The 71,513-nt window shown below is 44.3% G+C and overlaps 3 protein-coding genes across 3 annotated transcripts; all 3 read right to left on the minus strand.

Moving 5' to 3' along the window:
* Nucleotides 1-10,842: 10,842 nt before the first annotated feature.
* On the minus strand, nt 10,843-45,469 carry MTX2 (metaxin 2). The gene is made up of 10 exons (XM_074595294.1): nt 45,222-45,469; nt 31,351-31,398; nt 30,332-30,378; nt 18,294-18,366; nt 15,247-15,323; nt 14,422-14,514; nt 13,638-13,676; nt 13,102-13,227; nt 12,389-12,465; nt 10,843-11,338 (listed from the first exon to the last, which is right to left on the minus strand). Exons 1-10 carry the CDS (start codon nt 45,259-45,261, stop codon nt 11,128-11,130), a joined length of 831 nt encoding a protein of 276 aa, XP_074451395.1. The 5' UTR covers nt 45,262-45,469; the 3' UTR covers nt 10,843-11,127.
* Nucleotides 45,470-59,827: 14,358 nt separating this feature from the next.
* On the minus strand, nt 59,828-60,731 carry HOXD1 (homeobox D1). Its single transcript, XM_074595014.1, has 2 exons — nt 60,305-60,731; nt 59,828-60,172 (listed from the first exon to the last, which is right to left on the minus strand). Exons 1-2 carry the CDS (start codon nt 60,729-60,731, stop codon nt 59,901-59,903), a joined length of 699 nt encoding a protein of 232 aa, XP_074451115.1. The 3' UTR covers nt 59,828-59,900.
* Nucleotides 60,732-68,080: 7,349 nt separating this feature from the next.
* HOXD3 (homeobox D3) lies at nt 68,081-71,399 on the minus strand. The gene is made up of 2 exons (XM_074594486.1): nt 70,904-71,399; nt 68,081-70,391 (listed from the first exon to the last, which is right to left on the minus strand). Exons 1-2 carry the CDS (start codon nt 71,397-71,399, stop codon nt 69,637-69,639), a joined length of 1,251 nt encoding a protein of 416 aa, XP_074450587.1. The 3' UTR covers nt 68,081-69,636.
* Between the last annotated feature and the right edge of the window lie 114 nt (nt 71,400-71,513).

A 71,513-nucleotide genomic window follows, 5' to 3' on the forward strand; every position in this document is an offset into this window, starting at 1 on the left:
ACATGGGCAGGTGGAGGAGGTTGTGCTTAAGAACCTTAAAAAGTTACCGAGCCCTTGCTTGGCCTGTGGAGATCTCACGATGGAAAAATCCAAGGCAGGAGGTTGCCAAGAGTTAGGACTGCACTTCAGCATCCTATCTGAGGAGAAGAAAAGAGGCTTCCTGAGATTCAGGGTTCTGGCTTTCATACACTTCGTGCATAAAAATGATCACGACGCCTTGGATGCGAGGAAGCGAGGCCGTTACTTAAGGTATCAATTAACACAAGACCAATATTTTGTCAGGTGACTGCATGAAATGCAGTGAGCCTTTCGTGGCCTGGGTTTTGTTAAAAAGGGTAGTTTTAAAATAGCCCGTTGTACGTCATCAGCTGATCTGTCATTTTCCATAATTCATGAGCACTGGGGCAAGATTAGACAATGGAGTCTTAGGTGAGAATTCATTCATTTCCTTCGTGTTTTTAGAAATGTCAGAGGTGTAAAGCTGAGAATAATAAAAGTCAAACTCCTTAGATATATCTACTGCGCTAGGAAGAATATTACTCTGAGCATCTCTGATAGTATACAGTGTCTTAGCGTGCATGTGTCTTTAATTGGTATGCAAGGAGTTTATCTGCTTTACTGCCTGCACTTATCAGAAAAGATATAAAATGGGATGGTGATAATGGCTGCCTTCAAAGAAAAAGATATGTTCTTTCAAGGGTGTAAGTGCAATAAATCTTTCTAGTTTAAGGGCTCACTGGAAGGAGAAAGATTCTGTTCTGCTGACAACTGAATGTGGGGAACTTTCCCAGGGGAAAAGAAATCATGTTTCTCTATTCAAAATATAGTAAAAAGTCACTGAAATATGGTACTCCAGAATGTATACTACAGTATTTCCTACTAACTCCTTTACCAATTAAGACACACTTACATACAAATACGTTTCTCAAACAGTTAATAAAAGGTATCTGGCCCTGCACTTGGAATATACTTGTAAATAACTACCACAGTAATCTGCAGTTCAAAGTCATAAAAAAAAAAAAAAAGCCTAAAAATAAGGAGTCGACTTTAGGTCTTTTTTAAACTGTACCACAGGAATTAATTTGCCTGGAATAAAAGAGAGACTGCTGAGTTCATTGCTATTCCAGAACCATTCTGCACGCCTATGAAAAGCAGAGTTAATCCTACAGGCACCTACTGGGTCTTGAAGGGCTCTTTGGTGAGTTGAGAAGAAATCAGTATATTTATTTTAGAAAAACCCACATTATTCATAAGAATCCAACGTTGCGCCTGACTGTTAGGGAGAAACAAACCAGACAAGGGTGTTTTAAATTGATCTGTCACTATGGTGCTTTCCAGCGCTCACTTTGTTCGTGCAGCCAGAAACTGATGTTAGCATGAATTTAAATAATTCCTCTGGCCTTGAATAATGACCGCGAAAGTTGAGTAATGGTATCTAGGAAATATCCTAACTTTTGAGGAGCTGCCGCTTAGCTAGGACTCTTGGTTTGCTCCTCATCTCCCCCTGCCCCTAATTGCAGGGAGGTGCTCTGCACAGCCTATGACTAAACATAATGCAATTTGATTTGTGTTGCGGTGTTCCGCAAAGAACAAATCTGTAAAATTACAACATGTGAAAGCTTAACACAATGATATAAAATGGCAGTGGCACGGTTCATATCTTAAACTGACAGACTGATGGTGATTATTGCAAGGACAATGCCCTGCATATGTCAAACGATTTGCAAATAATTTATGTCACCTTATCCTCCGTTATTGTTTTTGCAGAGGACATAAACTGTGTCACTAATATTAAACTGTCGGCAAAAAAAAGCCTACCTCAGCTTTTTTTCCTAGCTGAGAACGCAAAGACATCTGCGCAGAGACAAACATGCATATGGCCATCATTTGTCCAACATCTTACGCGTTGTGAAGGTTTTTTACTTGAAATGCCAACCTAGGTGGCAGATGATGTATGTGTTTCTTCAGTCCTGTGATTACCAGCACAGAGCTGCTCTGCGGTGCTCTTCACCTCATCAGTTCCACAAGCTGCACTCCAAGGTGTGTGAAACATTTGCAGGGAGATGGCATCTGACATGCAGCACGGCAGAAGCATTCTGCTGTGAATATTTGACGCCGGGTGTTGTTCAAATCAGGGTCAGATTCTGACCTGGAGAAATTAGTGGGGGTAGAGATTTAGCACTACAAAATAGCAATTTGAAAACTGGAATGAATGTATTTTAAAGAGGGGGAAGCAGAGGAAAGTGGTGCTGTCTCCGGGGTGACTCCCAAGGGGCTGTAAAGGAGAGAAGGGGGAAGGCTTTATAAATGACCTGGGCTTTATTCTTTTGGAAATAAGCAGAGGACAAGGCAATCTTAGTCATTTCTGTTTGTTAAGTTGCATTATCTCAGCTGCTGGGTTCTTTGTTTAGGTTTTGATGGTTCATTTATTACTACCAAGAAATGCCTTTGAAGGGTGATTTTCAGAGGCCATTGTGGTTAAAAAAGCGGCAAAGAATGCGGTGGGGAGGTTGGAGCGTGGAGCTGGGAAACCAGCCTCCTGCTCGAGATTTTGCCCCGCTCACATTTGGGACAAATTACTTGCAACTGCTGTGGCTTGACTTACTCTTCTGTCAGGCAGGTTTTTCTGTCTGACTCATCCACTTGGCTGAGTTTGCCAAGTATTTCGTAATCGTTGGCTAGAAATCACTCGTTTGATTGCAGGATCAGTGACGTTTCAAATGGGATGCATCAAACAGCTTCTGTTGGCTTCAGTGCAAGAGATGGCTCCAGTTCGCTGTGGTGAGGAGGACAATATGCGGAGAAACTCACTGAGCTGATTTAAGGATTGAAAGGGAACTTCATTCTCCTCTTGCTACTAGTTTTTCCTCTTTCAGAAGCCCTTTTTAAGCGTTTTGCACTTTTAACGCCCTCAGGAGTGAGGAATCATCTCCTTGCCTTTCCGAGCTTTTCTCAGCCTACTTCTCAGTAAATCACAGTTTATGACTGCATTGATAATTGTGTATTATTGTAATATAAAAATGCCAAAGAAATTTGAGAGAACTGCATTATCCAAATGAGTTTTAATCTTACTTTCCATTTTTCCAGTCTTGAATTTTGTCAAACTTCAAAAAAAAAAAATTAACACCGGAATTGTTTGTGATTAGCGAGTTAGGAAAGCAGATTTTAGGCATCATAGTTTATGGAAACACAATGTGTTTCCTGTGGAAGCAGCATTTGGACCCACCATAGGTACACAGAGCAGAAGGTGGTAGGCTTGCAGGACGCTTCTCTCTGCCTAAACAAATCCTGATGAGGTGGTTTTACGGGCAGAAGGAATCTCTTTCAAAGGGAGGAATGCAATCCACAGGCGTGGAAACCTTTCCTAAGGGTGAGCCCTCTCCTTTTCCCGGTGCAGGAAGACCATGAAGCGTCAGCAAAGGCAGGGGGGTCACCAAAGGACATCAGGGAAGAAGGGGCAGCAGGACAGGCCCCAGGAAGATGCACTGAACCAAAGGAAAGCACCTCCATAGAAATGGGTCTGCAGGAGCTCTCCTCTGTGCGTCAAAAGTATTTCCATCGGATGACGGGCAGCGTTTTCCACAGCAGTGTTTTTAGGCTTTGCTACAAGCGTGCTTTGGCATCACAGCAAGACCTTTGCACTCACACTTGCATGTAATACACAAGCCACAGGCACGTCTGGGATCATTACACACGCATGCGGAAACCTACCTGCCTTTTACAAAACATTATAACCTACAACAAAATATGCTGGAGAGAAGTTTATTTAAGTAGATAAAAACGTACCCTTCCCATAATGCCCCCAAACTAGTGATCTTCATCAACTGGTTCCTTAAACATGCCACAACACACACTTCGAGCTGCAAATGAAAGAGATCATGGAGATAGTCAGTAGTCTCAGCCATATACTTCTTGGCTAGGAGGCATCGTAGATCAAAATGCGACGCACTTCTGAGGGAAGGAGTCGACAGAAACTGCAAAGGAATTTTGGAGAGGAATTTACAGGAATCATGACAGAAACAGCAGTGGACCTAAAGGGAAGTTGTTATTGTCTTGACAAGAAAAGAAAGTGGGCAGCTCTTAATCTAACAGCCCGAGTGATAACATCTGAGAGATGAAGGATAATTGTTACCAGATAATCTCAGGCAACAATCCTGTGCATCAGCAACAATACTGTTCATCTCAGCAGTGAGAGAACGGTGTGACCAGTGATAGGTAGCTTCGAAGTCAAGAATACCTGGCCAAAATTGTACTTTGTAGCCAAAAGTACAGAGAGATGTCACCAGCCATGAGAGGATGACAGACAACCTGAGAGGTATGAGAAGGGAGGTGGACTTGCTGCTGACAAATCTTTGTCAGGAAGAAGTGGTAGAAGGTGTAAATTCATGCTGAGAGAAGAGAAACTTGGAAGAAGAAGATGCTGTGGGGACTGGGTCATGCCATAGTTTGACCAGACCAGCTGGGTGACGGCTGCTCTTTCCAGCTCTGCAGAATTTGTCATGGCTAAGCTGCACCGCTTCCTCCCCACAGCGCCTGCAACAAGGTTCATTCAGATACCTCTGATGGCTGCCCACTTAGCCCAGGAAGGTGGTCTTCTGTTTGCAACAAGCCTTTTGCTGCTGCTTTTATTTTCTATGAATGATCATCCTTTTCATTCTTGGTTCAAATCTTTGTCTCTGAACGGAGGTCACAAACCCTGGAAGACTGATGGTTTGAACAGTGCTTGCAGGGAAGGTGACCATCATGCCCTATATCCTCAAGGTCTCTAATTGTCTTCTTAAATGCAGAGTAAACTGTTAGGTTAAAAAAAAAAATCTAGATGAGAGAGAATTTATGTGACATAAATTTGCTTACAAAAACGTCTATTATTGACAAACTGGGATACTGTCAACATTAAGCCAAATAGGAGAGGCATGAGTTCACGTTGACCTCTCGTGTCAGGGCACTATTTCAAGTCAGCCTCTGGGCACGCTGGCTTGGTGGACAGGAGTTACTTTGGCTGCCACAGATGTCAGCAGGGCCAGTCCGTCCGCGTCAGCAGCGGGAAGTCCTTCACCTCGACTTGTACCAAATTTGAAGTCCGCAGCAACAGACAGGAATGGTTGATGCTCTCTATGGAAGAAGCCCATGCCTCCTTTCCAGCAAATCAATTAGTTGCAGCCAAAAAGAGTCTCTAAAACACCCACGAAATTGCACCCAAAGTTTCTACTCGCTTTCAGAGGTGGCGCTTCTCTCCCGGGCTGAATTCTTCAGCCGTATTCAAGGCTAACAGTCAGTTTACATGTCATTTATGAACCCAGAAAACAGCGTTTCTGTGGGCACTGCTTCGCCATCAGCTCCTCGGCTCCCCACAATGCAGGGAGAGGACGTGGTATGTCGGGGTGCCTTGGTGGGTCAGGGCTGTAAGAGCACACACAGCCCACATTTCAATGTAACCGCTTCTGTGGCGGCCGACCCCTTCCCTATTTACATGTGAAATACTTCTGATCAGGTGGCTACAATTTGCAGGCTCTTTTAATCCCGTAGGTGACTAATGGCCCCAGTATGGGTAGTTCCCTGGGTGTAAACTTAATTCTGTTTATGTCGCTGATTTTGTTTCCTGCACCTCTATTATTGCCTTCACACAATGGTGTTTTGCCAGGCTGGTAACTGTTCCTATGGCAAAAGCGTCCAGCCTAGACAAGCCCTAGAAGGTTAAAGTCATTTCAACGTTTTCTTCCGAGTCGATTACACAATGGGCCCTGAGCTCCCTGCCAAACGCTGCTTTTTTCACAAAGTCGGCGATGTGGGCGTGAGCCAAGCCTTGCAAACCCATGACGCAGAGGAGCGCGTGTCAGCAGTTAGCGACTGACAGAAGAGACATCAGCCAGGAAAGTTTCAAACTACATCAGGGTACGTAGCCTGACTTTGCTTATGCTTTCTACTTCCAACTTCCAACTCCTACTTTTATCCTAAGATCAGATAACGAGTAGCACTTTTTCTTTGTAACAATTCATTAATCAGAGAAATGATCCTTGCTAGTGTTTAGATGTTTTACTTAATTTGGTACTTCTGGCCTGCTGCCCCAGTAGTGCCAAAATTATTATTTCTCACCCAGCAGGTGATAAATAACAACTTCAGTCATGATTAATACCATGAATTTCTCAACCTGACTAATGCAAAAAACTTCAAACCTGCAGAACAAGTGGGTGCTAATTGTTGTGAGAGCCATTGGAGCTGCACTCTGCTTGTAAAGAAAGAAAGCCACAGGAAATGAAGCGTTTTTTAGCAGCACAGCTGATCCTAAGAGGCATCATTAAGTGCAGCTCAGCAGCATTCTCCATGTGAAGGGCCATGCTACGCTCTTTTCTTTCGCAACGCTGAGCTTTAACTACATTTGAGAAGCAGGAGATTGCCAGGTTATTTTTTCCTTCCTTGGGGAGGAAGAGGGGAAATAAAATAAAAGGCAGAGACGATAGCAGATGACTATCTCATTAGCTCCACTCAATGCTATAATTTTTACTGGTATGTGAAGAGTGATAGATCCCAGCAAAAGCTGCTACCACCAAAGCTCCTTCACACAATGTCTGTCTTGAAATCTCATCTCATCATCATAAAACATAGGCAGCACCAGCGACTGCCCACTCCAGGAGAGGGACAGGAAAACCAGGGGCTCAGGAAGGGCTGTCAGTTGGAAACAACGATCCAATACTTTGAGCAACCTGGTCTAGTGGGAGGTGCCCCTGGCCATGGCAGGGGGGTTGGATGATCATAGAATGGTTCGGGTTGGAAGGTACCTTAAAGATCATCTAGTCCCAACCCCCCAGCCATGGGCAGGGACACCTCCCACCAGACCAGGCTGCTCAAAGCCCCATCCAGCCTGGCCTTGAACACCTCCAGGGATGGGGCAGCCACAGCCTCCCTGAGCAACCTGTTCCAGTGCCTCACCACCCTCACAGTAAAGAATTTCTTCCTAATATCTAATCTAAGTGCTCCCCTTTTTCAGTTTAAAACTGTTACCCCTCATCCTATGTTAAGGTCCCTTCCAACTTAAGCCATTCTATGATTCTATGACACTACAAATTACTCTGTGGCTGAAATCCTGGCCAATTTTGAATCACAAGCTGGTTTTCCACAGCCTGTGGTAGAGCAGGACGGTTGCTCCATTTTCTGTGCTGTACCTGCAGCGGTGCAGGGTACACGGGATCCACAGGTCAGCCGTGCATACAGTGCTGCGCTGTCAGGCAAACGAGACCTCTGCAACATCTGGAACTGGCACCACGCATTTCTGATAGGAGCAGACACCATAACCCACCACCGACACGACCAGGTAACTGTGCTGAGCAATATTAGTCCCTTCCAGAACTCCAAAGATGCGTCTTGGGCATGGAGGAGCAGTCCTGTTTTCACCAGGACTTTCCCCATTGTTTTAGCTCCATCAGGCAAGGAAAGCATCTGCTACTTTCCAACTAGCATTTGTCTCAACTTGAGCATCTCCATACAAAGCTATTACTTCGTGGAACAAAAAGACTGCGAGAAGCAAACCACCATGGGCAAGCGGTTTATCCATTGTTCAGACTCGGTAATGTCTATTCGCTTGTAATTACGCGTGCTTTTATGATGTTGTGTACTGTTTTGGTTGAGTGACACCTGCAGTTCCTGGTGGGGCAGGTTCAGAGGATGTACGTTAAGCCACGGTGCAGCTGCTCCTGATAGTCTTTCTGTTAGAAATCTAATTTTTGTCTTAATTTTCGGACACTTAAGAAGTTCCAGCTGTCTGCTTTCTTCACCCAAAATAGCCTCTGGAAGCCTGGCGTTTTTGAGCTTGAAAAGCTAGGAGAAAAAAAATCATCATCCACGCTGTCCTGCTTACATGACACAGACCATAAGCCTTCGTGGCCTGGTTCCTGCCTCTGGTGCAGCAGTTGCGGTTCAGTCATGGGAGATCTAGAAAAACACACAATCCAAGGGTGAAATTCTCCCAGACTGCACTTGCACAGCCTTGTCTACTAGAGGGCCACTCAGCCTAATAGAAAGCCCTCTTTACTTGGCCTTGGTTAAGGCAGGTTGTTGACTCACTCAGCTCCCTTGCTATAAAGGTTATTGGCTTTGAGTTGGGGGTGGTTTAGGTTTTTTCCACCCTTAACTGGTTTTATTGCCGGTCTTGTTTCAGTTTTTCATTCTCTTGCTGGTACCATGCACAGCTCTTCAGGAGCAATCAGCATCAGTGTCCTTTACAGGACTGCGGCTTCCCAAGAGCTACAGCAGGGCTGATCAGCTCTGCTCCTCGGCGCTCAGCTCAGTCGCTCTGCTAGCAACATCATTTAAAAAAAAGCATAATGTTTTTTTTGTATTTATGAAACACAAAGCATGTCCTTTGTCCAGGATTTTAACAGCTATTTTCAACGCTGGCAGGAAAGCCAAGATTTTCCCTGTGGCTTTAAGTTTAGGTATTGCCTAGAACGCGGTGCAGCCTGAACTACAAACCAGCCCTGTGGCAAACATGCCGTACAGAAAGTAGGCTCTTCAGTCAAGGAAGTAAGGAATGCTTTTTTTCCCATTTAAATTTTGTTTTACTAATTAAGTTATCAAAGTCACACACAAGGAACAAGAGGTGGTTAAACCTTCAGAAACTATTCAGTTTAGCTTCCAGAGCTCAGTCTCTGCTTGTTCTCTCACTTCAATATTGAAAACTCCGTGTAATTTGCCTGTCTCTGTATCCTTAAGTGCAGTCTGAGTAGCTCAGATAGATTTCCACAAGCTTTGTTTGTAACAGATCAGTATCTTTTGCCGAAGCCCTTCCACAGCATTTATTTTCTAGAAGAGACATTCAAAGTGGGTTAATGCATATGGCTACCTCGGTGGGGTTTTTTAATCCTCTGAAGTTACAAAGCTTGTTATATGTTACCACACAAAATTTGCAGTAACTAGCACTTCAGCATTCAAAGTGTGGTATTACCAGTGCTTGCTCTGCCTCACGGAAGCCTTGCCAAAATAGGAAAACATGGTTTAATGCAATGCTGTTTCAAAGCAGTTGCTGAAATTTGGTTACAGGTTGGCTAATGGGCACTGCAGCCTTGAAAGAGGAGGAATACGTGCCCACTTACGCTTTTTCAGACTGCATATAAGTTAATGTCTGTGCATAGGTGGGCTCGGAAATCCATTAAGTAAATTAGTTCAGTCTAGTGGTAGGAGAAGAACTGCCAAAGCCACAGAAGCTAGGTTAAAATCTTTACTCATGAACGGTGCACTGTAAATAGCAGGAGGTAAAAGGCAAATTTAATTGCTCTGGATTAAGACACTTCAGTTTTCACACAGGATTTTCCCTATCCTGCTAGCTTTAGAGACTAGCCTGCTAGAGAGCGGTTTTCTCTCAAAGTAGCGTACATCATAATATTCTCGTCAAACCAAGAAAATCCCCACAACAGATTATTTTCCAGTTTTTCCAGAAGTTGCATTAATGCAGAAAAGCAGGTTCGAAAGAAACATCTGGGTTCTCAGCTACTGACTGCTTTGATAGCAGAAATTGTCACTACGCTGTCAAGAGCTGATGGGTTCTAGTTTGAAAAGGTATTCATCGTATACGTCTGAAATTTTAAGACTGAAATGCAGGACGAGGGCAATTTTCCTCTCCTGGCATGAGTGATTTGATAAAAGGCCAAGACCCCCTTACACATGAGTCCCTCCGCGGATTTGACTCCAGTAGGATTCCTGTACCAAAAAGCAGGCACTAGGAGTTCAGCTCCATTTTCCAGTGGAGCTGACGAGAGTGGTCCCCGCAGCAGAAATGAGTGAGCAGTGGTGGTTCCCGAGCCACAGAGCCAAGAGAGACCCAGCCAGTCCGAGGTACGCAGCTGCTTTCTGTTCAGTTCCTAAGAGAGAAGGAAATGACAGCCAAAAATCTCACGAGCACTGCATAACCAGTTCAAGCCATTAAGTATTTTGACACTGAAGGGTATAGTCAAAAAAATGTATTTCATAGTAAAAAAACCACGACAGTTCCAACTAGCCAAGCATCCTGAGGTCGTTCCTACCTGGGCCCTGGACTTCCCGAGTGTACAAGGACTGCACATTCCCAGGGTTGTTGGCGCTTTTGGAAAAGCATCAAGTACAACTGACGAAGCAGAACAGAGTGGTGTCATTTAATGCGTTTGAAGAAATACTAGTCAGATCAAGTCCTTGCCTACAAATAGGACGTCTCCCTTGAAAAGCTCCATGTTGCCGGGGTTTTTGGAGCACCGCAATGATATTTCTTTGTTTACTGCTGTATTACTGTGCCTGCATGGACCGCAGGGTAACACGGAGGCAGGAGCAAGGGATGTCAGCCACAGGCTCATACCAAGTCCTTGTGCTACGAGAACCACCCCAGCAAGTACTCCAAAGTTCAGAACCAACATTAACATACTGGAAGTGGAAACACTGAGACAGACGCTTATTCAGACGCAAATTCATTTCTTAAAGCGCAAGACAAGCTGAAGATTAAAACTGGGGAATCCTAGGAAGAAAAAAAATGTAAATCCCAAAACCAAAGATGAACAAGAAATAAAAACAAAGGCAGAACACACATATGAAGAAGTAATGACAGCCAGGAGCTACTATGACACAAAGTAAGAACTGACTGAATAAAATCACATCACTTGTGTGCTGCAGAGCTCCAAGACATTTTTGTCACCTAATTCCTGAATGAATTTTGTCTGAGGCAGGCAAACTTAAGATCTCTAATAAGTCCTTTCATTCCCAGTTTAATAATTCTAACCAGTTTACCATACAACTGTCTTCCAGGTGTCCTGACAACAGGATCCCACTCATTAACTACACATACATAAAACTTAGCAAGAAAAGCATTTAGAAAGATCAGAGAGAAACTTTTTAGAATATTTTATTTTTTTTTAATACAGATATAATATTTTTTCCAAGGTCACTTTAGAGTAAGTGGCATACAGGCTATTAAAATGGAAGTGCCCGTGCAATCATTTCAGGCTAAATGTGCACAGTATATTCTACAACACAAAAACTGCACGTAGAGTTTTTTCTTGCTCCAGAATGATTTGGCAGCTTCAAAAAGCTAACACACATTTCCATTCTCAAAATCAATCCATTGAACAACAAAACCCAAAACTGAAATGCAATCCACCCCAACCAATGTGCTTATCTCAGTAAGGATCTCTTAGCGGAGCGGGCTGCGACAGTTGCAGAGCTGTCTTTATCATGACCCTCAAAGTACTGCTGCTCTATTCGCCGACAAAAGGCTGTGAGATTACTGTAGTTTTTCACCTTTTCAGAGAGTTCATCAGTGGTGAGCTGAGTAGTGAGGATTGTGAACAGATGCCCAAATACCAGCGCATCTAATTCAGTTGGTCTGTAAAAGCAAACAGAAGGAAGAATCGGTATTTTGGAAGGCAAGTCCTGATCAAGGAAAAACCTGCTGTTCTGAATAACTTCTCACTAGCCACGCCATCTAAGAATTGGGAAGAAATCAGGCAACACTGAACTTACCAAATGCATGAAAACTGTGCGTACAGTATATAAGCGTACTGCTAGTTCTTAGTATGGCATCTTTCTCTGCTTTTGGCAGCTTGGAAATGTGGAAATAACGCTTCCTAGAAAGGCCAGAGTTACTGATCCAATAACAAACCATGCTCCACCTTTTAGTTCTGTAACAAGGGCAAAACGCTTATCAAGTCTTTATGGGGTTTTTCTTTTTCCTCTGTAGATGTGTATAAAAAAACCCAGCTATCATCTCACAAAGGGAAAAAGAAAAAAAAAAAAGGAGGAGGGGGAAGTATAAAATCCCTATTCCCTTTTTGTGCTTTTCAATAGTCGGGAACTATTCAACCAATAAGAAAAGGAGCTCCAGCATGACAGCAACTGAAAACATTGCTTTTTTGAAAGGGGACACAGACGAAAACAGGTATTTTGGGAAACAGTGGTCTACCCTCATGCTAATTCAGTTCATTTAGAGCTGCCCCTGATGTGAAGAAGAGAAGCTGTCCTGGTCAGCATGGTGGGATGGACATTCACTCCCCTGTACCTAGCAGAGAATGTTACTCAAGAAATACAAGTGAAGCTTTAAATGTATCATTTTTAACAAGAAACTACCTGTATAAAGGTGTACATTTGTAGCCTACATAAGCTGTAGTAGACTCTGTAGAGAAGACAAGCAGAAGGAAAACTAAATCATAAATAGAAAAAAAAGAACCAAACAGAAACTTACAGAAACTTTCCTTTTAAAACCTTTAATAACTTATTTCTGAAATTTCATGTTTATATTCCAGTCACACATTTGTTTTTCCTCAACTAATCACGTAGCATTAAAATAAAACAGTTTTCCACACATACATATAGATAGGTGGATAGATATCTGTATCTCACATTCGTGGACGTAATATTTCACTAAAGAGTAACTTACTGCTTATTGAAGAAATATGGTTGCGTTCCTAATCTCTGGGAGAGAGCCTGACAACACTGATCTACATCTTCAAGCACCTATCAAAACACACAAGAGATAAAAGATCCATATTGTCAGGAAATACCAACATTGCAAAAAATAACCTCCTTACTATATTTGCGCTAACGGTGGGAACAAGGAACATACGATGTTGGAACATCAAAAGCTGCTAAAGTCAGTCAAACCTACGCAGCGGGCAGGCAGCTAAGTGTTACTTAATCTAACATGTGATGTAAAGCAATTTTGATTAAGTGCTTCCCATAACATTTATAACTTAGCTTAATTAAAGCTACTAACTTATACCTCAAAACTCTGCTTTGCCTTTTTTTTTTTTTTTTTTTCTTTTTAAGGCCTCTGACAAGGGAAGCGGCAATCCTGCAAAGCACGTATTAACGCCATACAGGAAGTGGGGGCTGTAACTTACAACCTATTTTCAGGACTACGGCCTAAACTAACATCAGCAGAGAGGTACGCTCATGGTAAAACATCCTTCCTCCCACCCCATCGGGTTGCACATAATTTAAGATTTATTGCTGCTGAAGCCAAATACCCGACTCCAGATAATGTTTTAAGTACAAAATATATTTTTTGCTACATCCGTTTCAAGAAAGTGTTACTCTCCAAAGCCTTTTTAAAAAATGGGTAAAGAAAGAAGCTTCACTTTTCATACTGACCTGTTCAAGTGTCTTGCCGGCCCATCCAATGGCTTTCATCTTTCGCCTCACCTCCCATTGCTTCTGGTAGGACAAAATGCGGTTTAGAGGCCACGGGTAAGGGGAGCCGTACCTCGGGTGAGTAATCTTTGTTTAGAAACAGAAAAGTACTGTGTTACCGTGTAAGAAAATACAGATACCTCTATGCCCAAAATAGCTAATATTCACATATTTCTATCGGAAAGGGAGCTGTAAAAGAGAAGGCGGGTTGTGTGATATGCTGTAATTGTTTGCACGGAATTTACAGTTTGCAGCATAACCATTTAAAACTATCACTTCAGAAACATATACAAAACCCGTATCTATTTTGTAGTCAGCTACCTCCAGTAATGACACAACTTCCCTAAAATGCATATGCAAGCAAAATTAAAGTGAAAAGACTGTATCATTAATGGTTTAAACCTCAATGTTTCATTTATGAGTAGGGACTTGCAATTGTGAGCGAAAGTGTTTTCTCATTAAATTTTAATTAAGATAAATGCTGCAGAACCACTCACCTCCTCTACTGTAACATCATCACACCACTGCAGATAGAGCTAGGAACAGAAAGAACACTTACTAAAACTTCCTAATAAAGGAGAATACAGAGACAATCATTTCTCACTAGTAGAATTTTCTTTTTTATATTAGATTAAATTTCCATTTCATTCCTTCTGTTAGGCCTCTGAATGTAGAAAAGAAATTCAAATGGGAAGGCAAAAGCCCAGTTGCTAGTCCTGACTTAGCCAGCACCAGGAGCAAGCCGAGACCCGTTGCCCAGACTGCACACAACCCAGTGCACAGGTTGCCAGCCCTCAGCCACCGGCAGCTTGCCAGCATTTCCAACACTGTTCCTACACTGGGATCCTGTCACGTTAACTGGCCACGGATACGAACTGCAAGGGAACCCAGCCACCCGCTAGATGTGCTGTGGAAGCTAAGAGCGGGGTGCCTGCCCGGCTGTGGGACAGGGTAGGATCCCAGGAACCCACCGGCATTTTCCATCTGTGGAAATCAGTTACTTCTACAGCTACATGACACACTTCAGGTAGATCAGGGGAATCATTCCCATGGCTTCCGTCTACAGGAACGTTTCAGCAAGCGATCCATAGGGCCCAGAGAATTTATTCTAACCTCAGAAGTTATTATTCCATTCATTTATTTCATTCAAATAAATTTCAAGTCAAAAGTTGACGACATAATCTAAGAACGAGCAGTATTTCCAATATAAGGAAAAATCCTAAAGCTTTCTTGCTTATAATCACTTAGGTAAGTGTGCAGAGTTTTGATGGTTTACTGTACCTCTGCTGTCAAGAGCATATTATTGACTAATTCCATGTAGGCTTTCATCTCAGCTTTTTGGACTTCATCCAACCCATCACTGAGAGAATGGCCCTAATGGGGAAAAGAAAAAAAGAGACACACATGTAAGAAAAGATATTGGAATATTCAGCAATGCCTGACCCAAGGGCCTCTGAAGTCAACGAGCTCTGGCTCAGATCCTGATCTCTTACATAGCTCACTAACAAATTACATATGCAATTTTTACATATAGTGTCCTTTAGAACTAAAAAGAAGTCATCATAATGTAGCATAGCTAATCTACCAGAAATTTACACTATGATCAGTTATAGATGAACGCAGTTTGAGCACACAGCCTCCTGGTTAGTGTATCTCTGTGGCAAGAAGTAAACATAAATTTACATCTGTGGTACAGCTTCATCAGCTGCTCAGCGAAAAGACAGTATTTTTAAAAATTGGGGGGGCGGGGGAGGAGCCAAGGCTAATTTGAACTCTATCTGACACTTCAGGATTTAAACCAGTCAGTTCTGGGTTCAAGAGTGCTGAGACCCAGAGACAGGGCAGGTAGAAAAAGTCTCAGGAACTGGCACTGGTATGCAGCTATCCCACACAGAATTTACTTCCCGAATTTGAGTAAATGACAAAGAAAAACATTTCCACATCAACAAACTCCTATTACAGGGTATCCTTCCTTTAAAACGGCACTAGATTTCGACACTGTTTTAAGAAATTAAGTAACATTCCAGAAGAGCACCCCAAATCAGCACAAGTACTAAGGAGGATTAACATGCTATTCAATAACTGATGAAAACAACGTACTATTACCTTGGCTTTTACAAACTGGACTATGGGCCCAAGCTCAGATACTACTTGATTTCCCACGTGAATAAAGGGTACTTTGCCTGTAAAAGGAGAGAGGTATTTTAGTAAGAGCTTTTTATACCTGTAGAGCATCATTTACAATTTTCAAAGCAATTAAATATTGCAGGTACACCTGAACATCAGGTTTTTTTCAAATGAGCAGAGATAAAGCTCTAACATACATCGCTCACCCAGCAAATGTTTGTAGTAACAAACACCTTCCTCCTGATCTTCCTCCTCCTGACCCTCTTTTACATGAAACACTTGCAATTGTGTATTTCAAAGTTATTGAGATCTATCGACTCGTACTTTAATAATGGATTTTGCTTTGCTGGAAAGACTTAATTCAACGTTTCTCTGAAGTACAGCTGAGAAACCCCAGGAAAGCAGACAGGGCCCGTGGCTAGTTTTACAACACAACGCGTTCCCACCCTCCCTGCTAACCCACGAGCAGGGAAAGGGCTGCCGAAAGGATGACGGGAGAGGTGGCGCCATGCCCAGAAAAGCAAGCAGGGGGAAGTGCAAACACACAGGCAGCCAGGCAGGATCTGAACTCTCCCTCCTCCAGTCCTTCAGATTTCCAGCAACTGGACCAGCCGGCTCCTGTTGGCTGCCCCAGACTTCACCCTCTACTTGCCAGCTGGTTATATTTGAGCCTCTGTGGTCCTGGGGTCAGAAACAGGTTCTCAGTATGAAACCCACAGCTTCACGATCTTGGGGGCTGTCAGGGGGAAGGAGCTGCTTCCTCATCATGGAAGCGAAATGGGTTTAAAGCTTAATATTAGTAAGGCTCAACGTCCAGTCTCTGAAGCTGAGCCCTGAGGGTCCAGCATGGAGCAGGGCTAAAAATGACCAGTCCTCAGAAGGAAACTGGGAAACAACTGTGTCACTGGTAGAATTTTTGGGGGTGCGAAGGGCTCTCGAGTCTGCAAGCACCACCATCTCTGCTTGGTAACTTTTCTTACACGCAGAACTGAGCCAAAGCTTTAAGCAAGCCCTGTGACAGCCAGCAAGCCACAGTTGCCTTCTGCCCCTTCTTCCCAGCTCTCAACGTGTGAAGCTGAGGGCTCCTGCTCCAATCCACCCTCGCCAGGTTGCCTGTCCTGCAAATCTTCATCCAAGTGCAAGGGATGCACATCAACCTAATATTTAAAACTAAATCTTTTAGGATTATTTACATGATTGAAGTAATCCATAAAACGGAGATAAATGCTGGATGCTCTGTATGACTGCAAACGTCCTCAAGCCCAAAGGCAGTAACGAGCCTGCCCAGCGCAGTCGGGCACAGCACCCTTTTACCTTCCCGCCCCGCGCTGTGGGCAAACTCTGCTCCCGACAGAGTGCCCAAAGAACAAGATCAGTATCTGCCTGACCCCAAATATATAATTAGCAATACATTCACTCCTTTTACCGAAACACAAAAAAACCTTCTGTTCGGCAAAGCTGAAACACAGTTCATGCTAACAGCAGATTCAGTCATGGTTTTTATCATGAGGTTCACTTCTCACTGGCTGCATCAGCCTAAGGGTAATAAATGAAGTGCATCGCACCAACCAAAGCTTCATCTGCATCCACACGCTGCATGTCGCAGAAGGAAACACAGACACCTCTGTGCTGCAGAATTCAGCGGTTTCAGTCAGACTGTACTTTGGTATCATACTTTAAACTCCCTCAGAATGGGTTTCGTCATTACAACAACTATGAGATAAATAACCTTCCCCCCAAAATGATGAGATGCAGATCTTTGTCTGCTGCTAATGTGAGACAGAAGGTGGTGGGGAGGGAGAAAGGAACAAATGAAAACCTTGTCTGAATTATCATTAAAGAACCAATATAAAGAAAGGAAATGGGGCAAGTGAATAAAAATAATAAGGACTCCAGGAGTAATGGCACAAAGATGACATGTATTTCTACTCACATTTAAAATTCAAGCAGTATCATTTTTCCCTCTTGTGCTCCTCATTTTCAGCAGAAGGAACCGTTCAGACCCACATCATCAGATGCCACCAAGCGTGGCATCTCCTGCACGTGCAAGATGCCCCTCTGTGCATGCAAGATGCTCCTCTGCGCATGGATTCAGCATTTCAAAGCTAGCTTTATTTACTAACGAATAATTTATATACCTCTGTATTTGGCTGTTTTTTTCACTGCTGCCCAGCAACTGTTTTTTTTTTTTAAAAAACAGCATGATTCCACTGCTTTGAGGAGAATACCAGTAGCAGCAGCAGAGCCCATACAGCTGGCAGACACATACTGACAGGCACTTCCATGTGGCAGTCATCAGCCAGAGCCAGGTAATCAGTAAATAAGTACCTCCTCACACAACAAAAATCTGTGAAAGAGTGCGAGGATTCCCAGATTTGCATTCACCAATTCTCTCTGGTTTTCAGTCAATCTTCTGGAGCCAGCCTCTGGATGTTTTTAGGCAACCAGCAAAGGCAGGGTCTGTACCCTTCTAATACTTAATTCTGGTGGTGGGTTTGGATTTTTTTTCCCCAATCTCATGGATCAGAGGAAGATTTAAAACCTCCTGTCACCCTTAACAGTGTCAATGGACCCTTCAGCCTTCTCCTGTATCAACATCCTGGCAATCATCTCCCAGACAGGGTAACAAAAGATACTCCTCCAGTGTTGTCTCACCCCAGCAACGGGAAAATATAACAGCACTCACTGGAATATTCCCTGGATGCAGAATAAAACCACTTTTGGAAACGCAAGTCTTTCTGCTTCAGGACACAACTCCTCTCAGGCATTTTAGAGGTTTCTGACAGGTATTTGAAATGTACGAATGCCATATATAGGTACTGCAGTCGCAGTTACACATTGTGCCAACGTTACTTTGCATTTGACTGTTTTAATTGTTTACAGAGGAGAAACTGCACTGGAGAGGAGGGGGGAAGGCAACCCACACATGGTAGCACTGACCGACTGTTATCAGCAAGACAAGGCGCAGTTGCCATGGTATCAAAACGGAGGTATAACGTAGTAATCTAAATGAAGGCCACACTTACCAGATGGGGACATGTACTCGGCATTTGCCCTGCAAACCACCTGGATTGGCAGATTGCACATTTGCAAAAAGGCCTGGAAACAAAGAGTTGCATTTAAAAAAGCATTAATACACCAGTGACAAATAAGAATGTTCTTCTCAACACACTTGACTATGTTTTAGCTAGTTCTTAGCATACGCTTATGAAGTATAGCTCCTTGCAGACTGCTTTTAGGAAGAAAGAAGGGTGGGTTAAAGAAAAACAAGGTTTTCTAACTTCCTTAGACAACTGTTTATCATCCAGTCATTAACTGGAATTCTTCTAATGAAATTTCAACTACTTTTACTGTTTTTCTTCAAGATGAGCAAAGAAGCAGTACCTAACAGAAACAATTAGTGCTGTGGCTGTACAAAATGAAGTGACATTTTGCCCTTCCTGAAAATCATAGTACTTACTTCTCCTGGCCAAAGCTGGCTAACCAAGTTCACGTTGTATAACACAGCAAACATATATAGCACCTTCCCACGTTACATTTACAATAGCTGTAATAGCAAGTTTTGCTCTCTGATACTGTAAGTGCATAAGTCTGCTTTGGGAGGAAGTATTTACTGTCTGTAATTTATGTGAATCATGGAGAGCATAAGTGATCGATTTACTTTTTCTTTCTACCTGTAACCTCAGATTCAAAGCATTCTTAGTAGGATACCAATTTTTGTCAGCACCTGCCATCACCACACCTTAGTGTGTTTCTGTTGGAATAGCAAAATATCAAGAAAAATACTTGCAATTTGAACAGAACATGGCAAATAAGGAATTTCTTAAACCTCTACAGTCTCTAAACTCAGCTGAAGTCCTGTCATTCATTTTGTCTTTGCAATTAGACAGGTCAGAATTCCAGATTCCAAAATGATACCTATGTATTATTTTACCACACAGTGGCTTGGAGTTAAAAAAACCTACATCAAGAAGGCCATCACCATGAAGAAAAATGCTGCTATAACTTGGCACTTTCTACAGAAGCTTCCTCTGAGCTCTTCAGATTGCCGGATCTAGCACTATGCTGCACGCTCACAGCTTTAAATGTAGGCATCTAATCATAGGCATCAAAGTAACCCAAACCTTAACCTTGAGATCGCTCACCTCTGCACTAAATGAGACTGTAAGGCATGACCTAACACTGGCATCAGCCCTGTTCCTAACCTTCTGGCTTCTGTAGTACCCATCGAGCAAACAAAAATAATCCAAACAGCCCCTTTCCTTTCCCCTGCACTCTTCAAGTCCTTTATTCCCAAACCCTAATCCAAGCACTGATATTAACTCTACCCAGGGGAAAAGAAGCCAAAAGCTTTGGTCCTTTTCCAACCACATCCAAGAAATGCACGGTCCATTACAACACTTGGCTCTTGCAGGTTTAGATGACCTAACTCAAACCCAAATCTCAATTTAAAGCAAGGAACTATGGTCAAGAGCTGCTAGGCAAGATGCTGATTACAGCTGATGAGAGCCCGCCTCAGAACTCCAGAAGCTCTGCAGAACCCACCACAAACCTGGGTTTCTACACCTTTTGATTTCCTCAGCCTAACTCTAATTGGGAGCCAATTATTATACATACACATGCAGAGATATATATAGAGAGAGGGAGACAGAGACAAAGAAAGGGTACTAGTCATAGTCCACATCAGCTAAATACTCCAAGTCCTGCACTACTTAGCAATAAACTGGTCACTAGAGTGCCAAAACCTCATCCCAACCAGAATCTCTATCACTGCAATTATGACACAAAGAAAATATACAAAGCACTGCACACATTTGACACCACCCCATTTTCTAAGTCTGTGCATCCACCAGAGTCCACCAAAAATCAATGCTCTTGCTGTCTTGGCATCCCAATCTCCATGCAAACAGACCAATTCTTAAACAGGAATTTAAGACGTTGGTCTGTCTCAGTCCTAAATCTTTGCCTGCTACCTCTGTACAATCTAGTAATGCCCAGGCTGTTCCTGTTCCAGCTACTGCCATCATGTCTTCTGCCCAAACCAGGGCTTCATATGCAACTTTTTTGGAAATAGCTAAGAGACAGGAATTCAGAGTCTTTGGTTTAGATTATATACACTCTCCTATGCCATTGCTGGACATTGTGTAACCCACCAAAAACATACACTCTAACTCAACTGGTACACAGCCTTGGTTCTTCTGAAAGCTCTACCAGTAGCTAACAACATCTCCTCAACACTACCGTGCTGCAGTGGGACTGATGGCATCAAACAACAGTTTCAAAGAATTTCATCTTTGCGTGGGAGAGGACTGAACTTGTACCATGCTACTTAATCCTTAGCTGTGGAGTTCCACCTCAAAAATTTGTGACGTTTCCTTTGGTCTAGGCGTACCAAATGAATTTCCTTTACAGTAAGGCACCAAATTAACTCTGCAATTCTGCATTAAGCTAGAGATGAATTTTGTAACTGCCATGTACTATTCTCACTGCAAGCTCAGAAGACGAAAAGTCTGAACTGCACTGGAGTTAAGGCAACACATGAACAACTGAAAAGCCTGTAAGCACAGATACGCATTTAAGCAAAAGGAGGTGAATCAGAGAACTATTTTTACTTTCTCGTATCAGCATGTCAAAAATGAGACATGCTCACACAGAACACAGGTTACATGAGTTGCTTCAGCAAATTACTGCCTACAGTACATCTTATAGTACATTTGCTCCTACATAGTACAAGGTTTCTACCAAAATCCCAGTGTTGTGACTGTGAAAACCACTCCTCAGCATAGAGGCTAAACTATAAATAAAATCTTTTCAGTGTAAAGAGTTCAGCCAAGTTTCCATCAAAAATCTGAATCTGACCTTTCTCTCTCTCCTTCTTCTCAATAAACAACCACAGAACGAGAAATACCGACCTTTATTACATTTGGCAGGGAAATTCTACCTCGGTCTCTGGCCTAGTGCAAAGGGGATTGAGCATACGTTGCCATTTCGGCATCTTGGAAATGCAAACCCGCTGGGTCAGTGTGCCTTTTTTGCACTTCATAAAGAAAAAAGGAGAGAGGAGGTTGAACTAGAATTGAGCTCTAATGCGGGAACAAATATTAACTAAATAAAAACATTCATTACTCTGCATGATAAAGATTCTAGAAAGCTTAGAAATAAGTCAGTCTGCCCCCAGTGAGGTTTAAAAAAAAAAAAAAAAAAAAAAAAAAGGAGAGAGACCCTAAAGTAAAGACTAGACCAAAAACTTGAGAAAATTTCCTTGGGATAGTCATCTCCAGTCTCCAGTTCCAATTAACATTTTGTAGCTGGGAGACAAGAACTGAGTTTGAGAAACTGAAGAGTGATTCAAGATTAAAACTGGGCAAATACATCTGGTTCTGGGCTCGCCCCAGCAGTCCTCCTGAAAGGTTCAGAAACGCTGACCGCTGGAGCTGCCTCTCTAGCAGCCTTACAAGGCCCATTCCAGCAACCCCCTGCAGCATCCAAGTGCCAACACCTATTCCACTGCAGCCTTTGTCCACAATTAGGATCAGCTTTAATATGAGTGGTGAAATAGTAATTAAATACAAAAACAAGAGAAAACAACAGTGAAAGAGCTGAAGACAAAACCATGTAACGCCATGGCCGGGGGGTTGGAACTAGATGATTTTTAAGGTCCCTTCCAACCCAAACCATTCTGTGATTCTGTGAAATAAACCTAAAAACAAAAAAAAAAAAAAAAAATAAAAACCTGCTATTAAGCCTTTAAAAAGATAGAAGCCCTGGGAATTGAGACCAGTATGCTGAGCTCCAATTTGTATCCAAAGCATGACCTATTCAATTTTAAGTACTCCTTAAATATTGTTCTGCAGGAAAATGAAGGAAAGTTCCACAATATGAGAGAAGTTTAATCCTTACTGGATCTACACTGCTGAACTAATCATTACCTAAAGAAGGAGGACAGTATCCGTTTCTTGATCCAGCTTAAACTAATGGTCCATTGGATAGCCTTCAAGTTGACAACAAATACACGTCAAAGAGGAGACAGTACTATCGCTAACTATGAGAGTTCAGCCTAAGAAATAAGCTTTGCAATTTACAATGCTATGAGAGTACTCACATTCTTTCATTGACGTGACTGACAGGCTTTGGAAATTATTAGTACTAACAACAAAGGTGGTTTTTACTTTTCCAACACAGTGAATGTATTTCATATTTACAGAAATTATGGTTTCTTTTAGAAAGAGATGGACAAGGATCGTGACCAACGCATTCTTATAAATATCCACTGCCAGAAAACCTCAATTTTTTTTCTAATGCATTCAATTAGATAGATTTGATTTTAGACAATAACTGATATTAGACAGTAAGTGGCATAAACTATCACCAAAATAGTTGAAATTGTCACAGATCAAAGAAATCCTACAGAGAGAATACAGGACAAAGCAGTAATTTTTGTGAGTCTCCATCTCATTTAATGCTTTAGCCCAGTGATCAAGGGAGGGTTTGTTCCCTTTTTGACCACTCATGGAGAATGTCAAGAACGAGCACATTTGGTATGCAGATGGTATCAGACCACCATAGCTTCCAACCTTGATAAATGATGCAGTGGAACACTGATTATTCCAGCTCAGATCATCTCGTTTCCCTTTGGGTACCTCACATATATAATTTAAGCAGGCAAGTAAACCCTTCCTTTTCTTTTGAGAGAAACCATCAGTAAATGGGAGTGAGCTCAGCTCCTCTGAGTGCTTATGGAGTGAGGAGCAACAGACTGAAGGCTGAAACCACCCCAGTGCAGTTCTGCTGAGATTTACGAAGATATCAACATCCCTTCAAAGACACAGCATCAAAAGCTGAGCAATCAGAAAGATCAAGGGCCCCAGCTTATTCTAGTACATCAGAGATTATTGTTAACATCATAAATTTGGCGTATCAGTTTAAAATGGGACTGAAAGGGGCCAACTGAATTCCAAGTGACACGTAAGCTAGTTAATCAAGCCTGTGTGAAAATTCACCTAAAAATGGTATGCAAGACAGTAAACAGCAAAACTAGAAGCAAGACACTTCGCTCAGTACAGTCTAACTGTCATACCTTGCAAAGACACTTGTAATTACGAAGTACAGCATTAAATTTCCTGCTCTCTCCCCTCTGGAAAAAAAATGTACTAGCACAGAATGAACAGATCCTCCAGCACCTAGGATTCTCACGCAATAATACCACTGTAGTTGCAGTTCTTCAGAAGGGGGGGGGGGGGGAAAGCTCTCGTTTCTGTAGTAAAACTGGTACACATTACTTCATCTGAAGTTTTCCAGTTCAAAGCAATTGTAAAGATGTCACTGAAAATGTTTATTTGTACCTTGAAAACAACTCTTCGAAACAAACTCTAAGCAGGGACAAAAGAACTGAATTCCTGCTGCAAAGGATATTTTTTTTTTTACGCTTAACACCTATCCGAACTATTTGGATCAATTCATAGAGGACGGATTAACAATCTTATTTCCCCTTCCCACGTTACAGAAGATCAAGAGATGACTGCCCAATAGACTTTACACAAATAAAGGAAACTTCATTCAAGCACAAATATACAGAATTCACTACAACTGAAGGACATCAAACCAAAACGCTCAGGCTTTTAAAAGGAATGAGTAATTTCATGGCTCATCCCAGTTAATGCAGCATAAAAAGCAGGGTAATGAAATCTCAGATTGGGAAGAACAGAGTTTATTCCCCTGGCATCAGCAGGAGTGTCTCCTTTATCCATATGTTCCACTGATTATTTGCATTTCTGTAATTTTAAAAATAGAGACCCGATTTCTTGTGCGGTATCGGCATTGGTCAATGATACAATGTCTGCCACAATAACTTTTCTCTAAGTTATTTCTGGAACAAAGTGTGTCCTTTCTTTTGCTGAGGTTAATGTGAGAAACTGATAAAGGCATTAAAAAATAAAGATTCAGCTTAATAGGGTCTGTAAGCTTCCCTCCCACGCATGCTCTCTGCCTCTCTTCCCTGCAGGCTAACGCTCTTCCCCTCTCACCCTCTTCCAGGCTCTCTACCTGTAGCATCACCTACTCTTCCAGCACCTGGGAAGGAAGAAATGTGAACAATATGTTTTTAGCAATGCTACCTCTCTTCTTCCAGACTGAAAGCACCAAGTCTACAAAGTCGCTACTGCCTCTGTGCACCTTGGTTTTAACAGGAGATTTTGCTGTCGGCAGAGGTGGAGAGGAGAGAGAGGAGAGCATCTGCAAGCCCATGAGAAGAAACACAGTACAGGGAGGAGAAAAGGTGCCACCAAATTAATTGCATCTGTCCTTCCCTGCCCTCCCAACATCTACTGTTATAGACTAGGGAAGTAAGAGTGTGGGAGTGAGGACAATGAATTGAAGAAAAAGCATGCAGAAGCCTCTTGGTGCCTTTCCTGCCCTACCGCACGCTGATCCACACAGGACTACGGCTCGCCTTGCACTGCCTGCTCCTCCCAGAGAGTAGTAGCACAAGCCACTGTCTTCAAAGTCAGCACAGAACAAGCCAGTTCATTTTTTTTGCTGTGAGAGAACGAAGTATCAGCAGCTATGTGAAAAGGGCTGATAGGAAGCTTTCAGGTGACACTTATTAGAAAATTAATCAACAATCTTATGCCTATCATTCATTTCAATCACGGCAGGTGACACCTCCTGCCAGAATTACGGAGTACATTTATAACAGCAGCGTTGCTTAAAGGACACAATCAACTTAAAGATTGTTTTGTTTTCTTATAGCCTGCCCAATTTCAAATTCAAAATGCAGGTAGTATGTTGGATTTCAATTATCTAAAAAAAAAAAAAAAAAAAAAAATCAGAGCAATCGCCTTGTGCTGCTTTAGCACAGTTCAAAAGCCCAGAAACCACAGCCAGCCACTGGGCAACTCACGCCACCCTCCCCTTCCTCTTCTTCTCACACCACTGACATTCTGATCTCCGCTGCTGCTGCCGCCCTCCAAACAATGCAAGAAAGTGATGCCATTGTGTCTTCCTGTGATGACAAGGGTGGAAAATGACTGTGCACGAAATACAATGGGAAGGAATAAGAGAAGGGAGGGGGGACTTTTGTATTTATTCCTACAGTTAATTGTTTCAGGTGCCATTTTTACCCTTGCTCTCCCTTCCTCTTTGCCCTCCCCAGCAAGGGAAGGGCTGTTTGGACACCATCAGTTGGAAACATAACACACATCAGGCAGCGAATCACCCCAATAGAGTTCCATCACAACGCTCTCCCTCTCCAGTCCCCTCTCAGAATAATACATATGAGCAAACACATATACTCATTAAAAATGAGTTACAACTTGATGTAAATCATATCCAGATTGCAGTTTCTGAGATCAGAGGCAAGAATGAAATTACTTATTCCAAGACTCAAATAGTTCACAACTTATGTCCCCACATGAGGAACACTATTTTCAGATGGCACACTCCAGGCTTCATTTGAAGAAGATATATTCGCGATTAGTTTTTAATAAAGAACGAGCCATTCCAAGCCATCTCTTATTCAGCAGCACTTCTAAAAGCACCCGCACAATACTGTTGCGAAGAAAGAGTGAGAGGCGTTTTCTGTTTTCATTCTTACATTATTTCTTGAGCATACAAAGGACAATATGTGATGACAACTAAAGAGTTATTCTTTACTTTATTGCAGGAACACATTGTAAAATTAAAAACCATGCAAATCTCCAGAATAATTCAGTTTTCATATCAAACAGCTGCAGACCCTGTAACCGAAATAGTGTGTCTAAGGTTATAAATGAAAACTGTTCAGTATCATTCTTTGAGTGACAGATTAAATTCCTAATCCAGTTATGGTAATGGCCACATTTGTAGTTTAACATAAATTAAGAGCTTAATTATATTTGTGACTATTTTAAACAAAATAACACATTCCTTTGTACCTGTGAACGTAATTTATAGCAAAGCCACGTTCATTCTCCAAAACAATCTATTTTACACTGCAGCACAATACTGCTCTAATGGTATAATGTAATTCTTGTTGTAGAATGTGGAAAGAGTAGATTCACTGGTAGCACAGAGGTTTTGAAGATAAATGAAGATGCTATTCATTCAGGGGTAATTTCATCTTATAACTATATGAAAGATGTTTCACTCACAAACAGTACCTGCATGGCTTGGGATTTAAGCATGTTTTCAGCTACAATGGATGCTGCTAGATTGATTATGTTGATACTGCATTTCTCATCATGAAGAATTCCAGCTTTTATTCTCTTTTAAAAAAAGAGATTGTCAGATTTTCATTTCAGTACTAAGCCTTTGTTCAAGCCTCAGCAACAAGTTCAAATTTCTGCTAATGTTTTGTCTAGAGAAAAAACAAACCACAATTCATACACACACCCAAAAAAAAAAAAAGAAAAAAATCACAAATCTGTCAAGGGCAATTAATCATGCAAGATTTACACATTTATTTGATTACTTGTTGAAGTAAATAAGCAGTTGGTCTGTGTAACACAATTTTAAATTGCCCAAACATCCTTCTGTCATTCAGGACTAAGAACAGACAATTCTAAATGCACTTTCCTGGAATATATTAAGACCATTTACAAGGACATCAATTTCACAAGCAATTAATACATATCTTAACATAATGAGCTGCAGGCTCTATAACCTCAGGATAGGTATGAGAATTGCCACAATCCTGAACGTTTTAGGCAGCCTTTTAAGCAAGACTCTGAGACTACCTGCATAAAGGTTTCAGAAGAACCTGTAATAACAGAGGCAGTCTCAACATCCACATTCCTCCTCCTGACAAGTTGGAACAGTGCACAGAGATGCTCTGCGATGCCATTTGAGGCGGGAGGCCTGGCTCAGCGCAGCTGTATTAACCCCCTCCCTCCTACTCAGCCACACGAATTCCACCCAGGTACTAAAAAAAAAAAAAAAGGTTGAAGTTGTGAAGTTGTTTTGTTATGGAAATGTAGTTGTATAGTTGCTTCTGGGTTTTGGTGGCTTTTTTTTTTTTTTTTACTATGATAAGACTGATAAGCAGGAATGCTGTAAAATGGAAGCTGTACAATAAATAAGCGAAGAATGGTTTTAACCATGAGTGATGTTACCCAGCAAGTGTATGTATTTTCATTAACTTAATGGGAACAGGGCCGAACATCTCACAAGAAGAACAGAGCCTTCCTTCTACATACAATGCTCTCTTTCCTGTAGCTGGATAATCATTCATGATTAGTATTTTCCCTTGATTTTAATTCCTTTACAGTGAAAATAAGATTTCATTCAGTATCAAGATTTTACAGCTTAAGACCAAATCGGCTTCACTTTCAACAGGACTGTATAATAAACTTGAAGTTAACAAACAAGGAGTGCAAACACCAAGATGCACCAGTGATAGCACACTACATCATCTGAAGTTAGAGTTGCATTTTCAGCAAATATAAAGAATCTGAACCCAGCAAAAGACACAGGAATTGTTAATTTAGTCTGTTTCCAAGAACAACAATGGGCAGAAGATGAATTAAAAGACAAACAACAAACCAACCCTACCAGAATCAGTAGAGAGGTTCCACAAGATCAGAGGGATTTTTGTTTGATTGGGTTTTAACTACTGAAGGCACCACCACAGTTACTCAGCAACTCCCAGAAGACTCTGTCCTCCCTTCTCTTATCCCACACGTAGCTATAGTCAGGAGTCCAGATTTCGTTGTACAACGAGAAGTCATAAGTCTGATCATTATTAAACCAGCAAGAGTCAACCAACTTCCTATGTTTAATCTGCAGCCCTCACCACTCAATTCAAACAAAATGCCTGCAAGAGCCTGTTACGCCTACACTGAGAGGAACTTGCTCTGCTGTCTGCTTGATCTCCTCTGTTGACAAGAGGTACATGAAACGCCATCTCTATTGCAGGGTCATCAATTTTAAAACAGTCAACTTTTACTCTCGCCAATCAGTTACTATGGCATTGGATTTTATTCTTTATTTTATATGTAGCTATCTGCATATAGGTCCTCTAAGAGCCATCCCAGAGCAGCACTATGAAGAGGTGCTGTAAGCAGATTTTGAGAAAGATGTGAAAGACCAGTTGCAGCACTTCAGAGTCATCTTGTGAACCATGTTCCTTAAAGATTTGATGGTGGCTGATTCCACATGCTCTTTTGATCAGAGGGACTCAAAATTCTGATGCATTTTCACCACACGGAAGTTCAACAAGTCACAAACAAGCTCTGGTGATATTCACATGCCCCAGATCGGTAACAGAGGGAAAAGGAACAGCAATAGTGGGGAAAAAAGTCCCAGGTACCAGCTCCTATTTCCCCTCCTATCCCCCATTCTCATTTCTTCCTTGGGAAGAGAAAAACCCCCAAGCCCCCAAAAAAATAAAAATAAAAAACACCAGCAAAAAGATATCCAGTAAAAAGATAAACAGGCTCTCAACAGAATAAAAAGTAAAATCTAAAATAGAAGAAACCCGGCAATTTCCTTATGCAAAACACACCAGTATATTTAAAGCTTTCTCATCACTAAGCTAGTGATACACAAGTTGTGTTTCAAAATGCATCGAAGACACCAAGGATAGCTATTCTTTCGCAGTCACAACCATGTTACACAGATTCTTCAAAATAGATATGATTCCCCAATACAAAATTGTTCTATAAAGTTTAAGATCAGATATCTACCAGAGCTATCTTTATAGTCATGGCTACTATCAGCTGTCCAGCTAGAGAATATTGAAGAAAAACAAGCATTTTTAATATATTATAGTTAATTTATCATCTAAGTGACATGTGTAGGATAACAGACTGGAAACGGTAAAGCAAAATGATGCATTAGAAAAGGAAATTTTAGGGTTATGTTGTTGCTTCTTTTCTTTGCGTTTTAAATACAAGCCACACCTACACGTATTGTTAGATGGTAAGAAAATTCACGAGAACCACGAAAAATACAGTTGCTGAAGTAAAAAAGAACACCGAGATCGAGAGAGCAACAAAAAACACTTATTTACATTACTGTGAGGCATGATGTAAAACACAATGCCCAAATAAACACTGCCCCATTTATTTGGTATATCAAAGATGAGTCATCTTTCCAGCAAAGGATAAAGGTACCTTTGTGCTGTGACAGAATTTACTCTTAGAAGTATTTCCTAGATTGCCGGACTAGAAGGAAAAAAGTTAGAGATCCTGGAAGTAGTACCACGATCAAATGATCCCAGCCTTTTTACTGGTAATTGTCAGTTACCGTCTCCAAGTGTCCCACTTTGGCTAAATGAGTTGTCACCTTTTTGGACAGCCCTCGAAGATGACTTGCTCTAGCTGCTCTGAGCCAAAAAGCAAAAAAAAGGGCAACAGTGCAATTCCCTACTATGCAAAGCTGCAGAAAAGTTATCTGAAGAATAGGAACCTTATAGACATCCTGCTCACCACCACTTCTGACAGCCAGGCCCTCTCTACTAATGGGCAAAACATCCCCTCGAGATTTGGGGTTACTGAACCTAACAGGTTAATGGAGTTTACACAGACATCACACCACAGAGGTGCTTTTAAGTCAATTAGAGATGCAAGTTTGTCAGTTATATGGACTATTTCTAAAAACCACATCGGATCTCAACTCTGTATACACGATGAAATTGAGAAAACCTATGAGAGACATATAAGGACTTGATGCCCAAAGCATGAAGCAAATATACCTCGAGTTTCGGGCAGTATTAGCTTTGAGAATTAAATAACCAGCAAGCACCATGCAAGATGTTACAAGAGGAACTAGCATACCAAGTGACAAAAGATGGGAACCATGCACAGTTCCCAGAGTAGGTAGACAAGCAGATATTGTACAAACACAGACCAATATAAATACGTGTACAAGCAGCAGCCCTCTATAGAGGACTCTCAAAATCCTCATGCCCTTTAGGCTCTGGCACTTCAATGTACAGCACATCAGATGTGGGAAATAAGTCAGTGATTTTGACAGAAATAATTCTTAAATTATTAATTTAGCTAAATACAGTTACTTCAGCCAGATACCAATAAGTAAAAAAAAATAAAATGAAATTAACATCTTTAGTTTAGAAAAGATGACATTTTACCTGAACAGCAAGGGAAGATGCATTATCAGAAAGCAAAATTTGTTCCTCTGTTGAAAGAAAAAAAAAACACCACAATTAAAAAAAAAAACAGTGCCCATTTAGCTACTGACCTGTAAGTCATTCTGGGTTGCATTTCTCACGCATAAAACAAGGAGCACATATATAATTATTATGCAGCTGGACTAGAAAACCTGTGATATGAACATTAAAAAAAGAAAGAGGAGGAAAAAAAAAAAAAAGAATACCAGGAATATTTCTCCTGCAAACGCAATTGCCTTTATCATACATTACCAACAATGTACAATAAAAAATGCTCACAACTAAAAACCAAATGCTTGAGTTTTATGCCAATTACTCTTCTTCTAATCAAAGTTAAATAAAGCTGCATCTTCATAACTCCTCTGGCTAAAAAGTAAAAGCATTCAGACACCTATAAAAGCGGCTTGCACTTAATATTGCACACTATGTCTAGGTCTGTCACACAAAAGAAAGATGACAAGTTCACTGCAATAAAAATTCCATGCTTAGAAGACTAGGGCTGCTACCTATTAGTCTTCATTACTTTGCAGTCTTCTGACAACTGTAGCAGGCTGCTGAGCCCCAAATGGGGGCCATAATGTGATCTGATGATATATGAAGAGCTGCTAAAGGGAGCCTGAACCATCCTAGCCTATACATTTTAACAGTTCCTTTTTACTGAGAGCCCACTTTACCACAAGACTTCAAAAATCTGCTGCCTCAGCTATTGGTGCAGTAAATCTGCCAACTGTGCCTGCAACCACATCATTTTACACTGCCTACAGCAGCCAATATAATGAGTCAATAATAAACCAAGGACCTTATAGGCCATGAATAGCTGGTTTATACCGGCAGATGCAAGAGTAGATAAAACCTCTGACCAGACAAACAACACAAAGGACTCTTAACAGTTTCTGTGCTTCCTTGCAGTTAATTATCTTAGTGCATATTTAATGTGTTTTCTAAAAATAATTATTAATTGCAAAAAACAGTGTACCCACCCTTCAGTTGCTGATACAACGCAGCATTTTCAGGCCAAGGCTCTGCGGCTGTGGAAAGAAGATGAATTAATTAAGCAAGGCAAACAACAATGCGCTTGCAGATGCTAACTGAACGCGTTACCTAGAGCAGGAACTCAAACTGCAAAGACGCTGACGCAAGATTTAACCTGCCCTAAAAAAGTCCCCCTGTCACTCTCTCCTCCCAGACTTCTCTCCTGCTCACAGAGGGACAATACAGAGAAGAAAACTTAAGTCCCAAAATTTAATGTTGCAGGAAAAGCTAAAATTCAAGCTACGTTACAGAATGGCCTTGCAATTCTCCAGCAGCAAAAGCTGCTACTTTCCCTCCACCATAAAGGCATCCTTGTGCACATTCTCATCACAATTCTGGCCACTCTCAAGAGCAACTACTTATTAAGGTACTAAACAAAGAATTCTGGAAAGAACAGAACAAGACCCAGAGGAGAGAGGCACAAACCTCCAAAATGAAGCATGAAGAACGCTTTGGGGAAATGGAAAAGCTTTCCGCCTTTTAAAGTTGTGGTCAGCGGTACTCACTGGTCCTCTATAATACCCACAAAGCCAGCTGCTTGGGCATGTCAGAAACCTACCCACCAGGATGACAGGGACTACCTATTGCTTTGAATGATGTACTGGTCAACCCTAAAATGGGAATGTCAATACGCATTAAAAAAACTGCATCATCACTTGTTCAAAACAGTTGAACAGTTGTTAAAAAAAAAAAAAAAGGCAAGGAAATAAAAGACAATCACATCTTCCAGTTGAGAACCGTTGCGCTTAATCAATCATACACCACTCGGATTTACGGGAAGGCAAAAATAATAATCAGTACTGATTTACTGTAAACGGTAGCATTAAGATAACAGGTCATCGCATTGTTTTGCCTCCATTACACTCCCTGTTAATGTCTGATTAAAAATCTATTTTTAAATACCAATTAAAACCTTGTGTTCTATCCAAACTAGCTATTTGTAAACAAAAATTAATGCTCTAATCACATAATATTTTTTGAAGCAATGATGTATATAAATAACTATGTGTCATTCAAACAGAAATATGCCTCTGGCTTCAGTAAGGTCGTTCTTTGTGTCTTTGCCCTCAGAACTCAAAGAAAAAAAATGCACAATTTTCTAACTATCATTCTTTTTGGATACTCAAAGTATTAATTTTTATGGAAGTAAAATAGAACTGTAAAGCTTACAACACTGTACACAGTTTTGCAAAGGTCACTACCTCCAACATTAAGGCACAGAGCCTATCAAAGCTATACTAGTATGGGCATGAGAAAGCAACTAATCACATTTAAGTGTCATGAAAAAATGTATTATGTTTTATTGTAGCAGTTATTGGTTTTACACCCCTCCATTAAAGTTTTGCCCTGGAGTAAAAATTCTTGAGGTGGAAGTACATTTACTTCTTTAAATAAAAAGAGACTAAGATAGTGTCTGCGGTACTTAAACAGCCTTAACTGTTTAAAATAATTTATCTAATGTACATTTCTTCAGGTCCACTAGAGTCCTGCAAGAGCAAATGGAATGAGAAAATTAAGGATGTTATTACTATACTTTAACAAACTTATCACTGCTGGACTCTGAGATACTTACAGAAATAACTAAGTCACAAAGGTACACTGATCGCATAAATACTCTAGCCAAACAGTAAAAACATCCTTTTTACATGCCCAAAATGGTACAGAGGGCTTCAGACTGAAAGGGCCCATTTCTGCTGAAAATTTTTGCCAGATCGTCTTCAGACTGAAACGTCAGATTTATATGTAATTCTTGGATTCCGGACCAAACTGAAAGTGGCCTGCTTTTACACAAGCACGTGGCTGAAATATTTCAGGCCCACAAAAATCAAGTGAACTTCTCATTTTCCAACAAGAGCTAGGTATATTCAAGAAATTCAAACTACTAATTTCGGTCTGATCTTGGCACTAAGCTGTATGCAGCCGTGGAGATATAGATAGACAGACAGATAAAAACAGCTTCTTGGCACACAGAATCCAAAAATACACCACTGCTATAAACCAAAACACACGCAGAATATTTTTTGTAACTTGTTTCCCTTAAATTTTCCTTCCACATTCTACTGATCACATACAGATTTTCATGAATCGTATCTGCTGACCCTCATTTTCTTAGTCATGACATAAAGTCTTTATCCCACCGTCTTAGTATAAGCAGGAGCATACACCCAACTTGAGGGAAGAAAAGGACAAGAGCAGTTTAAAATCTTTGCATTCATTCATTCACAGTTTAGTTGTGTACTAATATATGTCTTCTGACAAGTAAATGAAGCGAGGACAAACGGCCACATGAAAATCTCAGCCTTTGTTATTAGTACACCTTAAACGCCAAATTTCAGCAATTCTAAGAGAATTAATGAATAAGACACCATGCACTTGGCACCTGATGGTCTCCAGAGGGAGGTGGCAATTTTGACCGTGTTTGAATGAGGTGGACAATTGCTAATGAGCCTTGAACCGAGGCCTTCAGCTCTTTGCACGCAGACCAGATAAAAGATAATTGGTTTTGCTAGCACTGTACAGGCTGGCTTTTAAAACAATAAACTTCACACTAAGATTCACGTACTATTACTTATATCCTAGAAAAAATACTCTGCAGCATGCATTCAGAATCGCAAGTGGCAGATTGTGTTCCGACGATACTGGAGGTATATACACAAAGCCTGCACAATTCTCTAGAATCAAAGAATTAAATACCTACTATCTGTCCCCTATCTTTCAATTTCTACTCAGTCTTTTTCTCCCAACATTTTTTTCTGAGGGAGCATGAAGTTTGAATACACACTGCTATGTGAGAGGTCCAGGTTCGTAAGGTGAAAGCTGAATTCAAATGCCAGCTCCGAAACCACCTTCCATTAGTTGTAAGGTGAAAACGTGCAATGGAGAGACACCAGAACCCCACTGGGGGAAGAGAGGAGGAGGAATTGCTGAAGGGATGTCACATGCCTCCACAAGAGGAGAAAGCGTGTAACATCTTTAATGTACGGCAATGACTCTTGCCTTATGAATGTAGGTGAAGACATAATTTGTAGAATAATAGGCACTAATATTACACGCTGCTTCAGTTCTGTCATATTTCCAATCCATCAAGTTGATTAATGCTATAATAACTCCTCACAAACTTATCATTTGTGCACTAATGAAGTCAAATCCAGTTTATCCTTCGGCAACTATAATCTTCTGGTCTGTAGATGTTCGTTTCCCTGCTAACCACAGCTACTGGGGCACTAGGTATATAAAGAGAAAATTAACAAATGTGATGTCAATTCAGTTTCAGAAGCTTTTCAACACAGAATCACATTTACGTGTTAGATCCTACGCAACAGGCGTTTTTACCATTAGCTGCTCATAGGATGAAATAACTGCCATAGGAAGTATGCCCTACAGGAACAGCTTCTCTACATATCTTAGGAATAAGGAACTATTTGGTTCTTCCTCCTGCCTCCATAATCAGAGGAATTACTATTGTGTGGTTTTCAATGGGCCTGTCTCTCAGGCTTGCAGTCTTTAGTAAAAGTTGTTTTCCCACCCTACTGAAACTTTTCCCATGCTTAAAGAATTCAAATATTTAGTCTTTCATGTGGATTGTCTGCTATTTGTTTAGGACAATCAAACCTCACGCTGTTGTCTTTCCCTAGTTCTCCCCTACCACACTGCTAGTTTTAATGCCAGTTATAGGAAACAACCATCTGCGGGATCAGTCCTCCCAATCAGGTTTGTCTGAAATCAGCTTTGAGTTAAAAAGTTACTGGGAAGTGAGAATTTAAAGGGAGATGGACACAGAAAACGTCACTGCATAAGCCTTGTTATCTTAGGAACTGAGAATTCGGCAGATGCAGCATTACAACAACTGGGTAAGTCAAATGGCAAGTAGACCACCTACATAAAATCTTCTTTGGTTTTGTGGATGACTAAAAATGCATGAAAATTTCAATAAGCTCAACGTGTTTGTTAGTCAAAATGTTTTACTTATTAACAGTTTAGCATAGAAGATGCAGATTTCAAAGTGTTCTTAGGTGTCAAATTAAACTTTTAGAAGAAAATTCTGTGAACTAGAGTGTTGCATGTTCCCAGTGGAGTTTTAATTACTTGGGTTTGTAACTATCTATTACAACAGATTCCTAGACTCCTCACCTGTCATGTCAGAGAATGACTTAGAAAATACACCATTTTTGCTCTCGCAAAAAAACAGAATGAGGCATGACAGTCATGTCAAATTCTTTGCCGCTAAAAACATACTGCATTATCAGACTTTGTAGTGAAATGTTCTACTTGAGCAGCATTAAGGCCAGAGACAGATATTCGATTAGCATTTTGATTTCAGTGTTTCCAGATGTTTCAGACTGTCATTTCAACAGCAAGACTTTATCCACCCAAATACTTTTGGGACAGCAAGAGAGAAGAATGCACGTATGCTGTAAGAAGAGACATTTGAGAGTGCTGGACCCCACTATCAGCAGGGGATCAGCAGCTCACCTGAGGCCTACGCACATCTCAGTTCCAGCTAATGCTCTCAAAACAGGACATACTATACTCGCACAGAGGTGAATTTTAGTTCAAAGAATGAGAGGCTGCAATAACATTCCCCCAGTGAAGTCTGTGCAAGAGGAAGCACCACATTCCCAAGATACTCTGCAGTGCCTCAGCCCCACCAATTCCTTGTCCAGGATGTTCAGAGTCTTTTTATGAGCGTACAAAACTCAGTTTCAACTCCTACACTTGGAATTACTGGGAAACTATTCATCCTCTGTCAGTGCTGCCTGGATGGATGGGGGGAAACAGACATTTTCATCCACCTTCCCCAAGCAGCTTCACGATGATGAAAGAGCTGTAATGAAATAAATGGTTTACAGTTATGCCTTTAATCCTGTTACTTAAAAAAATAAGACTCTGACTGTGAAAATGAGAAGACACAAAATACTTTGCATGTTAAATTGTGGGATATGCTAAACGACAGTTTAGCAGTTTCAGCGGGCTAGTATGAATAGCCAGTTTCAAGCAGTAGGGTGCGCGGTGTGGTTTGCCGTGCTGGTCTGCCACCCATTTAGCACACTCATTGTTAAGCTGCAGCATTCTTGAATATCAGGCACAGACAAACGCCAAATACCTCTGGATCCAGGCATTAAGGTGTTCCCTCCTGCATGGGAAATTAAGTCATCAACAGATTAAAAGTTTTTGCAGGAAAACACTCAACTTGAAATTAGGCTGTTCGCAGCTCTTAGCAATACCATAGAATTTCGGTGGGGCAAGAACATTTTTGGAAGGCAATGCAGATAGAATTAATTTTCTGTTACAAAACTAGCCTATGCCTAATAAGAATCAAGGCTAGAGAATTAACACTGAATGTTACTACCCTGTTGATTACTTCTCAAGTACTGAAACTATACAATGAGAAGTAAATCAAGACAAAATCTGCCCCAAATCTCCTAAAAACTAAAATTTACTGAATTCTCAGTATGCCAGCATTTTATCCTTTGACATCCTCTTTCCGTTTCTGCAAATGAAGTACTCAGTCAACTCCCAATCTCTTCCATGCACTTCACTGTGCTCTGTAGGTGAGGCTTGGACCTGTCCGGGGAACATTTGATCTTCTCAGACAGAGCAATTTCCTGAAACATTAAGAAGTTTATGGATCATACAGAAATAAAAACGACTACTTCTCTGTAATCATCACATTTGCAAGGATCGGTTTCCATTTTCTTATATTCTGCTTAAACACTTTGATATTAAACTTGCATAAAAAGGAGGAACACTAAAACATCTGTATTTACCAGTTTGGTTCACATGGCATTAAAGGTCTGTTGAAACAGCCAACAGGCAAGATATCCTCTATTAAAACCAAAAAAAAGTTGGCATTAATTTGAATCACTGTATTGCAATATTACAGCTGGAGAGATTAACTTACACATTATTTCCACATAGTTTCCTTCAGCCTCTCCCTAGGTACAAATCTGATTAAATTATAATGAGATACCTCGAAACTGTTTTCTCACAAGAGTAAACACTAAAAAAGAAATTCAGTCTTACATCTGGGCAACATCCACATCCAACAATGTTACTTAGAAGTCTCTGAACATTTTGCAGCAAAGATCGTAACAATCACCAGGAAAACAGTTACCCTTTTTGGTTTCCCAAGATGAGTGCTATGGAGGGAACTGCTGCTCACTATGCTCTAGATGTAGTAACCCAAAGAATGCTATCCCAAAGAACACAGGATGCTATCCCACAGACTCCAGAAGGAAAGAGGATTATTCACCCCTTGATGTCAAGATGCAACAAAAAGCATATAATCACTTCATTCTCTTTTCATAATACAAGTCAGTCATACCTGCAAGTAGCAATACGTCGTTTAAAAAGAACATGCCAGGAACCGATGTGTTTCTAAATCCTTATTACAGGAAATAAGCGGAGGGGTGTACTTTGATAATGCAGTGAAGCTGCAGCCACTTTGGAACCAAAGCAGTTAAAAAATATACATCTTGTAAATTAACGGTGATCAATAAAGGAAGCAGGAGAAAGTTGTGAATTAGCTGCCTTAAGACCCACCAGTTCAACCCACCCACACTGAGTACAGATCAATTTCATGTAATTGGCCTGATCCTGTAAACTAACAAGGGCCAAGAAAAAATGAAAGCATCAGCAACTCCCTGGCTCTGCTGACAAAGGACCAAGAAGTGTTTCGTAGTGCCTTGCCAAATGAAAACTGACTTTCACACAAGTTAAACAGTATGCATTAAATCATGTAACAAATAATTACATCATTTGGTTAAATCCATCCCAGGAATCCTTCATAGAGATACTACAATTCAGATAAATCATGGCCGTTCAGTAATTATTGATCAAGCAGACTGTCAATGTAAAGACTCAATCTCAGCAGCAATTCTCAAACTTGAGTTTCCTGTGGCTCCACCACTAAGAGAGTCTGCGTGTGACATTACTGCAGCAGTCATTTAGTGTGACACAATCTGCTTCTTCACCCTCCAAGCAAGCTATTAATTGATGTATTTAAGCATTAGTCCAATTCTGTTACTGTCTTTGAGTCGACTTTCCAGAGCGTACACATCTGCGGTTCAATCCTCCAGGGTGCTCAGTGCTCTCACTGCTAGGGGAGGCCACAGGAGGGAGATTGCTCAGCATCTCTGCAGAATCACGCCTCCGTCAGAAGACAAGGCCAAAAAAATCTCAATAAAATCAAATCCATAAATAAAAGTTGTTCCTAAGTCAACATCTGGATTTCCTCAGAAAAAAATCAGACAGTGCGCCAGCTAAATGATCTCAAAAGATTTATTTATAAAGTCCTGACAAGCTGGAGCTATTTTACTTATTCCTGATATTCAGCATAAATGTTTCATCTCGAAGAAGCCCTGTAATTCTTAATTATAGCTTTTTATAGATCTCTAAATCAATCTCTTCCCTTTGTGCTACTTAAGTCCCTTGCCAAGTGAAACTTCAAGCATAGGAGCAGTGAAGAGTAGGGCAGTGGAGATATGATACTCATGAATGCCTTAAGTGCATTACTGGACTAGGATATTTCTTAGCTATGTTATCTACATTTGTATACTTTAAATCAGTCCTCTGAAAGCTCTCCTAAATTGAAATCCCCTCTTCTCTGTGGTAGTCCGAACTCCTCCTCCCCTAAGGATGTTTGGCAGTCTGAACACCACTTCTGCAAAGTGCCCCAAAGGAGCTCCCTGCTTTCTCATCCACAGCACCCCTACTCTGATCCATGATAGAGATCCTACACATCTGTCCCACCAGACAGGACCTCAGTATCCCATACAGACTCCAAAAGCTACTCCACACACAAACAAATCCTGCTTACCCAGCCCTGGCCCCTCTGGCCTTTTGTTAAGGCTCTCTTTTCATTCCCTCTTTCCCTACCTCACCCACAGCCCTGAGCGCAACAGTACCAGGAGACACAAAGTGATGACAACAGAGACTGTCTGTGCCAAAGTCTTGCAAAGGCACAAAAAGAGATGAGATTTCCAGGCAGGAAAGCTCTGCAGGGCAGAAATGCAAACAGTTAGCCCTGGTGTCATCAGCCAGCCAAGCACTACCAATAGCAATGGGCAAGATGCTGCTTTAGGGCTCACAGTCCTAAGCTGAAGTCAGCTAAAAACAGATAATGACATTTGCAACAGCACCTCTCAGGCTTTTCCTCACCTCCAGGAAACGCTGCAGACTCCCTGCTTCAAAATCTGAAAACGTTTATCCTGTTCTTTTAATCATATACTCAAGTCTTCCTCATTTCTTTTCCAAGGCTTTCAGGGAGCACACTCCAATGCATCCAGAGTTTCTCCAAATGGCGTTCAGATGCCAAAAAAAAAAAAATACACATGCAGTTGGACTTTGAAGCCAATGTAATGCTTGCATCCTTAGCAAGAACTTCCAATTTCATTATGCAACAGCTAGAAGGTAGAATTGTTAAAAATTCCCACCTCTCAGCATTTTTACTTTCCAACTCAGTATGCACATTCCAGTTTTTTTGGTTGGACTTTTTCCCTCCTAAATGAGACTGGTATCAATTCTTCCTACAGTCTTTGTAGCACCATTGTAATTTTTTCCTTTGATGCTTCCTATCCTTCCTACATATTTCGTAGGTTTTAGTACTACACGTAACTTCTTCCAGTTTGTATTAAAGCATTGCGTTCACGTTACGTCTATGTCATCTTCTTAATAACTAAAGACCAGAATTTAAAAATAATGATAAAAATTTCAGAACGTGGTGTGGACTTTGTCTCTGTCCTCCCCATGGCTTGTATGCGCACCTGCAGTTTCTCACTCACGTTCAAGACAGAACAGCTGAAAATGCCCAGCAATGCAGCAACATGCAATGCCTGCTCAACTACAGCAAGGAAGGACAGCAACCAAGCTCTTTCACTCATTCTTGTTTTGAAAAGGAAGGGGCTTATAGGGTCCAAACCTACAGGAAGAGACCAGGTTAGTGCCTGGGGACAGTCAGAGAACAGAGCATCCAATGACCAGTGAGAAAGAGAAGAAAAATCTGGTTCCTCCCCAAAGTCATTCTTCTATGACCTCCTGTGAGCTGAACAGTTTGGCTCCTGAACAGCACTCACATCCGAATCGTTCTACAACTGATGAAAGCTCACTTGCAAATCAAACTGGACAATATCGAAACACGTGTTACTTCTTGTTTACTAATTTTGTTACCATTATTTCTAGAGCAATCTAATTTCTGGCATGAGAAAAGAAGACATTACTTCAGCAGAAAACATATAACAATAAAATGCTGATTAGAGAAAGATTGCTTAGTCTTAATGGAGCCAGAAACAACTGCAGACGCATACTCTATTATAAACTGTAATTATATTGCTTCTTAAAAACAAGAAATAGCAATATCTCAAAATGAAATATGTACTGTACTATAATAATTGTGAAAAAAGTCATTCTTCCCCTGACCTAAAAAAAGATTAGATAGGCAATCCACTCAAAGGATTGGTTCACATCAAGCCATAAAACATTTGTGTCTGAGCACAAATTGGCAAAAGCAGTGTTAAGAGACTTGTTTATTGAAAATGAACATGAGTTAAAGGGATTCCTTTTAGTTTGATTAACAAAAAAAAAAACCACATGTAAAAGAACGCTGTAAGATAAAATCATACAGCCTGACAAATTTGGTATTTTCAAATCACTTTTGGACTATAAGCACCTCTGCAGCAGGCTTAAACAACCTGCACTACAGACAATCTATTATTAAGCAAGAATAACTATTTTTTTTCACCTTACACGTGCAGGAAATGTGTACATGTGCACATTTTGATGCACAAAATGCATACTCGGTTTAAATTTTATGTGCAGGAACAATTTAGGTGGTCAAGTTTCATTCCCCCTGTATTTGTTCTCAGCCAAATTGCAGCTTGTCTCAATACATAAAACAGTCACGTCAGAGATTTATTTTTGCTCTGGCATGTCTCACTGGAGGTAGACTCACTAAGAATGTAAAATATCTAAAGGCAGAAGGGCATCTGTTTTTCGAACTGCATTCATTTCCCTTAGTATTATAACTAGCCTAAGACCCTTGGACGTAACTCAACAGCAATAAACAGAAGTAATTTTCCAGAGATCAAAGGACAAACAAGGATATTATTTTTCCCTCTTTTTGATCACTGATCTAAAACTAATGTTTTGGGGGAAAAAAAGTAAAGCATATTGAGTAATTTAGTGATCAGTTAAATATCTTTTCAACAATCTTTTATGGATGATTTGAACAGTCAGCTTCTCACAACTACTTGAGTTAGAAAGATTAATGTTCTGGACCACTTGAAAGCTGGCACTCTAATTCTTCTTACAGTATAAACACTCATTTCCTATCCTGTTAATATGTGATTGATGCTGAGCCACTCTAAACAAATTCTCTACCATATTACCCAATTAATATTTTCTACAGTTCAGAAATAGATGATTTAAAATGTGACATAACATGCTTGCAATTCATGAAGCTATGGAAATATTTGTTTATTATTCCTTGAGACACAGCATGAACCTCTCTATATTTCTAAATAAGTGAACAGTTGAATGGCAGTAAAGCTTGCGTCTTACTCCACGTAAGTGATTTAGTCATCGTTTTGTATTTAATCATTAATGCAGTACAGCAGCAGACTATGCTTAGCATGTTCAAGTGAATGCACGTTGCACAGAGAGGGTGCTGAATTACTGCAGCAGTGCAAGCGGGCTGAGCAACTGACGGTCACCAAACAGCTGAGGTTGGAAGGCACTTCTGGAGGTCCAGGGTCAGCTGCAGCAGGTTGCTCAGGGCCATCTCCAGTTCTGTGCTGAGCATCTCCAAGGATGGAGACTCCACAACTGCTCTGAGCAACCTGCTCCAATGTTAAACCATCCTCACAGTGAAAAAAGTTTTTCCTCACGTTCAGATGGTATTTTCTGTGTTTCAATTTGTGCCGAGACAGTGAATAGGCACGTCAGAAGTGAATGCATAAGGTGAAGGAAAGGTGAAGATAGGCACTACTTTTAAAAAAAAAAAAATTCTAATACATACACAAGCAGGTCAGTATGTAAAAGAAAGCTACGATCCTCTTCTCTACTAAAACCCTCCCCTCAGCTTTTAAAACATTTCTAGAAAACAAACTACACTGGGATGATTGTCTTTGAACACCTGCATGCAAAGACCCAGGCTTTATAGCTGTTACGTCTTAGAGCAGCGGCAGTTCATCGCAACTGCCACAACAAAGTGACAGCCTTCACAAACAGGACCCTCGATGACAAGCCAATCAAAGCTCATTTTTATGGACATGGAAGAAATTATCAATCATTCTTACATTTCCATCCATACATAAGAGAAAGGCAGTATTCACAACCACAGATGTGGGGATAAGGCGCTATTAAAACACATGTCATTGTTAGGAGGTATTTTTTCCTTGCAGATACACCATTTTTCTTCCTCACAAATATTCTTATGTTTGTGGCACATTTATATCTTATTGGTACCAGAATGAAATATCTTCTGTGTCTGTGCAATGTCTCAGGAAATCTAGAAGTGTGGCGGGTGTTGGCCAAGATCCCAGACAACCCTTCTTTTTTTTTTTACCTAGAAAAATCTTCCATATGAACAAATTGAGTGATTTTGACGCTATTTAGTTTCAGCCTGGGACTGGTACAAAATACAGATGAGCTAGGAAGGCCATGACCCACTAGCAATGGTATTTTTTATTTTCAAGGCAGATAACTGCTTTTGACACTGATTCGTTTTTGGGAAAGCAAAGGCAATGTCATAATTTTGTTTTAAAGAATGATTCAGTGGACAGGTCTGCAACAAGGATTTGTACTGTACCTTGAGTCACAGTACGTAGCTGCGCATCCAACAGAAGTACAAGATTAATAAAATAAGCACCAACCCTTTCTGCTCTGCAAAAACAGAGGAGCACTGCCAGTATTTTTCTATTAGATGCCTACACATTACTTTAACGATAAAAAGAAAGTGAGCATCACTTAACATGTGACTGACATGTAAAAGATAAGGTGTTACTATTTTAAGCGTATTAAATTGTAGGAGAGTCCAGAAGTACTTGAGCAGCTCTGATGCCCTCAAAGCACCACCTTAATAGTACAGTTGTTAACATAAGAGTCTGAGACTAGATAAGCAGCATGCAACTACCCCAAAGGGGAGGCAAGAGTCTCTCCAGGAACAGAGGAAGAATGCTTCAGCAAGGAGGGAAACAGCCAGTTGTTGCAGAACTTTCTCTTCTTGTTTCCAGTTTCTCAAACATGCATTTTCCTTACATTATGCTTAATTTGGATCTGTCATTGCTGTATTCCACAATAAGTTGCTTGTTTAGAGGGAAGATGTGAAAAAAAACCCAGCACTTTAAACAAGAAAGCAATGAGATGCCTACAGACAGTATAGTTTTGAATTTGTATTAATAATTCCAGAAAGAAGTAAATACCAGCAAACTCTCACTCTAGAATATTCATATATTCAATATATTCATATTCATTCCTCTATATCCATCATATAGAGGAATGCAGCAGAATCAACATCTACTCACATAAGTCATTATCCTTGTGTTTCCCAATGTAAATAAAATATTCTAAAGAGATCATAAAGGCTAGTAAATGTAATGAAGCAATGCTGATCGTGACCTTATTCTCCACAACCTGAGGATCCAGGGCTCTGGCCCTTAGAATGTAAGCATGGCTTGTGCTAATGTCTATGAATTAACAAATGACAACCCAAGAGCCCAGCGTAACTTTCAAGCTTGTCTATGGGTACCTCTGCACACTCAGATTCAAGATCCACCACCTCCACTTTACCTAGCCGTTAGGGGCAAGCCTGCTCTGGCAACTGTACATTCATAGTAGAGAATCCACCTTGGACTCTTACCCTGGGGCCTCTATGAGTGGCAGAAGACCCAGCCCCTGGGGAAAAAAACACCAGTTTTCCCCTCAACAGGTCAGTAGCAATTAAAACGCTGTTTCCTTGCAGTATCTATTGCTTGTGAGCTCGTGAAGCAGCAACAAATCAGGAACAGAGAACAACAAGTAAGGAGAAACTGGCCAATCCACTGATTTTCAGCGTGCAACATACTAAATGCATCTGGAACTTCCTAGCCAGGAATTATCCGAGGTGCATGGTTTTATGGTTTTTTTCCTTCAGACCAGATTAATACGATTTTTTGCTAAATAACTCCACAGTGATACGCTGGTGATTTCTGGTGTGGGACGAGGCTCACGTCCAGCTTATGTGGCGAAGCCGCAGCAGATGACAAGAGCACTAAGAGGTAGGAAAGTCACCCTTACGCTCCTCAGCTTCCTAGGAGCAACACTGGAACCATGGCACGAGCCCATGGGGAGCCGGGAGAGGACGGCACCGCACCGAGCTCTCCCACAGTGCGGGACTCAACTCCAGCTGCTGGAATTATAAATAGAGCCGGGGTTTTTGGGCCGCTGAAGAGAAGGAAACAGTTTTAAAAGACAGAGAACTTATTCAAGCAAAGATGCACCCTAGCATAGCGAGGAGTTAGGGGCTCCCTAAAGGAGGGGACCCAGTGAACCTGCTCTGCGGGGCGCTGGGCAGGGAGGCCCGGCGGGCGAGGGGAGGGGAAGGGGGCCCGGGGAAGGGGGCCCAGGGCCGAGCTCCCCACAGCTCCCCTGCCTCCCGCCTTCCACAGCCGCCCCTCCCCGGGGGCGCCCGGCCGTCTCCCTCCCAGCCCCGTCCCGAGGGGTCACCCAAGGAGGGGACGGAGGCCGCCGGGGCTCTGTCTCCGCACCCCAGCGGGCCCGCTCCTGCTCTCAGGCCGCCACCCGGAGCGCGGCCCGGTCCCGCCCGCTCGCCCCCGCCCCTCACCGGCCAGCTGAGTCACGAAGGCCTCCGCCACCAGCGACATGTCGCCGGAGGGAGGGAGGCAGGCAGGCGACAGGCCGAGGGCACGCACAGGAACTCGGGGACGCGCCGCCGGGGCAGCAACTGCATCCGGGGCCCGCTCCGCCCCCGCCGGCCGGGGCGGGGCCTCCGCCCGACGCCGGTCACCGTGAGGGAAGGCGGGGAAGTGCCGGTGCTTGGCGGCGGCAGTCGGACCTGCCCTCCGCTACGGCGGCGGACATCCGCGAATAAAGCGGGATTTTGGGATATACGCGCCTCGATTTCCCGGCTTCGGGAGGAAGGGAAGGGCTCGGGGGTCCGGCACCGGGGCAAGGAGTTCTCAGGATTGCACCCATCGCGAGAGAGAGAGAGAACTCCTCAGCAAACTTCCTAATTTATATTAAATGTGATGTTCATGGTATGAAATAATCCCATTAACCAGCCTGGGTCAAGTGCCCGGGTCTCGCTTCTCCTCATCCCTGCAAGGCTCGGAAACACTGAGAGCTTGAATCCCATATAGCTGGCTATAAATTAAATATTTTCCCAAATTCAGGCACTAGAGTCTTCTAAAAGTGCAGTTTTCCCCAAGCATTAGAAGATAAATTAGTCTGTGTCACTCAGACCAGGACACACAGAAACATTATCCAGGGCGCAAAGTTATCCATGGTGTAATAATTATCGTAACTTGGAAATACAGTCACAGGGGGAGTGAAAAAAAAAAACTTCAGTCTGTCAAACGAGAGCGAGAAACAGCTGCCAGTACGGCGATAGATGGGAGTATTGATAACTCTGTTTGCCGTGGGCTGGCGGGGCAACAGGCACAGCTCCAGGCAGCGAGCAGGGATGAAGGCTGTGCCCGGGAAGCGATGGTGTTTCCCACGGGACTCAAGGTGGGTGTCAAATACTGCGGGCACTTCAGCTTTACAGTGGTAGGAAAATTAAATATGTAGGCTATGGTCCTACAGAGAGGAGTCAGGGGCACGGCTGCGCTGGACCAGTAGAGAAACATCCAAAAAAAAGCCATTTAAAAATACTGTGGCTCAGGCAAAGGCCCCAGTCACGTGGAATTTCTACTGCTGATGGAAACATGCTCCACATGACATGTAGAGGGTATGTGTTAAGGAGCTGCAAGGCGCAAGCTCAGACTATTTTACATTTCTTTTTGATGAAAGAATCCCAACAGGTGGTTTTGGGAGTTGGGGCGTGTGGTGTTTGTTTCTATTTTTAAATTCAGTGTAGAAAGAGCTATTGGGAATACGGTAACCAGCAACTCCCAAGAAAGCCATCTTTGGTTCCTCTGCCATTCATCTATGTGGAGCTCCGACACATGTGAGGGTTTAACCCCATTAGTTCCCTGAAGATCACAGAAATGACTAAATATGGTTTAGAGCCTGAAAGCAGAAAAAAGGCCACCCTCGAACTGCCTGAAAGCACCACACTAATTGCAAGTTAGAATTCTTCCCTGACATAAACGTGAACAAAAACGTTAGTTCTGGCTATACAGCTTTGGAATATATTGCTCCCCTGGATTGGTTCAGAACAATGTACCAGCTGGACCATTAATTTTTTGACCTTTAAAACACAAATGATGGAGGAGAGGCAAGGTGGGCATAAAATGATCTGAGTCTGACAGGAGGCTGTTCTGAGAATCTTAGGTGCTTTCTTTACTCACCATACTGAGTATCTTTTCAACAACCTGGTACCAAAATGCTTCCTGAAGTGTTTTGGGGACAATAAAGGACTCAATAAAGGGTACAGCTGCCTTTTCTTCATCCCAAGTTAAGATTCCAGATGACAAACTCTGCATTTTGGGATGCGCACCTTGCCTTTAAACAACGATTAACTTCTTAGTCTTAATTCTATAATATAAAGGCTATCCTAAGTTTGGAAAAATGCCATAAAATTAAATTACGCATCCAACCTGTAGATTGCAGAGAGGATAGTGGATATGTGAAAGACTTGTTCCGTTATTCTGCAATGCCTCTTGATCCTCGCTTCTTCAGCCACACTTTAATCAAAATTAAGAATATCTCATTTTATCAAATAGACTTATTTTACTGTGAAGGACAGATAACACAATGATATTTCAGTCTTGTAAGGTAAGATCTTAAATGTTGTAAGTACTAGAAGGTATGGAACAAAAATAGAAATGTATTAATGTTTGCAAAGTATGTGAAAGTCCTCTGGTGACATTTACTATTGAATCACTAAGCACCATCACTAAATATATTGTTACGTGGTAGTGGAAGCACGCTAATAGAGCAGCAGTAAAAGCAGAAGAGCCAATAAATACATTGGAACAATGGACTGAAAACAGTGATGTGGAAGAAGACTGATTATTTTAAAATTATGGTGAAAGCTACATTTCTAGTTACAGTTTTAAGTTGAATAGCACCAAAATTACAGAAACTCTGAGCAGTCTTGAAGTTGAGTGGCTTTGTATTAGGAGATTACAGCAGTCTAATTTAAGCTGGTGTGTCCTATTTGCATCCTTTCACCACCAACAGTACTTTGAAGGCTAAAAACATGAGATGTGGTGCAAAAGTTGCCCTGATAAGGCTGAGGGTGAATTAGATACAAACCAGGCCAAATCCACATGTTAGCACACGATTAAAGAGGAAGGTTTCTCTGTAGAGCTCACTTCGATACAAAGAGCTCGTCTCCAGAAACGGAGGTGGATGATGCAAAGTAAGTCAGTGAACAGAAATTAGCAAGTAATACAGCAAGCATCAACAAATACATACCAACAGAAATCTATCGACAAATCCAAACAGTTAGCCAAAACTTGAGGAAAACTGAGTTTTCCTCCAACATGTGGCAGGACACAGATGCTCAGGCTTTCTCTGGGACGGGAGACTGGGGTGGTGTTCTTTGTTTCTGCATTCCCAGTCCTCTTCCCTGCTCCCACTGAAAGGACTCTTTTAGCAAATCAACTTGTAGGAAATCCTCCAGGGAGATCTCCAGTGATGACAGATAGTAGCAATGAAACCAACTCCATCGCCACCTTCGCTTTTATTGAATACACCTCTCTCCTCTCCCGGCTTTTTGAGGAAAGGCATCACTCCTGTGAGCCTGGCGTACTGTTTTCTCATAGCCCATCTCTCCACATGGGCTGCCTTTACCAGGTAAGGTATTAATTGCTAGGGTTAAACTCTCCACTGGGGAAACAGGACTAGGCCATATATATATATATATATGCTCCATTTTAAATAGAATGGAAGTTCAATAGTATTAATCTTCTGCCTTGAAAAAAAAAGGAAAACTGTTCTTGCGAGTTACCTTAATATTATTTAGACAGCTTTTAACATGTATGTTTAATTTGTATTGTTCTTTTGTTCCATGTTAATATTTAATAAAATATATGGCTATCAATAGTGCATACCTATACCTGCAGTGTAAGTCCTTTGCAGACAGAATTGTTAGGAATAGTTTTACAAGAAGAATTGGGAAATGGCAATGAAAGACTTTTGGTCTCCAGCATTTTTTTAAGCTGTTTGCTTTTTAACACATCCACTATTGCTGGCCATTCAAATTGCTGTCTGGCTGGGCAAGTGTATGACAGGACGTAAGATGAAACAAGTCACCAGAAAGTGAAGGTATTTGAATGAGCTTCTCCAAATTTGAGTTCTGCTAGCTGTCACATGCAGTTCTCAAGTTCATGAAGCACATTGTAGGCTAACTCAAATTTAAGGTGGATACAACAGTATTGTGTGCCAAACACTGATAGCAAACATTTCTCTTCAGAGCACTGTTGAGGTGGTAGAGGACACCATCCCTGGAGGTGTTCAAGGCCAGGCTGGATGGGGCTTTGAGCAACGTGGTCTAGTGGGAGGTGTCCCTGCCCAGGGCAGGGGAGTTGGAACTAGATGATCTTTAAGGTCTCTTCCAACCCGAACCATTCTATGAATCTACGACACTGCAGAGTCGTTCTGCATTGCAGAATGACTTTTCTTCATCCCAAGACAACCGGCTGGGGCCACATACTGCTCGACAGACCTCATCAGAGCACTTAGCACACGACTGGGGACCTCTGCCCAAGCTGCTGCTCTCCATTTCCATGGAGCAGGTCTCTAACAAGCCAGGTCTTTCCAAGACGCAGGAGGAGTGCTGACAGTCGTAGATTCAATTAGGAATGGTTCTCTCTGAAAGAGAACTGCGCGGAAATTTCGCTGATGACTGAAACCTCTGAATACTGCTTGTGTGGTACGGCTGGTGTTTGAGAATAAGCCAAGTGGTAGCAAAAGACGGCAAACAAGCCAGCACTGAAAACGCTTTCTCCTTGCCTGGCCCACGGCCAGGCTGCCCCTCTGGTGTAACTTCGGGCATCCTGGGGGCTGCTCTGCATTATGCTGCCTGTCAGTGTCCTTAAAAAGCTGTTATGGCTGCTGGGAATCTCTGCAACGAAGGAAGACTTGAGTAAGTCCTTCCCTGCCAACACATCCAGTGCCAGGCAGCAGCAGGAGGGTGTTTTTAGCATGACTTCATGCCAGAGGTTCTCTGTACACTAAACAGCCTGGCAAAGTACACAGAGCAACAGAAACAGATGGATCTGGACCAGCGTGATCAAATGGATCTCACAGGGAATTTGGTATATCTTTAAAGCAAGTGTTTTCCTATCAGCCATTTCATCCAATCCACTGTTCTTCAGTGTGAGGAATGGTGCCAAAATTGCCCCCGAGTTGCAAGTTTTTCAGTTACACACACGGTCCTGTGAGTTTACTAAGGAGGTACCATTTTATATGAGAACCTGAACTCAAAATTGAGGCCAAACTTTCACCTCCGCAGCTTCCGTGCACTTCCTTGGGAAGTTGGCATGTATGTCTTGTGATAGCATCCATGATGGAGTAAGAAAATAAGTTGGTTTTATGGCACCTCAGGTGTACCTTATATTAGATTTTCACACTATGATAAAGTTAATTGCATGTTGCTGACAGTATTCTCTTATTTTCATAATCAGGCAGGTACAAATTTTGGTCTAATATTGCATAAACAAGATAAGGTATGATTTCAAGGAACATGCTTCTGTAAAAATGGAATAGTCAGAGTATTAACACTAACCACTTTGCACTTATGGAAAATACTGCATACTTAATTGACAAATCAATTAATGCTGATGCATTTCCAACAACTTACATGAGGATAGCAAGAGTTTTCGTAGCATTTTAAGAGGCACAAGAATAGCATTTCTGAAAGCAAACAGCGCATCTCAAACTGTGTATGAAAACCATTAGATGAGTCATTTTCCCCTCCCTTTCTCACCTCCTTTCTTGCCTTCTTTCATTCAACACGGTTAGACTTTCAGGGGTGCCAAGTCTATTTTAGCACTTCTATCACTCTTGCAGCTGCACTGAGCAGCCATCAAAGCAGTTGTGCAGAAATCCCAGCTTCACTGTTTTACTCACTGGAGGTGTCAGCTGGCTCTTGCATATCCCTGTCATTCACAGCAGCTCCTGAGGAAGCCTTCCCCATGCTCTGAAATAGCTAAGATCTTGAAGTCGGACCTTGATCTTCCCAGCTTTACCTTAATTTCCGTGTGGGGGGCTCCACCGGTTGGCAGGGCAGAGCCTCTACAGCCACAACCCATCTCACTGCTTTCAGCCCAGGGCATCAGGCACCTCCATGGGGACAAGGACATCAACTCACAGGTCAGGATCCAACTAAGCAGGAACCATGGCAAGGCAAAGAGGGCAGTTGCTCTGGGCTGAGCTTTAAACGGGTCCCCTGGGATGATGGACATGGTGCAGTGGGGGTCCCAAGTGGGGCTGGTCAGGCCCATCAATGCCCCCAAGACCCTGGCAGTGTCTCAGCTGTACATGGAGCAGGCTTCTCCATGCAGGTGGTGGATTTAGAGCAATAAGTTTCACATAGCTTATGCTAGATGGGACCAGGATTTGGCTTTTAAACAAAATGTCAGAGCAGGGGGGCCTGCAAGAAGAAGCTTCCACAAGGGAGACAACAGCTTCAACAGGACTTTGCCCTGGTTTCCCCGCCCATGCCATGCACAGGTCTGCTCTGCCGCCTTCTGCCCTCACAGCCAAACTGACTCTACCTTTGGGTCCCTTGGATCAGGCCTGTGTTAACAGGCTGCTTCCACACTTCTCTGTCTTTTATTACTCCCTAATTGACCAGACACCAACAAATCTTTTTTTTAAAGCGTGGATCAGGGCTGCATTGTCAAAACGGCACGAATGTCAAAGCGGCAATCATGACTCCAACTTGCAGTAGCGATGGCTGTAAAGGTTTGTTCTAATATTTGTATAGCTCATACTGCAGCAAAATCCTGATCCATCTTGTTAATGAAAGTAAGAATAATTGTTCACTGTTTGACTGTAGGCATTGGTTAGGCAAGTCTTCTCAAACTCTAAAGATGTTATCTGGAAAATTAAGAAACTGCAATTGAACTCAGTTTGTGGACAAGTGTGGTAAATACTGAGGAGGTTTATTAATTCATCAAAGCTCCTTCTGAGAGGGACTAAATCCTTCTCTGGAGGCCGGCATAGAAAGAATTAACTTTATTCTTCTTCCTGTAGAAATGATCACAACTGCCTACCCCACATGGAGGGAAGAGGCAGCTGTAATGAATTATTTATCTGTAGCACGCTGTAAGAGGGATGTGCTGTGATTAATTGTAGAGCTGGGCAGGAAATGGTTTCTTTGTCCCAAAAGATTTTTGAGATTAAAAATGTGTTGCTATTCCACACTGGGACAAAACCAAAACCCTTTTAAAATATCTTAGAAACAGAAAGCGAGCAAGACCCACCCACAAAACCCCTCATCAGTCATATGCGTAGGACTCTTGTACAACATGAAAGCCCAACAGAAAATTTTAACACCTAAGAAGAAAGTTTGGTAGAGAATTCATGAGGTCCATACCACCCCATTCAACCTCCATACCCCCGGGGACTGCTCTAGGGAGGCGACCAATGCTGGCGCAGGGACGTGAGCCTTGTTGGTCTCACGTGAATGCTGTCTCTGCTGAACTGGGACAGGGCTTAGCTCTTGGCTTTTCATGCTGTCCATCTCACTTCAGCAGAAGAGTCGTGACTGTTTCTACCTGATTATTTGGTCCTCAGAGAAGCAATGCGTTGTTTATACTGACTTTTCTGGTTTTACAGCTAAATGCTGCAGAGCTGAATGACATTTTATAAACTTTTTTGCCTCCAGATGGGAAACCTTTTTTAAAAAGCTTACATGGAAGTGACTTTTTATTTTCTGAATTATTTCCCCCACATGTCTCATGAATAAGAAGCTTTTATCTAGTTTTTTTTTGTCAACACTTCCAGTTTAAACATGTAGCCTGACCATACAGGAGTGCCCTGCTATATTTTTAAGGGAGGCTGGGTATTGATTCACTATATATGACATAGTAGAAACTTCAGAAGTTGAATCTACTCCATCTAAAATCATTGTCTTGTTCCATAAAAGGAAGAAGAAAAGCTTTGCCGTATCTTCATTACAGCTGTAGAAGTTCATACTTGACATAGTTTCTCCCCAGGGTACAACTGTGGTAAGGAAAAAAAATTATGCTGACTGAAATAACTTGAATGTATATAGATTAAAAACACATGGTCTTTTTAGTAGTGGGTATGAGTTGGTGAGGCTGGGTACCTCCTGAGATTTGTGAGGAGAGGTGGCAGATCCGATTGATCCTTTTTCTGGCACCAGTAGAAGGATGTGAGAACAGCACCAGGTGTCTCCTTTGGTCTTTTCTGAGACCAAGCAGCCAGAAATAAAAAGTAGTGCAGCAATTTCAGAATATTTTGCAAAGAATATGCGCTTTGAAGCTTTTTGAACACTGGGACATGGGAAAGGAATCCCCGATTGAGAAACATTTCGGGCCACATGAGCCAGATTCAGTTTCCACGAGTGCGCAGAGAGGCTAGCTGAATCCCAGCCCAGTCCAGCTAGCAGCCATGTGTAAGCGTGACATCCCCAATCCATTACCACCTCCTCTCAATTCCCTGAAGGCTGGCAAAAGTTACAAGAGTAATGTTGTTAGGATCTGAAGCCTTCTCAGTCAGATGTTCAGAATTAAACGTGTTTAGTAAAATGAGTGCCTGGGCTTGCCAATATATCTCAGCTCTGGGACAGAAGATTTACAGATGAATCAGATGGCCGAGTGAGCCTGAACTATCAGCACAGTTGAACGCAGACAGAACCAATGCAAAACCAGCCCCAAGACTGACAAACCCAGCAAATGTGAGCAATTTGTGGCACTGTTTGTATGTCGTGCGGCCACCAGTGAGGCTCAGGCTAGCCTGCAGCTGATGAAGGCTCTAGGAAACAAATTGCAGGCTGGCAGTGACCGCAGATCTGCGCATCCCTGTCTGGATGTGACCGCTGCCGACAACATCCAGATATGCCATCACCTTTTTTATTAAATACAATTGATTTTAAATTTAGGAAAAAATCTTCAGAAGAACAGGCCAGAGCCATGCTCTTCCAGTTCTTGAAAGCACGTCTGTCTGCCTCTGGGTGGGTGAGCTCTGTTGCAGGACTTAGATCACTGGTGACAGACACAACAGCATCATAGATGACACTGACAATATGCAGACAGGATGAAATGCCTTTTTTTTTTTTTTTTCCTTTTTCTTTCACATTTATTATCAGCCCCAGAATTGTGGTAGTTCTTTTGTCTGGTGGCTCTTGCTGTAACAATTCACACCTGTGAAGTCCCAAATCAGATTACCAAATCTATTTGATTTGGTACTACATTTGAAAAGCAACCAGAAACACCAGGTGGTCCATTTCTTGAGTGAGACGTGACATTAAGAGTGTTCAACCGTCCTGTCCCATTTTTTTAACTGTCTGCCTGGTCACATTAAAATGAGTGTCACAGTGCTGGCTACAATTACAAAATTTTACAAATCTTTTACAAATCTGTTATAAGACATCACCCTGTTGTGTGCAGTGTTTTGGGGTCTAGTCTCTCCAGCATGAAAAAACGTGTTTGATAAACCATTGGTGTCGCGTACCTGCCACACTTACTCAGATGAATTTCTAAAGGGAAAGATAGATGGTTTTTTATGGATAGGCTTTTAACACTGTTTGATAATTATCATTAGATTTGATACACTCAGATGTTGAAGAAAATATCACTCTACGTAAATGGTATAATTTATAAATCCATAAATGTGTGGCGTTTAAAAATAATTATTCCAATATCTATGCTTAACATATGGATCTGATACTAGAGATTGCCAGGATTGGAAACCGTTCCCATTATCTGAACAGTAACTGGGCAAAATCTGATCTGAGTAGTCATGAAAAAATCTAGTGAGTTTTTTATCTATTTTCAAATACCACTCTAAACTTTATTGTGTTTAATCTAGCTCACTTGTTAAAGGAACATAAAAAGGGGCATTAGGAATGTAGATTTAGTGTAACACAACCATTAAGATGAAGAGTAATGGCTGGAAAGCCCTAGCTCTCAGGTTCTTCAGCTATACGAATGTCACCAAAATCATATTACTGGCACGCGGGTGTTTTTCATAGACGGTACGGGCAGAAGGAATGGTTCCTTTTACCCAGCAGAAGCAGCTCTCCTGATCCACTGAATTCACACATGGGTGTAATTTTATGCCCACCCACAGCAGCACAGGTCGATGCATTGTAAAGGTCTTGGTTCCCCGTGTAAGGGCAGAAGCACCCAGGTTACGTACGTCCCCCATGCTCCAAGGGGCCAGACTGCTTGGGTTAGACCCTTGGTTAAACATTTTCATAAGCCACGATATTCCATCCTAGTGAAAAATGCCTCGGTTTCCAGAAAAAAAAAAAAAAAGAAAAAAATAAATTTATTGTGGTTTATTATTTATAACACTGTGCTTTCTGATGAAGTGTAGTAAAAAGATTGTTTTCCAGGTGGTGGGAAGTCTGATAGGCGGGTAGAGAAGGAACTGGCTGTATTTGTTTGTGTATTTGTTTGTTTACTAAAACTGCTGGTTTTCAATCTGCTAATCACCAGGGACTGTTGCCTCTTGAAGAAACAAAAACACAAGAAAAATAAAATTGTTTATGAAAAGCTCTTTTGTGGGCCAGTGGTCTACATTCTTTCAGTATAAAGGAAGCCTTGTCCTGCTTACAAATAGTTCCCAGGACTGTATCTCCATCTGAGATTTTAGCACGTTACGCAGGTACAAGTTTAAGTCAGGGAAGATTCACATGTTGCACAGCTGAGGGTTACTTTGTTCGCTTGGCTGGTGCTCAAGAACAGCAAATTGTTTCTGGATAAAACTAAAACACAATAAGACACTAGGTCTGGGAAGTATCTTTTCCTATATCTTACCCAGAATTATTTGGAGAGGATTTTAGACATATGGTTGGGCTGGGGGGTGAATAACAGAAATTTTTACGGTAGGGAGCAGAATGATTTGTCATTTGGTTCACCTTTCTTTCTTTCGAGAGGGTGCCTTTCCCTGGCTAAAGACTCCTCTAGTTCACTGACATTAGGAAAATTCATAAAAAATGATGGTTTAGATTGAGTGAGACACATATACATATGTAGCCAATAGAAAAGAATGCATTTCCCCTAAACTTCGGTCACCTCTTCATGATAAGCTGGTAACAACCATGTCTTATTTGGGGTTTCGCTCCATACCTCTTTCTCCTTGGTCATCAGGGATTTGCAAGTGTTCTCGGGATTTCCTTGGAATTTAGGCTAACAGAGCAGGGCAGGACAAATCATAAGTATGATTTATTAGCTGTTAGAAACAAGTGCTTGGAACTACAAGGAGGTCTTTCCATTTTGTAATTTTGCCGGCAAAGATTTTTTCTTAAAAGAAGTAATAGTCTGTTCTCCTCTACTAATAACCTGTACCGTTTTATGTGTAAGCCACTGTTCCAGGTTTTACCAATAAATAGAGGAAATGGCACACTTTTAAAAGGAGATTAAAATGTGGTGATTGGGTTGCGTATTTTTGTTTTCTGGCTTACTGCTGTGCTCTTTCATGCTCAAAATAAACCTGTATATGCAGCTCATACCGTAAACCGGAGTCGTCGGTTTGAACCCTCGGCAAAGCGTTCCCTGTGCTGTATTTGCAAGCAATAACATACTCCTTCAGTTCTGCATGGGAAGCCAGACAAGCCTGGGTTCTTGCCGAAGCTTGGTTTTCAAAGAGGTGTGATTTTCTGTTATCACTTAACCTATCCGAAGGATATGAAATCTCTACACTCACATATACTGCTTAGGAACAGTCATTTTACAACCCTTTTTTCTCCTTGGAAGCCTTCCAAATCAATATTTTTCTTCTGTTTCAGGCAAAATGGGAACGCATAAAAAAAAAATTATTTCGTTCATATCCCTTTGTAGCCCGTGGCCTTTTGAGCAATAGTCAGTCGGCAAAAATTAATATATGAGTGAAGGAGAATGGTCTTTCTGTGGTTTCTAATGCTGTTTGAGGGAAAATAAGGCCAGGAAATAGTATTTTCATAATTTGTGATAAATTATATGGTGGTCGGTATCTACTGAGGCAAGTCTGGAATATTTCATTCGCATTGCGGTGAGAACTGCAGCTTGTACTCTTACCTCTATCTGCCCAACCTAAAACCTGTTTGCAACCGCCAGGCATCAGATTGAACATGTGTGAGACACAACTCTTGGGATTAATGTTAAATGAGTGAATCTTAGACCTTATCTATCATTTATTTGTCTCATGTGTGCACACATGTATATCACAGGCATTTTTATTTAATTATTCAGGAATTGACACGTGGCTTGCATTAGCTCCTTCCTCTGGGTATCCTGCTGACAGACCAGTGCGAAGGAGCAATATCTAATCCTCATCCAGCTGAAACTGTTTGCGAAGAAGAAACATCCTATTAAACTGGCCCTGTCATGTGAGCAAAAATTACACTCAATACTAAGCACCGGTTCTTAGAACAGAATATAGTTGTGTTCATACCAGCAAATTGATTCAGACTGCCATAAAAGAGTGTAAGGTTTCATCTTAATTTGCAAGTAAATCTCTATATACTCAGGCTGTGTCATTTTGATGGATACAGAACTGTGCACTGCTACAAGGCTGGCACAAGTATTTATTTATTCAGGAAAATATACAGCATGAAAACATTCATTATAAAAGACTTAGTGTGCTCTAATGGCCTGATCCAACACCACTGAAATCAATGAGAATCTTTCTTCCCATGTTGGTGGCGCAGGGGCATGCCAGTGGTGTGGAAAGTGTTCCTCTGGCCTGAAGTGCCTAGCACAAATGTCAAAACCATTAGGAAACAGAAAGGCTGACAAACCAGCAACCCCATAGACATGTGACAAATTTGGAGACAACTGAAAACACAGCTGTTTTCTAAAGTTCGCATGTGAACCATATGCTCTTAGAAAGATGGGTTATTCTGGCTACATGTCTATACTTATTTGTTGTTTAAAAAAACAAGGAGTACTAGCCAGAGACTTGGTAAAAATGTACCTTAAAAGCAACTGAAAAAGCCTGTTTAGTACTTGACTTTCCTTTAATATTCAGCTTGCAAAAAAAAAAAATCATTTACTTGAATTTTCATGAATCTTACCATGAATTTTGCTTTATTCTTCTTTAAATAGCATCCTCTCAAAAACAGGTAGCAGAATTATTATTTCCTATTTTTTAATGAATGATCAGCCTGCTTGTTTGGTGTCATTACTTTAATAAGGAACTGCAAACCACGGATTTTGGCTGCAACTAGTTTTACACGAGTACTTCTGTCCTGAGAATTTTTCAGTGGTAACCCATAAAGTGAAGCAGGCAGGGGGTTGTGAACTGCAACACCCGATACAGAACAAAAACGTCCCCGTGTGCATGCACAACCACCAGCCTCTGGCTTTATTGTACTTTCCAGGTACAGCCGGGGTATAATGCGTAACCAAACCCTTCTGTCTCGGGAGGTCCTCTCCCTCAGATGCTCACTGCAGGGGGACCTGTCTCCCTGCTGAGGAGGCCTCCTGCCCCCGCTCAGATGTGGGTCTGCTGCTGCAGCATCATCCCAACATGCCTGTCCGGCTTTTGGGACCACGCTGTTTCCCGGGGCTCCCACCAACCTCTGCTGAAGCTGCCATCGGTGGTGGCTTCCCAGTCCCTCGGCAGAAGAGACATCTTCAAAAGAAAGCCCAGTAAGCGGAGGGGCGCCTTGGGGAATGGAAGGTGGTACGGAGAATAAGTACGTCCTACATTGCAGACTTTCTGTCTTGAGACATTCATTTTCATCTCTCTGTGTTTCTTTTGCCCAGCAAGCATCCAACAAGGACCAACAGCTTTTGGTGCCTGGGGCTGGCTTCCAGACGGTGACCAAATGCTTACTGCTCCCCTGAGATCCATCTCGCCTGGTGCTGCAATTTGCTCTTCAACCCAAAGTCCAACACCCAGCAGAAATCCAGACCAATGAGGAAGTTGTCCAAAATCATTTTTGTCCCACAAATAAATAAAGTCACCTTCCCATAAATCCAGATGTCGCTCCTCTCCACACTGCTGTTATGCTTTCCCAGTCACAGACAGGAAAAGAGTCTAAACTCGGGTCCTTTGTCCGCTTTGATACTGTTATTTTATCTCCAGGAAAGATGAAATCAAGAGAAGTGAGGATCACTGGTGAATTTTGCACTTGCATGGGGTAATCAGTCATTGTCACTCATTTTGAACAAGTAGCCCCAGTAAAAGACCCAGGAATCCTCTTGGACTTTTGCTGGCAGAGGTCTGTGGTCAAACCCAAGCATCTTTCTGCACTTTAACAGCTCTTGAGGTTTTGCATGTGGTAAGATCTGTTGCAAACTGATTTAATGGGGTGTATTTCTTTAACCATAAGATACAATCAAGCCTGGATGACCCGAGAGTCTGACCCTAGATGCCATAAGAGGCTATATAATGCCTTGTCTTTGCCCAAGCACATGCAAGAGATGCTAGAAGCCAGCCAGAGCAGCTGCTGGCCCGTGCTGGGCAGCCCAGAGCCTCTGCAAGGAAAATCCCAGCACCTCTGCAGTTTGAATGGGAAGAGGTGCTCCTCCTGAGACTTTATTTGTTTTAAAATCTTCTCTCACAGTTACTAAGCAGATATTGGACTAAATCAGCCACATCAGGAAAAGGAATGGGAACAAATGAGGAAAAAATGCAAGCATAAATAGCCTTTTTTTTTTTTTTGCAGCAATTTTGCGAAGGGAAGGGCAAAAGACAAGGGCACTTTTTTTCAAAAGGGGATCTTGGAATCATGCTGGCAGCGGTGACCATCCCTGCCCCTTTCCCATGAGAGGACGTTTTCCCTGCTCTGCCTTTTCGGGGTGTCTCCCCCTCTTCTGCATGAGCTCTGCCTGAGCTTGCGGATCTCTCTTTTTAAATGCAAAACGAAGAACGGGTCGGGAGCTTGGCACCCACACGCACCAGCCCCGCGGATCCCGGGGAGCTGGCGGAGCTGCTCTCTGCTCTCCCCGGGGGGAGCGGCAGTCCCCCGTTAGCTCGGGGCTGCGCCAGCCCGCTGACTCGGCCCGCCCCGAAACGGAGCAGCGCTTCGGGCTGGCACCTTTCCCTGAATCCTCACAAATAAATCTGTAAATAAGTTGCAATAGCAAAAACAGCGGGGCCGCATGTCCGCGGTCCCGAGCGAAAGGACACCTCGGGTGGCCCGCCGGCCGCAGCTTCCAGCCCGGCCCCGACGTCCCCGGCAGACCCCTCCGTGGGGGGCGGCGGGGCTTCACGGGGGGCCGCCCGGGACACCCATGGGCGCGGCGGCGGGGGCGGCCAGCGCCTCCCGCTCCCGCTTCTTCTGCTTCATGCGGCGGTTCTGGAACCAGACCTTCACCTGGGCGTCGCGGAGGCGCAGCGAACGGGCCACCTCCAGGCGGCGGGACCGCGACAGGTACCGGCTGAAGTGAAACTCCTTCTCCAGCTCCGTGAGCTGCCGGGTGCTGAAGCTGGTGCGTGCGGGGCAGGCGGGAGGTTCCCCCCCGCACGGCGCCGCGCCGCCTGCAACGCCGAAAAACACCGCGCTTCAGCGGGGAGAGGGGAAGGGAGCGGGGCGGGGGTGGGGGCAGGAGGGGGGGCAGAGAGGAGCCGGGATGGGAGCAGCCCCCGCCCGCGCCCCGCCGCCCCACTCACTTCTCCCGGGCGGGCTCCGCTTCGCTCGCATCCACTCGAAGGTGCGGGGGGCCGCCGCGGGGGCCGGGGAGCCGGGGGCGGCCCCGGGGCAGGGCGAGAGGCGCCGGAACCCCCCGCTGCCCGCGCCGGGGCAGGGGCAGGGGGGACCGGGCTCCGGCGGCGGCGGGCGGCTGCTCCCGGGGAAGATGGACGTGGCGAAGCCCGGCGGCCCGGCTCCGCGGGTCGGCCGGTAGCCGGGGCCCGGCGCTGCCGGGGGGGCGGCCGCGTACCCCGCCGCCCCCGCACAGGCAGGCAGCGGGGGGGCCGCGGCGCTGGACGCGATGCCCAGAGCCAAGAAGGCGCCGTCCCCACGCCGGGGGTAGGGGGTCTGCGGGGCCCCGCGGCACAGCCCGGGCGGGAAGGCGAGGGGAAAGTACCCCAGGTCCATGGCCCGCGGGGCAGCGCCGCTCCCCGCGCCCCGCCGGGGCAATAGTGCCCTAATATACGGCCGGGAGCGGGGCGGCACGTCCCGCCCCGCGGCCAATGGGAGCCCGGCGGGGGGAGCCCGCTCCGGGGGTCCCGGGAGCCGCCGGGTCCCCTGCCCACGCCCGGCTGCCCAGGGCCGGCGTGGGGCTGCGGATGGGCAGCCTCCCCGAGCCCTGCCGGGACCCACCCCCCCGGGGACAGGGCCGCTCGCTCCGGGCTCGCCGGAGCCGCTTGCCGGGAGTTTGGAGGGTGGATGGGCCAGCGCTTTCCCGCTTCCCGAGCTCCCGTCTCGGGGCAGCTCTGCCCCCTCCCCTTGCCCCGCTGCCGGCCAGGCCCCCGGACGCTCCCACGGGAGCCCCCGCAGCCCGGGGGAGCAGCCGGGGGCGCGGCGGGCTGCGCAAGCACCCCCAGGCTGTCCGCACCCGGAGGGGGGGGGTTGCTGCACCTCACAGCACTTAATGGTCTCGCTCCATCAGGTAAGTGCTCTGTAGCCTCTCAAAAGTGAATTCCCCGGCTCACCCCGTTAATGGGCTTTCATTTTTCCCTTGGCGATTCAGCATTGTTTTACTGAGCGCTTGCAGCTGGCAGAGAGCGCAGCGAGTTGCGCTGCCCAGCCAAACCCTACAGCTCTCTCTCTCTTGGTTTTCAACCCGCCGGAATGGCAGGCAACAGGAACAAGCGTGGAGGATGTGAAGCCCGGACTCCAAAAGTAATCACCTTTCCCTAAATGTCTCCAAGTGACGCTTGACCATCCAGTCAGAGCTACAGGTATGCTTGATATGAATAACGATGGATTTCATCCAACTTGTCAGCTGATAACTGTGTGTCAGTGCAGTTCAGAACAGCAAAAGGGTGCACTGGGCAGAGCATGCTTGGGCTTTGGTGACTTGGGACTGGACAGACAACACAAAGAAGGGCTACATCATGCTGCTCCGAATTAGACACGTAACCTTCTAAGTCTTAGGAGGTGGATGTGGACTCAGCTGTGAAATGCAAGGATGGTACTTTATCAAAAAAATATTTTATTTCTAAATAAAAGCATAAAAAAGCCCTCATCCATCACTCATTACCTTTCACTCAACAGCCCAAAGAGGTCTACAAGCTCTTGGCCAAAGTGCTGCTCACTGTGGCCAGGAAGAGGCCACAAATTTTGCAAGGATCAGACATGGTGCGAACCACCCAAGGGCAACCAGGATTCCCAGAGAAGGAAAAAATCCACTGGCTCTTTTGTGGGTTTCAGAGTGCTGGGCTGGTGTCAGGGAAGGGACACTGTGGGGAGACACAATCAGAGCGTTTCACTGAGTCAGCCTCAACTCTTTCCCATGGAGACTTGTGCTGTGCAGCTCAGCCACAACTAACCCACAGTTACGCCCAGCTGATGGTTCAGAGAAGTCCTGGTTTTCTTTCCCGCAGAGGCCCTGAGAGGACACATCCCTGGGACAGGCAGGCAGGCACAAGCCCACAAGGACACAGGAGCTCTTCCCTGCATACGGGCTCTGACCAGCAACGTGGCCTTCTATCAGCCCCACTTTCTCCGCAGCTCATCCAGCCCTTCTGCTATTAAGCAGCTATTACAGAGCAAAAGCTGGCTGTGCAGGTTACTGCTTTAATGTGCCTGGGACTCGGAGCCTACAGACAGAGCAGTCACTGTAAGCCCACAGAACTGAAGTTAGCTGTTTTCCAGACACAGATTTGTTCACTGTGTTTGTTCACAGGGCTGTGCTACCCTGCCGCGCTAGTAATGGGGTATCACCTACATTTCCATTGCCAGAGGATGCAGGTATAAATTAGAAGAACAGTTTAAACCAAATACACCTTGTCAGGAAACTTGCATTTTGAAGGAGAGGTTAAATTCTGGATGATACAAACTTGCTCAGCACACTCATGGCCATCAGAGCAGTTTGGAAAATGTCATCTTCTGACAAAACAGAAGCCTGGGAACACCAGGCTTTCTCTTTAGCAAAGAAAGGCTGTCCACGCAGGAAAGCATCTGTGCTCTTCAGTCTCCCCTGCTGTAAAAACTCCTGCCCGCAGCGAAGCAAACAGCACTGGCTCCAGAGGAGGGCGGCCACTTTACTTGAGTCTTCTGTTTGCAGAACGCAACTGGTTTAATTACACCTAAAGCTGTGTTTTAAACGCTGGAAGAGCTGTCCGTGTTCACACCAACATATGATCTTTCCATTCACTCAGCTGGATTCTGTTACCAAGTTTCTCATTCGTTACCTGTTTGTTTTTGCAGGACTGTTCAGGGATGAGGAAAGCAGAAATCAGTGGCTAAACACCAGCAAAGCCTCTCTTGTTGCTGCTCTGCCTTTTGAGGGGGGGATTAAATTTTCTATGCTCCTGAATTTCACAGTGTTCAGACTTAAACAGCTAAGTCCCAGTGATATGAAGTTGAGTGACTGCAGCTGGTTTTTTGCGAGAGGTCTAATGGGAAAGAGTCCCTGGAAGCCAAAAAAGGAATAGGAAAAGTGGGTTAAAAAGAAGAGGGAGGAACATGATGCTGTCAAAGACAATTTGAGAATGGCTGGGAGGTTTAGGGATGTCTCTGCAAGCAGTGCAGTGATGGCATGAGCCAGGGGAGCTGCTGGGGCAGAAACCTCTGTGAGAACAATGGACCAAGCCAACCCCTGTGCCACCACGCTTCTGGAAACATCTGGGCCACTGCACAAAGCCCAAAACAGACACTGTGAAATTAAGACATGATGTAGGAACAAACCCAGCCAAAAAGCCCTGAGCCCTGTTGGGTGCAGACACCAGTGGTGCCCTGGGGAGCCTGCTTGAGCAGCGCACGTGTTGAAGGCAGTGGCAGCCCTGAGCCACAGGGACTACTTTGAGGTTGGGGCATGTTGCCTTTCCTCTCTGGAGCAAGCCACCACCCTCTGTGCTTGTCACAATAACTAACGCACTGAAGAATCAACAGAGCCCCCACGAAAATGATGTGGAAGGTCTGGTCCAAGCATGACCTTGTCCTTGCTCCTCTGCTGCCACGACGCTGCTGGCTGGGGACAGCTGGTTCTCAGCGGTACGTGGGGATGTACGTCCACGGCGCGGAGACAGATGGGCTGTGAGTGGGCATCCCAAAGAGAAGTAAGCAATCACTGGGGTTTTAAGCAGTGGCCTTGTTAACACAGGCAAACTATCAAAAGCCCCTGGGAGGAAGGCTATTGGAGAAGAAGGAGGAGATGATCTGGGGCGTTTATTTTGTAAAGTACGAATAAAACCAGGGATGTACAGAGACCCCGGGGCAAAGAAGGGGAACCATCCTGCTGGTCTTAGGGAGCCAGACTCAGCTCCAGCACAAGCACAGCCCTTCCAGGCAGGAAGGGCACTTCGTGCTCTTCCTGAGGAAGGTGTGTTTCCCTCTGCCATCAATATTTCCCTGCCACAAGCTCCCCTTTCCTGTCTGACCCTGACCACCAGGCCTGGGACAGGGACCTCTGCTCTCCTAGTACGTGGGATTAACTATGAAGATCCTCTGCATGAAGACAAAGAAGAGGAAACTCTCTCCCTCCTTCTGTAAGGATTCCCCAGAAGAGTGATTCCACGCTGGCCCCCGTGCCATGTAATGCTCTGTTTCCTGTCCTGTGGCTGTGAATTTGGTAGGAAGGAAAAATCACACAGAGGTATCAAGGTAAGCCATGCTGCTGTGTGCAAAACAGAGGTGTCAAAGGGTTTGCAGACAAGATTTCTGCCATGACTAGCCCTTCTTGCTCCCAAAGATCCTAAAAGGTGGCTCAGGTTCCTTGGAGGAAAGATGGACACTACGCACCTCACTCAGCATGGGGTTGTCTACCCTCCCCCAAAACTTCTGCTGTTGCAAGAAAGACTGCACATCAGCAAATAAAGAAAAAATGAACCCAAGTGTTCAGACTATACATTCAGGAGTATTTTTACCCGAAAGACCTTGACCCTGCCTAGTACAGATCCCATGCTAATTTAGTTCAGCATTGTGCTTATGGTCGTTGCGGCTGAGCCTTTCTGGGGTTCATCTCAGAGTGGTTCAGGGACCTCTGGGACCCTGGGCTCTGAAAGTGGAGACAATGGAGGTAGAGACACCTCTGCTCCCAGTCAGCATCTGCAGACGCCTGGGGATGTGCAGGCACAAACACTTTACCGTGTCTCCTTTTGCGTCTCAGCTTTTGTGACTGAAGGGGCTTGGTCCTGTCCTGCTACGTTACTCTAGGGCACCGGGACTGGGCTCTGCCTCTGCTGGCTGGAGTTTCTGATCAAGTCCCAGCTGCTTCAGGCCTGGGCAGAAGTAGGAGGAACCGCTGTCAAGTGAAAAGTGCTCATCATGTGATTGATGACCTTTAATAGACCCAGCCCCCTCCCTCCCCTGCCAGCCCCACTCCCAGCGAGGACCACAGCATACCCATTGCTGCTGCTCATGTGGGAATGGAGAGCCGTTCACGGTTCAGGGATTAACCTGCTGGTCAGTCCCTGGAAAGTGGCTGCAGCCAACAGAGCTGTGGCCAGCCCATCTCGCACCTTTTTAAAAGCAGAGGTAGACGGTTCATCAATACATATATAACATCACGTGGTGCCCAGCCAACCACCGCAGCCCTAATTGCCCCGGCAGCACCAGCCCCTTTGTGCTGCCTGTCTGGCTCCAGCTTTTGTTCCCAGGCAGGTCTGCGGCAGTGGTGCCAGACACCCGGGCCTCTCGGCCACACAGCGCACGGCGCCTTCGCCAGGCTGCCATTACGTGTGGCCGCTGGGCGCACACGGCAGGCTGGCAAGTAGAAGGATGGCATCGTGACCTGCAGCTCCTTCCCTCCATCCCCAGCCAACAGCTGTCAGTGAGGCACCCTCCCAGCAGCAGCCCAGCAGCCCCAGCCCCTTTACCCTCATTTTTTCCCTAGCGGAGTAGTCCCTTCTGTGCCTGGACCTCCCTGCAGGCTGTTTCCTAGGGCTTCCCATGGGGCTGGAGGGGTGCAGAGACCTCAGTGGTGGATCCCGCCTTCAGACTTCTTGCTGTGGAGCTCAAATGTCACAGCTGGTCCCTAAGAAAGTCAGGGGGCTTCTAGTTGGTGCTGGTGAGCTCCCTCTTTCTTAGCCAGCCTCCCCCCAGCCTGTCCTTGCCTCCTGGGTGTGCGGCCAGCTGCCTCCTCTTCACCCATGCCTGCAGCCCCAGGCAACCCAGGGGTGGTCCCATAGTGGCAGCCATGCGGGGTGCCCCAGGGTCCCTCCCCAGCCTGCTGAGGGACCAGGGCTGGGAGCCTGCCGTGCTCTGCCCAGGGAGCACTTGCTAATGGAATGGGAGGCATTTGGCTTTTTTTACCCATCCCCACAAAGTGGCACCCGCGAGACAGGGACATCCTTGGGAGCCCCTGACTGTGCCTGCCCAGGTCCCCCTGCCGGGGTGCTGCTCACCAGGCCATAGACAGAGGGACATGGATGGGACCCCCCTCAAAAGAAACAGGGTCCAAAAGGGCAGCTCAGTCCTGTGCTGACTGCACAGAGATGACACAAAGCCTCTCCTCTTTGCAGCAGGGAAACTGCTGTGGCCCCATTAAATGGTGGGTTACTGTAAGGGCCAAATCAACAAGTGGAGACCCAAAACCCACTGATTCGAAGAGAAGAACCTGCACAGCCTTGCTGATGCTCGGTGCATCCCTGACGGCTCTCAAGCAGTGCTGTCGGCAGCTCCCCATCCCAAACGCTGCTGCAGCGCTGCCGGCATTTAGAGGCCCTGGCTCAGTGACCCTGTTACGGGTCTGGAGCAGATGGAGGGAGCAGGGAAGGAGGTGAAGGGGTGCTATGGTTCCTATTTGCAAAGAAAGGCAAAGCCGGGATCAGCCCCAGGCCTGGCTTTGGCTGACGAGTTGTGTTTTAAATGGGTGACCGGAGCTTAGCACATTAGAGGCTGTTGCAAAGGAGCTGAGTTCCTATTGAGTGTGAAAGGGGGTTGTTTATAATTTATGGGTTTTAAATGATGGGCCAAGAAAAAGTCTGGCTTGTGCCAAAGTGTCTCTCTCCTCTAGATTGCTGATGCTTGTACAAACATTGTAAAAATGCCAGCGATCTCGCTAAAGTAACATTACTTCTAATAATTAGGTTATCATCACGGGCTTCTATCGCGTTACAAACGAGACGCCGCTGCCAGAGTCACGGAGAAGAAACTGAATTTATTTACAAGAAGATTCCCCCTCACACATGCTCCTCCTCCTCCCCCACTGGAAACCAAGTCTGCAAACCCCATCTCTGCAATATGAAAATAATTCAGGACAGTGTGCCTCATAACAGCGTGTTTGTGGTCAGGGTTCCTCTGAAACTCCCTTCTTTCTCAGATCTGGGGAAGGGCTATCTATAAACGGCCTTTTCTTTCTTAACAGATTTAATGAAGGACTAATAGTGTAAGTCAGAGCAGACACTGTTTGAAGAACAGCCTACAGAGCACGAAGGTGGGAAACACTTGGGGAAAAGCACATCGGGTTACACCGAGGATGGCCCTGCAGAAATGGTGACGCCTTGCCGTGTTGCAGATGGGAGCGGGTGATGCAAAACACATTGTGTTTTCAAGAACACACAAAAAAACCTACATGGACAATTTCATCCGTGGGTACATTGATTACAGAAAGTTTTGGAGATACAAGCATAGATAGATATATATTACTGGAATATTATAGAAGTATAATTCACGAGTGATGTTCAGCCTTATTTTTTTGCATTGTTTGTATGTTTTCTTTACTCCTGGATGGAGCTTCTAAGAAAAGATTTGCGTGAAAACTTCCGCAGAAAATTTTAAGGCTCAAATGGTTAAAATATGTCTCCGAACAAAGTAGTTTATTCTGTTCTGTTTGGTTTACAGATCTACAACACATATGTCCAAATTTGCTTGGGTAAAAGTGAAATTTAACAAAAGATACACTTCTCAACGTAGCACGACATTGTTAAAATTGCACAGAGGGCAAAATAAAACCCTAAGTAATATTTTGAATCATTACTGTCCAGCCAAACACAAATACCAGAAGGCGAGGAAGAAAGCAGGGAGGGAAAAGAAAAGAACAAGAAAAGAAGGACAGAAAACTTGTCTGTGTTGACCAGAATTGGAGGAGTTAAAATATTTCTCACAATAGGAATGCCAGGTCCTGTCATTAGAGGATGGAGTAGGAGCTGCAGTGTTTGTCAAACTGGGAAGTGGCGCGTCAGACGGTTTGGTAGGGAATACAGAAGTTCGGATTAATCTTTAACTCGACACTTTTAGAAAGAGATAAGAATAGTCTTCTCGGAGCGACATGTACCGTCAGGAAGAGATTTTAATGACAACGTTTACAAAAGAAGGATCTCTGTAAATCCAGCGAGGGATTCAACACAGCCGTGTAACTAGAGAGGAGGAAACACGAGGGTTCAGAGCATCGTTCCTTTTTTTCTTTTTTTTTTTTCTTTTTTCTCTCCTTTTTTTTTTTATTTTTTTTTTTTAATTCTCCCCCGTGTTAGTTGTCCCGTTGGTGGCAGGGGGAGGCGGCGGTGCCCCCCCTCCGCCGCGGGCAGAGGGGACGGGCCCGCCCCGCCGGGTGCGGGGGGGAGCGCGGTGGCAGCGCCCGGCCGCTGCCCGCACCCCGCCTCCTCGGCGGCTCCCCTTCGGCTGTCTACATCTGATTGTCAATTTTCTTTCAAAGTTTATTTTTATGAAAAAACAAGAGGAAAAGCTCGGGCTTCCAAAGATGTCTAAAAAATTGATTTATGGTTAGTATAAAGACAACAGTATAAATAACAAAGGAGGCGGCAGCTGCTGCGCGGATTGCTATGGAGACCCTAATGAAATTAGCGCTATCAGAGGGTTTCTAATTTTTTTTGCGTTCTAAGCTTCTAATTTCTTTCCTATTTCAGATAGCCAGAATGTAACTTAAAAACAAAATTAAAAAAAAAAAAAAACATAAAAAAGAAAGAAAATAAAATAGCCCACCGAAATAATAATATGTGCGATAGATACCCAGTCAATAAATAAATGTTAACCTCACCGAGGTTTTTGTATGCAGGATTTGATCTGAAACAAGATGGCCAAGGGCCCCGCTTCGTAGGTCGCCTCCTCAAAGCGGCTGCGCTACCAACTCAAGGTGGCTTCACCCGGCCAAGCCAGCTGCCAGCCAAGCCACCGAGGCCAGCCGGTTAGAAATAAATACTTTTAAAATACTTTCGCTATTATTTTTTTTAAGTGTAACGGCTCTTTGTGTGATGCCACAGTTTGTTTTACTCTATTAATGACTTACGACTTGCTGTCTTAATTAATCCTTACATAAACTACAAACACCAGCCACTGTTACAACTGTTCAAGACTACTCTCTCAACTAGCTCAGACCGAATATACTAAATAGGTGAAATGTAAATCACCACGGACCTGAATCGCTCTCCCGAAGTATTGGTGAAGAAACTCTACAAATACCCACATAAATACATTAAGACGAGGATAAATAATCAGTGATACAAAAATGTCTCGCTTAAAATAATAAATACATATCGTTTAGTCCGATGCGATCCTTACGTTACGGAAGAATCCATAAATTAACTTCTCTGAAATAAGCTTACGCGCGGGCGAGTTCCCACCGCTCACGACTGGTCTAAAACACCTCAGCATGACGCGCTGCTAACGCTACGGCATCTCTAAGACTTACCTTCAAGTACATCATTACCAGCTTATCAGTCCCTCGGTTTGCAGTATATTGCACTGTCATGCTTAAAAACAGCTCTAAGAGAAAGGCTCCTGCTCACGGACCTACTCGGGGCTGCGGAAGAGAGAAGGGAGCTGCTAGGGGAGACACATCCACTAATACTGTTGGCACTCGAGAGCAAAGTCACACTGTCCCGTCAGAAAAGTGAGGTAATGGAGAGGGGAGCGGGCCCCGCCGGCCGCCGCCCCCCCGCTACAGATGCGTGAGCTTGGGGGCCTCCTGCATCCGTCCCTGAGAGGTGTGGTGGGAGGAGAGGTCCGTGTAGGTGGGGTGGGGGTCGCAAGGTCCGTGGTGGTGGCCGCCGGGGATCTGGGCGGCGCAGCTGTAGTCCACGCTGGCGGAGGAGGGGTGCTGCAGGTGCCCCAGGTTGAACATGGGGCCCGAGGCCGGCATGGAGTCCACGAAGTTGCCCCCCACGTAGACGGGGCTGCCCTGCAGGCTGGGGTTGGCGAAGCCGCCGCCGCCGCCGCTCTGCATGGGGTGGGGGTCGTACTCCGCGCCCGCGTAGCGCTTCTGCTGCGGCAGGCAGCTGCTCAGCGGCGCCGTGTAGGCGGCCAGCCCGTACATGCTCTGCTGGGACTTGGCGAAGGAGGTGGGCGAGGGCGCGTCGTAGCTGAGGCTGTTGACGCTGGGGAGCTGGCTGGAGTAGCCGACGTGGTTGGGGCCGCTCAGGGGGGGGCTGCGGTCCGGGGACTGTCCGACGGGGGAGTGCATGATGCCTTTGGCTTTCTGGTCCTTTTTGTACTTCATCCGGCGGTTCTGGAACCAGATCTTGATCTGCCGCTCGGTCAGGTTGAGCAGGTTGGCCATCTCCACCCGGCGCGGCCGGCACAGGTAGCGGTTGAAGTGGAACTCCTTCTCCAGCTCCACCAGCTGCGCGCTGGTGTAGGCTGTGCGCACCCGCTTGGACGCCGGCCCGGGGGGGCTCTTGTCCTCGCAGCTCTCTCCTGCGGGGAAAAGGCACAAAGAGACGTTGGTCCCCCCCCGAAAGCCCCCACCACCACCACCTCCCTGTCCGGGGTCCCTCGAAGCCCCGCCGCCCCCTCCCGCTCTGCCGGCGCCCGGAGAGGGGGCGCAGGGAGCCCGGGGGCGGCCTCCCATCCCTCCCCGCCCTGTATACACACACCCCCCCGCCCTGTATACACACACCCCCCCGCAGCTGCCTCCCCCCGGGGGCGCCCAGCGGCCGCCCGTCCAGGCGCTGCCGGGACCCGTCGGGGCCGCGCCTGCCGCCGCTGGGCTGGCAGGGGGAGCGGGGTGGGAGCCCCCCGCCTGCCCCACCTGCAGAGCCCGGTAGGGCTGGGACCCCCAAGCCGGGAATGGGGGCGGTGGTAGAAGGAGGAGAAGAGGACAAGGCGCAGGGCCGGGGGGCTCAGCCCGAAGGGTTCATCCCGAGGGGCTCAGCCCGGCTCCCCGGGCGGGCAATAGGCCGGGGCGGGTGGGAGGCATGTCGGGCTACCTGAGGGGGCGCAGGTGCTTTTCTGCTTGGAGTTCTGCCGGGACTCCTTCATCCAGGGGAATATCTGCTTGCTGAGGGTGGCGGTGGCCGAGCCCGAGGAGTTGGGGCCCCCCTTGGCTTTTTTCGGAGGGGGTGCGCTCGGAGGGGGGTTGGGCGGGGAGGAGGGCGGCAGAGCCGGGGGCTGCTGCTCGCCGATGCCCGGAGGCTGGCTGCCCCCGGGGCCCCCCCCGGCCGTCCGCATGCAGCTGCCGCTCAGCTCGCTGCCCTTGTGGGCCGGGGCGCGGCCGGGCGCCGAGCCCTGGACGGAGCAGGCGGAGCCGGGGTACTCGCCGTCCAGGCCGGCCTGGCCGTAGGGCTGGTGGGCCGCGCCGTAGGGGTAGGCGTCGGCCTTGCTGTAGGTGTAGCCCCCGAAGAGCCCCGCGTTGTCGTAGTAGGCGGCTTTCTGCATCCTCCGCTCTGCGATCGCCGAGGCCCGCGGCCCCCGCTCAAATAACATTGACCGCCGCCCCGCGCCTCACGTCGTCGGCCCGGGCCACTCGCAGCCACCTGGGGAGGGGGACAGCGGGGACACAAAAGAGACCTTCAGTGTGGGGGGCACCGGCCGGGAGCC

This window comes from Larus michahellis, chromosome 7, assembly GCF_964199755.1.
Source record: "Larus michahellis chromosome 7, bLarMic1.1, whole genome shotgun sequence".
NCBI lineage: Eukaryota > Metazoa > Chordata > Aves > Charadriiformes > Laridae > Larus > Larus michahellis.

Excerpts from the sequence above, each read along its gene's own strand:
- HOXD1 (XM_074595014.1), bottom strand. The coding sequence starts at position 60,731 with ATGGACCTGGGGTACTTTCCCCTCGCCTTCCCGCCCGGGCTGTGCCGC. Across the intron at positions 60,173-60,304 it reads GCGGAGCCCGCCCGGGAGAA|GCGGCGCGGCGCCGTGCGGG; the intron begins GTGAGTGGGGCG and ends TCGGCGTTGCAG.
- HOXD3 (XM_074594486.1), bottom strand. The coding sequence starts at position 71,399 with ATGTTATTTGAGCGGGGGCCGCGGGCCTCGGCGATCGCAGAGCGGAGG. Across the intron at positions 70,392-70,903 it reads AAGCACCTGCGCCCCCTCAG|GAGAGAGCTGCGAGGACAAG; the intron begins GTAGCCCGACAT and ends TTTTCCCCGCAG.
- MTX2 (XM_074595294.1), bottom strand. The coding sequence starts at position 45,261 with ATGTCGCTGGTGGCGGAGGCCTTCGTGACTCAGCTGGCCG. Across the intron at positions 18,367-30,331 it reads CATCTTCCCTTGCTGTTCAG|GCCTTTTTGCAAATGTGCAA; the intron begins GTAAAATGTCAT and ends CTTTGTTTCCAG. Across the intron at positions 13,228-13,637 it reads ATGATGTTACAGTAGAGGAG|ATTACTCACCCGAGGTACGG; the intron begins GTGAGTGGTTCT and ends TTCTAAACAAAG.